The following is a 72,089-nucleotide window of genomic DNA, read 5'->3' as shown; positions in this document are numbered from 1 at the left end:
AAAGAAGAAAACAAACAAGAGGGCATTAAGAAGCTTGCAGGGAATACAGAACATAAATGGTAAAATTAAAAATAAAAAGGCACCAAATATTTAAATTTAAACCACTGCACTGTAGCATATTCTTCAGCAAACCCCAATGCTTCAAATGATCAATTGTCAACAAGTAGGAAAGTTTCCCTGCTACAGATATCTGTGCTTAGACACAGGCACATGCAGATGCAGACACAGACTCTTCCAGTAGAAAACTGAAGGTATGTAATAGGGGTGGAAGATGAGAACATGGCAGACTAAATTAAACATATTTTTCAATGCTTTTCTGAGGCCCTTCATGACTGTAATTCAGGTTCACTTTTATCTACTCTTAAAAAACAAAAAGTCTTGTTCATAGTGCATACTATGTACATGATATTCCTAAAATGTGTGTTTTCTACTTTAAGACTGTAGACCTGCCTTTATACTCTTGATAGGACACTGTTCTCTTTAGTACTTTGGGAAAGGGCATATTAGAATAGAGCACAATTAATCCTGACATTTAGGAGTGATGGTATCTATGATAATCCATTTCTTGGAGCTCACAGTAACTTAACTTATTGAATTAGATGATACAAAAGACAATGTCTGTGTTAGAGTGCTAAAAGTCATTTCTCTGAATATGCCATAATGTTAAGGACAAGCCAGGAACTTACCATGCCTGCAAGATACAATTGTAAGAGAAATAGCCCTTGAGGTTTTGCTATTTTGGTTGCTTAGATTATTTGTCCTTCATTCCTCGGTTGATTTTCTATTTCTTACACCATGTGCTTTGCTTAGCTGATGAAGTCTACCAGTATAAGCCCTACATAAGTCTGTCCTGGGCAATGCTGCCCTCACAGTCAACACTTTTAATTATATCTGTCTTGTCCCCTAGTCCCTGCAAGCAATAAAGGCAGGACACAAGAGAGATTTTTGAATTTTGAGAACTCAAAAAAAAAAAAAATACTGACATGCCATTCAGCTTAGCACCAAACTACCTATTTAATCACTCTTTTTAAAAATGGAAGTACAAGAAAAGCAAAGAGGAAGGGTAGGACACTTGGGTGAAATTGCTGATGGAGCAGCCCTTCTCAAACATTTGACTGACTTATGGAATTCATTGATTATCTTACAACTGGAAGAATGGTAGGCAATGGCAATTCCATGGCCAGGACATTTAAATAATTCCTGGAAATTCCCCCTTTTTAATCAAATTTATATATAGATTCACAAGAAACTTCCATAACTACAAGATCAGTATAAACAGTAACTTTTCATTTAAAACCACTCGCTACAGCATTCTCAAATAGTGTTCTCAAATAGAGGACAAATCTGTCTCAATGCATATTGATCTTAAGAGGACAAGTTAATTGAGCTGGATGAATTTTTACATTAGAGAAAAGGAATTTGGGGCTTTATGATTATGTTTTTCAGTTTGTTGCCTTGGATTTCTGAATGGTCAAAAGGGATCAAGTATAAAGAAAACATTTGAAAAGTTTTTCATAGGGCAGTAAAATAAAGTAGGAACCTAGATAAATCATTTCCAATAAATATAGATGTTCCCAAGACATTTTAGGAGTAGAAGTGATGATACTTGTTCAAACTGGTTATTGTTAGCTTCCAGTGTAGGCAAAATTTTATGGAAATTCTGTACCACCTCGCACATTCTGTAATGATGACTTGGAAGATAGAATATGTTACTTATTTTTATCTAAGTAAAAAGGGCAAAACAGTCAAGATAGTCCAAAATGATTGATAAATGAATCTGATGAAAACTCTAGAATAATATGTGATAGATGACTCACATGAAAGGGTAAACAATTTTTTTTAAAAAAAAAATGTATACATTGTAGAAATCATTAAGAAAAACCTAGACTTTAACCAAGAGATTTGGATAGAAGCTCATACTTATGATATATACATATTAAAATAAATGGCCATTCACAGTAGAATAGGGTATATGAACACTATTTATTGATCCTCTTGTGAGACATAGCTATGTTGCCTACTGAAATCTATCTCCAATCCCTGGGCGTGTTGCTGAAATTTACTTGCATATAGACGTGGCTGTATGGAACTCTTTCCAATATAATATGAATTTAGTGAGGTAAAACAATTTCTGATCCATTAAGACTTAATTTATTGGTCTTTCATATCTTTCCATCCCTGCCAGATTTATACAAATAATTATATTTTCCTGGGGAATTGCATAGCCACAGAATAAAATCACTCTAGTTCCCAAATCACTGCATGAAAGAGAGCCATGCCTCTATCTCAAGCATCTAAGACTTTGACAATAAAAATTTCCTGTTTATTAAGCTGCTGAAGTATTGGGATATATTTATTTCCTGAGTCAAGTCAATCCTAACTAATGTGTGCTACTTCATTGGGATGCTGAAGGGGAATGCTTGCAAGAGTATAGGAATCCAATATATAGGCAGTTACTTTGACTTCATAGTTTCAATGAATTTCTTGATGTCCTGTATATTCATACATCTCTTTGTTAATCAAAAAATAAATGATTGAAATGAAACTGGTATTTTCTTGAAATTGATGTTGAATCTTCCACTAATAAGGATATTCAATCAAATTAAAAACTAGGAAAGTGATTAAACTGGTAAGTATAATGCATGGGATATGGGCTATAAAGGAAATATAAGCTTTAGGGAAGCAAAAAGTTGGAAATAAGGGACAAGTTTTATCAGAGATGAAGGATGGAAGGCTTGGATGGAAAGAAAATTTCACACCAGAAGCAAGTGTGGAGGTGGAGAAAAAAAGAGAAAAAAAAAAAGAGAAAAAAACCCAAGGTACTTGTACTTTCCAGAAACCGAGAGTAATTAAAAAAAACTTCAAGAATGGAGTGTAACAAGATCAGAGGATGATTGATTAGGATTAGTATGGGAGCTGGGATTGCATAACATGATGCAGAATCTAGAGTTTAATCTTGTGCAGGCTGTGGGAGGCATTGGAGACTTTTAAGAAAAGAAGCAATGTTGTTGTATTTTCTGCTTCAGAAAGATTACCCTGGTCAGGATAAAAAAAGGAGGATTTGGAGGAGGGACAAGATTGATGATAGGGAAATGCCAATTAGGATATGGTTGCATTAATCCAGATAAGAAATAATGAGGCTGAGCTATGGCAAGGCAGTGGAGACAGGAGAGAAGCAGATTGAAGAGATGTTGAGGTATTTCCTTAGCAATTGTATATATCAGATTTGAACATCAGCAAATTACATTTTAGATGCTACTTTATTTTCTTTTCATCAAATCTTCCCTGAGCCTCTTCTAGAGAGAAAATCTATCTGATATGTTTTGTCCCTAGGTGGTCGAGCCACAGGTGAAAATAAATAATTGGACTCATTACTATCTATATTAATGACCTAAAAGAAAGTTGCCGTTGGTATACAGGCCTGTGAATTAAAACTGCTCAGAGAGCAATATCTCTGAGGCTTAAAATATAGAATTGCCATAAAAGTGGTAAGGCAAAGTCATTTTGAAAAGACAGAAGGGCTCATGCTAAAAGTATTTGACCAAAACCAGACTATTCTGTTTAGTATATCCCTAATCACAATAGATGTGTGTTTGGTTTTAATGTTAGTTGTATGAGGCTGCTGTGTTTGAACCTAAATATAAGTAGGAATCCATCCTCAATAACTTCAGTGGTTTCCTCTGTGTTTACATCCAGACTTAGTTGAGTGAGGGTTGGTTTTATTTATTTTTTATTATATTATTTTTTGTTCAGTCTTCAGAGTAAACTTCTTTTTTGTTTATTCTTTAGTCTTTTGTTTAGTTTTCCACTCAACTTATTCCAAAAGCTTATATCTAAGTGAAAAGCAGTGTGTTTGTCATGGAAAAATCTCAGCTTTGAAACAAAAATAGTCTCTATCCATCTTTTAGAGATTGATGCTGTGAAGCCATTTCTTTAGAGAAATTATAAAGTGGCTACACTTATTAGCTGGAAATGCTTATGTAAAGAATGCCTGACTTGGTAATCACTAGATGACATCCAAGAGACCCTGGAGAACTCAACCTGCTTGTCTTTTCCTGCTGGGTATGTTCTTGCGTTGCTCTGTAGCCATTCCTGTGACCTCACCATGTATTCTCCTTATATGCATTGTAGATAAATGGCAAAGTAAAAACTGCATCTTAAAAGTAAGCTTAGAAGAACAAAGTCTAAATTACCAGAGGCAAGCATGAATGACACTTGCAATGACTTTAATCCAGGCTCTCAAGAGGCTCTGCTTTCATATAAATGTGGAGCAGAAGGTATGTTTAATTAATTTTGATTCTCAAATTCAGAAAATTATTCTGATTAATATCTCCTAATACTCATTGCTAAATATTGTCTTCTCTTTTAAAATATCTTGAAACATCAATTAGAAAACAAAGGAAGATAAGAAAGAAATATATATCAAAAATATATAACTGGTAAGATATTTATAATTCTTAACTATAGCAAAAGATATATTAAACCCAGGGATGGATACAAGTTAACTACTTGCTGAATGAAAAAATGTGATAGTTCTATCAAGAAAATTTATTAATTTACTGTTGCTGCTGCATCAAATTACTATAAAATATGTGACTAAAAAACAACATTATTAATCAATCCATATTTCTGAACGTCAGATGTCCAAAATGGGTCTTGCCATGGTTTTCATAGTGTTCCCCAAGGGTCTATGACTTGTTCCCCAGGGCAGAGCTATCAGGAAGTAGGGGAACCTAATGGAAGATGCGTAGGTCCTTGGTGTATGCCCTAGAAAGGGAATTAGGGGATCCAATTCTCTTCCAGTCTCTCTGCCTCCTGGTTCATGAAGTAAGTGATTTGTTTGCCACATCCTCTGGCCATGATATACTGCTTTTTTAAAAAAGCATAAATCAGTGGGGTCACTCAATCTTGGACAAAAACCTCCAAAATTGCAAGCCAATATAGACCCTTTGTCTTTGTAAATTAATTGCCACACAAATTGTCGTGTGTTTACAGTGACAGAAAGCTGACTAACACAGGTCTCTGTAGGCTACAGGCTGTCCGTGAGCAAGAATGCCCTTCATGTTGAGGCTCTAGGTGAGCACTAATGGGCTTTTCCAGTTTCTAGGTGCTGCCCACTTGACTTGGCCCAAGGCCCCCTTCCAGCCATAATGCATCAAAATCTGCCTTCATAATCACATCTCCTCTGATTTTCCTGTTCCCTTGTCCCTTATAAAGACCCTTGTAATTATATTGGAAAATCCAGGATAAACACCTCATCTGAAAATCCTTAATTGAATCACATCAACAGGTCTTTCTGTCATTTAAGCTTATATTCTCAGGTTTAAGACATGGACATCTTTGAAAATTCATTTTTCAGCTTATCAAAAAGGTTATTCTACACACCTAATTAAACACTAGCCAGTCAGAAATGAATTTTATGTACTTCTTGTTGTTACTCTATAAGAAGAAAATAAATGTGATGTATAACCTGCAGTTCCAGATGATAGCAATTTTTTTGGTACTGTGGATTGAACTCAGAAGCACTTTATCACTGAGCCGTATCTTCAGCCCTTTTTACTTTGAGACAGGGTCTTGCTAAGCTTCTTAGGGCCTTGCTAAGTAGCTGAAGGGGGACATAAAGTTAAAATCTTCCTTCTTTAGTCTCCCAAGTCTCTGGGATTACAGGCAAGTGTCACTGTGCCTGGCATCAGATGATAGTAATTTTCTAAGATTATTAAATTTACATATTTTTCATAGAACACTACAGATTTAGTTTCTAGTTAGTCTTCATGTTTGTATAAAATTTAGTATAAAATTAATCTAAAATTTTTATACTAATAAATAATCCAGACTAATTCTCCCTTTTCACAAATCATAAGCAAAAGGTAAATTTAAGTTATGAACATGTCACAAATTGTTATCATTCCTTCTTTGTTATAAAGTAAGAGGAAAGTTTAGGACAAGTACTCTATTTTAAATATCATTAAATGTAGTTATAGGTGCAAGGAGGTTTTCTTATGGAATTTGGAAATATTCCAGTATCTTCCATCTCATCTGCAAACCAGTAGTATAAACTATGCTATATGATAGTAGTAGTCAATCCAAACAAACACTGTCTGTCTCTCTGAAATTTTTCTGTAACAGCTTTTCTCAATATTATTTCTTTCTCTCTCTCTCACTCTCTCTCAACATTCATAATTCTTCTGTAGGGTAAATACTAAAAGATTATCTCTGAGGTTTTTGTCTGTGACAGCTTAGCAAAACTATGAATTTAGGCCAGTTAACTTGATATGGGCTTTAAAAACCAAAATATTCAGGTCAGTTTTTGTGTTTTTTTTTCTTTTTAGAAACACATAATTCTGAAAATAGAATAAAGATTGAAAATTTAAAAATAATTTATTAAAGAAATGTACTTAATAGGCATTAGCATAATTGTTAATACATTTTCTTTTTCCTGATAATCAATTAAGATTTAATTTTGACAATTACTTCCCAAATGGAACTCAGATGCTAGAAAAAAAATATATGATGTAGTTATATTTGTATAAATTGCTCAGATCTATTTATTTTTTTAAAAAAAGAAAAACCAGAAAAGTGAGAGTGCATCTGTGTTACCTTTTATCACACACAAAAAGAGAAACAGATAATAATATGTGTTCATTACTTATACATGCCAGGTTTTAGGCTGAGAATTGTAAATGCATGACTGATTTAATTCATCATTATAGAATATTTATAAAGGTTTATGGTTTGGCCCTTTAACATTTCCTAAAAATCTTATGTTTTTAAAACATGGTACCCAATTCAGCAAGATTCAGAAGTGGGACTTTTAGATAACAATTAGATTACTAATCACTGATGAATACAACTTCATCAGCTGGTTAATCTATATGAATTTGGTGTGTGCTCTTGGACTATATCTTGTCCCTGGTTCTTCTCTTACTCTTGTTCTGCTATCCAACTGCCATGAACTGAGCAGCTTTCCTCTACCAGGCTGTCCAGCCATGATCTTCTGTCCCATCTCCGGCCCAGAGCAGTGAAATTGGCCAAGCATGAAGTAAGACTTCTGAAACCATGAACCCCGAAAAAACTTTTTTCTCCTCTAAATTGTTCTCAGTAGGTATTTTGGTCACAACAATGCAAAACTGGCTAACACACAAAGTATTATCATTATGATTTTGCATTCATGGATAGGAAATCAAAGTTTAAAGACATGAAGAAAGTTTTCTAGCATTACCCAATTGGTTAGCTAAAAATCTTGGATGATAATCCTCGATAAGAAGGGAGCACGTTTGGATACACTACAGAACTGTCTCCAAGTTTAAAGAGCAACTTGTAATACTGAGAAGAAATATAAAGTTTATACCGGGATTAGTTTCAAAAGGATTAGCTATTTTAAAAACAAATAAAAAGAAAAACAGCCATAATTATCATGTGGTTTAGTCTAACATTAGCTTCATCTTAATCATTTAATCTCCAGCATTCATGTAAGGCCAGAGCCATTTGAATTTTCTAAATAAGGGACACAGTGTATTGACTTGTGACAATTGAAATTGAAAATCACTAGAACTGTTTCAGCAAATTGAGCCTTTGTGCATATCTTTGGTTTTACTCTTTTTTTTTCCTTGAGTACATTGACATAGTTTTCTAAAGGTCTATAAAAGAGATAGATATATTTGATGGTATAATAATATCATTGATAGTGACCAAAGCAACTTTTCTGTTTGTCATACTTCCTGAACTTGAGAGGTTCGATTACATAAAATAAAATTTAATCAGTGGATATGTTATATTAAATAATTTCCTCATTATAGTTTAAATTTTTAAAACCCAACTTGAAAGTTATATTACTTTGGAAATACATACACACACACCTATCCATTATGTTTTTCATGTTATGTAATATGCAATATATCATTACAGATATGATTTGATGTCAACTTAGATAATTAATCATAGCGTTTATCAAATATTTACTATTGTGCCTGGCTAATAAATTTTGACCAATGCTTACATAAGCTATAATTTTAAGTTTATCCCTAAAAGAGTTACAGTTTGATAACTTTTTAGAAACTAAACCAACACCACTTTGACATGATTATTATAAAAACTCAACAATGTCAAATATCTCTTAGTTACAATCAGAAAATTTTGTTTAAGTGCTTTTTTGATACAAGTAGGTTTTTTTAATCTTAAAAATACTAACATACATGGATATCATTACACAAAGTACATGTATGACTTGAATTGGGTGTCAAAATACTTTATATACAGAGATATGAAATATTGTGGTATATATGTGTATTAAGAATTGTAATGCAAAAAAAGTACATGCATAAAGACATAAATGGGCATGAACATACTTTATATACAGAGATATGAAAAATTGTGCTCTATATGTGTAATAAGAATTGTAATGCATTCCACTGCTTTCATGTATTTAAAAAAAATAAAGTCAATAATAAAAGATTTTAAAAAAGGAATAAACTATACCAACTCAAAAAAAAAAACCCACTAAAGTACAAATACAGGTTTGAAATGTTTTGATCTATATAAGAACCACCCCAAAATTCTGAAAAAGAAGATGTAAAATATATTAAATTTTTTGCATAGTCTGCTCAATCATGATGAGCTTAGATTCTTGGTTTCTTGCTATTTAGGTGCATGACTAAATGCTAACAGAAATGTTCTTTTTTCTCTGCATTCTGCCTATAGAGCAAAGTCTTTTGTATTGACTTTACTATATCTCTGACAACTGAAGTAAAATAAACAAAAAGCCTATCTATTTCACTTGTGTACTGTATAAATAACTAATATTCTTTATATTTAAGTCTTCTACTATATTATTAAGCATTTTTTTTTTACTTTAATTAAGTAGATAACCAAGCATGGTTTCTCAGGGACTGTGATCTTATTCAAACCAAGAGTCCAAACCTCTTCTTAGAACTTTTTAAATTTTTGCCTACCATTATCAGACCCTCAACATCTACACACCAAAAAATAAATAAATAAAATAAGATTTTCAGTATGTCTTTAATGCCTAGAACTTTTTGAAAACTTTCTGAGAGTTCCTGGAAAATTATAAAGATTCATTGTTTAACTTTATGACAAGAGATGTTAGAAATTATTAGATTTGCTGGAGTAGTTTTATGAGAGGCATTGTTAAGTCAGAAGAGATACAAATGCCTTTCCTAGATTAAATTTGTTAGCTAAAAGACTATCAATGTAAATACGTCGCAGCTCTTGTGCTTTTGGGGGGTTTCTGGAGATGTTTTCATACTCCCAACAGGATGTTTTCATGCTCAGGAGAAGTACTGGTCATAATTCTTATAAAATAATTCTGTGAAATTCACCAGTATCTTTCAGAGTCCTGCTGATATTTGGTGATATTATTTAACATAAGCATAGGTTGTCAGTTTTAGTTATTTTACAGTTTTAGTTATTTTATTAAAATGACAATTTTAGTTAGTATTTAAAAAATTAATTTGACCACAGTTTTATTTAATTTCAATTTAGTCTCTTCCAAGTCTGTGCACATTAGATTTATTCATGGAATTTTACAAAAATAACCACATGAAGGTGCATCTCCTGGCTTCCTTTTTTGATATCCTGATAGTAAATGTCTTAGGATTATTGAATATAATATTTAAACCATTTCTGTATAAATATTATGCTATTATTTCATTTTTCTAAATCAAATTAACAGTTACTTATTTCTTTGACAAAAGACTTATTCATTTTAATCATTGTCTTTAGAAATATTTGTTAATTTTCTTATTTGAATGACTTTATTATTTCTTTGTTTTGCATTCCACTAGAGGAAAAATTTCGTATCAGTTGCACTATTCTTGTTATAAACTCTCAAAAGACTTTTCACACTTTAAAATTTTCAGTAAAAAATAACAATTACCACTAGGTCTCTACTATCTATAATAACATCTATTTTATTCCAAAGTCTTCTCTGTTATAGGTGAGAGCTGGTATCTTTGATAAAGAACAATCTCATAACGTCATGGGGGGAAAAACTGTACCAGGTACTTTACTGCATAACTAACATTTCTAAAGATACAGGTGTTGAGTTGACATTCAGTTGTTGTTGTTGTTGTTTGTACTGGGGACTGAACCCACTAAGTTATATCCCCAGACTTTTTTTTTTTTTTGAGATAGTATCTTACTAGTTTGGTTAGCCTCTAATTTGATGGGGCTAGCCTCAAGTTTGTCATCCTCCCAGTTGACATTGTTTAGATGATAATCAGACATTATTAACAGGCTCAGTAAGGATGTCCAGATTTTTTTTTTAAAAGAACAGATAGCTTCATGATATTGCTAACTGAAGATTTAGTGGAACATGAACTAACTACATAGGCATGAATTAATTTAATCAGAAAAAAAAATAATTGTGATTTGCTTGAAATTTAGTGAAGTCATGTCAATTTTTATTTTTCAGATTTTTGAAAGTCAAATTTTTGAGTCAATATTTTGTGTTTCTTAAACTAATCTTTAACTCACAAAAAATTTAGTAGGCTCTTCTTTCATATGCTACATGAAACATTCTGAAATCATATTATGATATGAATACCAGAAAATGTTACCAGATTATTGACTCTGCTTGCCTCTGGTTTGCTTCTCCCAGTCCAGCTCCTGCTACCTGGTTTTAGGATCTTGCAGCCTGTGCCTTTGTAGATGTGTCCAACGGGTCAAAGCCTGGATTATAATTCTCCATTTGTTATTCCCTGTCCAGCTCCTATTATCTTTAAAAGGACAAAATGTTTTCACAATCCTGCTGTTATGAGCAGTTTCTACAGTCTCAGTCTGAGGCACAGTTAGAATCAACAAAATCTATTTTATTGATGCTCATCACACGTCAGACACACATCCTAATTCTAAATCCTAACTGAGTCTACACCTAAGGGTCCCAGACACTCATCTGTGACATGCTAGAGGAGACTGGTGCAAGAGGGACAACAGTGATGGAGGTCTCCGTCTTCCTTCCAGGTCAGGGTCCTGTTAGTCACGCCGGCCCCCTAAGGCTGGGGCTTTTAAGTTCTAGTTTGGTTATGCTTACAGTTGATGACTGGTGAGCTCTGGAATCCATGCCCAAGTGTAGACTCTTACATCACCATCTCAAGTCTATCTAACTTCTGTGGTTTATCAAGTTTTGTAGTTTACATTATATCATGGACATAATGCTTTATCTAACACACACCCTAATTAATATACTCCACAGTCAATGATCCTATAACATTTTCTGGTACTCATATCAATCTAATTATCATTGACACCCCTAACTGAAAAACTATGAATTTCTTTTTAAAATTTTCATGTAATTAGTTATTTGCATAGAATAAAGAAGAATTTGTTTTGCATTTTTTTTTCCCTGTCAGAATAAAAGTAGACAACTTAACAGGCTTGACCTGGAAGGTCACATTTGAGAATGACATTTCTTCCATCAGGTATGGCAAGTCATTTTTAAGGAATTTGGTGTATTTCATTTATAAACTCTCAAAGAAGTATAATTGACCCAAATATATAAACAAGTGAAATGTGTAGAGTGTGTCAGGCTTAGTTTCTAGGTCTCAGGATATGAAATAATAGAGGTCAAGTTAGCAGTGAAATCTGAGGTTCATTATGAAAACTTTCAGATAGAAGTCAGTTCTGTATAACTGGTAAATCTTCAAAACTATATGGCTTTAGATCTTACCAAGTAAATTAATGAGGTCTTCGTGGTACAGTAACACTCTTCATATATCTGTGTAATTCATCAGCTAAATCTAATGTGATGGGCCTTATTTTGTGATCCAGACTTATGTTTCTTTAGGATTATCATGAGTACAAAGTAGGAATGAGTGGGTTGTGAGAGACTTCAAAATGTGTAAAATAAGATTAGGGTGTTTAGCTTACCCTTCTATTATATTTGTATATTATCTTCTTAATCTATAACTATAAATTGTAGCAAACTGATATTACTACACAAAAATTATCCTTAATTATACAACTTCAATTGTGTCCTCTGGAATGCAATTGATAATTATTCTATGAATAACTGTTTTTCAACTATATGAAATTTTTTTCAGAATTCCTTATTCCCACTATTGCTCTTTAAATTTTTCTTTGTACTAATTATATTATTGCCAGTTTCTTAATACATGAATTAAATAGAATATTTTTACCTGTATTCATTTTATGTTTAGTATGGGCATCAGGGTTATACTATAATCTAACAATATTCTTTAACATATTAGTGCATCCAAATAAAATTATGTATTTTTATCTTCAAAATGTGATTTAATGATGATGACTTTGTGACTCTAGAACTTCCATGGGCTGAAACTCAGTGAGTTAGTTCTTAAGCAAGTGAATATGCATATACTTCCTCGTGAATAATCATTGGTATTTCAAAATCAATTATTTATACAATAAAACCAAATCTTCAAAATCAAATGGATGAAGGATCTGTTGGGTGATATCATATTTGTTATCAAGAGAATTCTCCCTTGAATGAAATAACTTTAATAGGTCCTGTAAATACAGACTGACAGAATAGAAGCCATATTTTTTTCCCTCCAGTATATACCAGAAGGGGCAGATCAGGCCAGAAATTCTGGAAAGGGTAATTAGATCATTCTATTTACTACAAACCCCAGAGTTTCCCTGGAATTACAGCAAAGATGCTTAGAGGTTTCCAGAGCTAATTAAAAATGCTAAGAAGCAAATTAACACTTTCTCACTAATAAACTGCAAACAGATAGTTAAATCCCTTTAATAATGCTCCAAAATCCCCCAAACAGCTGGAACAAGCCCAAACAGATTGAAGTCAACAATGAGAAATAAAAGCAAAATGCCCAGAGTATTGGGAAGGTCAAAGACCAAGTTGGAGAAAGTTTAAGTCTAAATGAATGAGAGTGTGAAAGACTTGACTGAGAATAAGCAGAGTCAGGCAAAATAGAAATTTAGTAACCTATGCTTCTTTTTGGGTCAATTGTGCAATACTTATGGGGTTTTTTTTGTATGAATATGGCTCTTTTAATTGTTACTCTAGCTGCTTATTTGTCATTTTCTCCACATAAATCATATCTCAGTTGCTGTTGATTTTCCAGAATCCAGCAAAATACAAAACCAAAATAGACCTTCAATAATTCTTGAAAATTGAGGGTATAAGCAAAAATATGAAAAAAATGATGATATAAAATGTGCTAGGCAAAGCTTAGAAGTATAGACAAAATACATATGAATATTGGTAAGACTAAAACATTTTGTTTTGTAATATTTGATTCATCTCTGTGTAAAAATAACTTGCTTATCTTTTTTATTCAACTGTCATCTACTTTTCACCAAAGAGTCAGTGTCACTTTTTATTTTAAACAATGCACAGATCACATCCATCTGCTCCTCCAAAACTTCGAAGTGGTCTCCCACCATGAAGTCCCTCTTTTTTTCTGCATCCTTCACACTATTCACTCTTGTTTCAATCACCAGTTTCAGCCACTCAATCTACCCTGTTTCTCTGGGTCAGGACAGACTCTTGCCTGACTCTCTGGTTTTTCCTCCTTCCTACATATGAAATTTTCTTCCTTTTTCCTGAGTTCATTCAGAATTCTGATCAAATATCAGTTTTGTAGAAACACCCTCCTCAGGAACACTATCCATAAAATGTTCATTCCCTTTGTCATTTTTTGTTCATTCACCCTTTTAAATTTTTTTCATAGCATTAATTTGTTACTTAAAATCAGTTTGTATATTTCTTGTGTTAACTGGTTTACTATCTTCTTCTGATAAAAGATAAGCTCAGGCTTGTCATGTTTACCTCTTTAATCTATTTTTATAGATTGTACCTAGAAAATATGACACACACATTATATATTTGTTAAATTAACATTTAGGTGTAGACATATAAACATAAATTATGTAAGTAATAATGTTTCTAGATTGGAAGATTCAACATTGAAAAGGTTAAAATAATTTTGAAATTTTAAGACCTTGCTTGGAGTTGATGGCAAAAATCTCCTTGTAAAGCTTGGATGAGGCTCTTTTGAGGCCTTTTATTGACTAAAGTCTTGACTTTGTACACTGTTTTTGGCCTACTTAGTTTTAGCATGAATCCTGCTGAGTCAGTTTAGCAAAACTCCCTTATCATTCAGAGCTGATCAAATTCTAACACATACCCCTGTATCTATGTTGCCATATAACAAGTTAGTAGCATTTGGAGGAAGACAAATGCAGAGAATAAAACAAATATATATCATGTTTTAAAAAAATTGATTTTCCTTAGGTGAAACCCAAATAACAGTAGGTTACTACTCCTTATTTGTAAAAACTAAATCCCAGTTACCTAGTATACTTAAATGTGAAAAACAAAATGTTATAGCAATTAAAGTAAAATATTAGGAAAACAAATATTTAATCTTGACATAAGGAAGTCTACCTTAATAAAGAAAAACGAAAGCATGTAACATAATGGAAGCAATAGATAAATTCAGCTACAACAAAATCAAAAACCTTTGTAAAGAGAAGACTATAAAAAAGGTTAATAGACAAGCAATGGTCTAGGAAAATATATTTGCAACACACAAAAGTGAGATCAATTTTCAGGAACCCTAGATATCAATTAAAAAAAAAGTGAAGAAAAAATGTAAAAAACTTGCACAGGGGATTCATAATAGTGGAAATATGAACAGAAAATAACATCTGATTTTAAATCAAATCATTCATAGTCAAAACCATCGTTATCAATTTTCCTTCAGCTTGCTTAACTGCATTTTTGCCAGTGAATACCAGGCCCTACACCCACATCCAGCAAAATACTCCTGGTAGCTGGAGCACCTTGCCTTTCAGCTTAATTCCTCTAGATTCTTCCTCAATGGTTTAAGACTCAGCCCCACAGGCTAATTAGCTGACAGTTTAAGTTCAACTTTGCAGGTTAATTAACTGGTGCTTGGAATTACTTACTGACTTTTACTTCCACTAAAATTATCGTAGGTATTTGTGTTCCCTGATACAAAGTGATTTCACAAGGAAGATTTCAAAGAAAGAAAAAACAGTCACCATTCAGTCTGTTATTTTTAGAAGTAGATTTCTCAGTTTAATAGGAATTTATGCAAATGTGTTAATGGAGTCTACTGGATACAAACTGAATGTTAAAATTAGGAAACGTCTTTTTTAAAATGAAATCTTATTATAGCTTTATTTTATTCATTTATTTTATGTGGTGCTGAGGTTTGAACCCAGGGCCTCACAGGTGCTAGACAAGTGCTCTACCACTGAGCCACAATCCAACCCAGGAAACATCTTTATTTGTATTGAAAATAGATGTGTAGCAGCCTCTGGCTGGATGACTCAAATTACTTAAGTCATACATATTTTTAAAAATGAGCATAATGAAGGAAGGGTGACTTAATCACACTCCCCATGTGAAGGAACAGCTTGCCTATATCTTAAATGGAAGAAATCACTGCCTAAAGGAACTCAGTGTTTTCCTAAACTTGAAAAAACAAGACAGAATGTAAACATTCAGGAGATACTTCTGGTTAGAGCCAATTCCTATGGAAAGTGCATCGCAGGTTAAAGACTGCTACATTTTTTACTCTTGTAGTATATTTATGACTTCTAATGAGAAACCACCCCAAACCACTAGCTACCAACTAAGTTATACTGGGAAAACTTCATTTTTTTTTTACCTTGTAGGTCAAAGACAGGCTGCCTCTGCTTAGGCCACATTATTTCTCAGCCAGTATTCATCTTAATCTTGAACCAGCAAATCTGATTGCCTCTTTCACTCTCATTGACAGCTAAAAAAAAAACCTGATCAGTATGTATAAAATCTGTCTCAGTGCTGGGTAAGCCTGGTATTTTACTGTAAGGATGATCAAAAGAAAAGCCTTCATAGATTTATGTAATAAAATTATTGTAAAATTGTAGTAAAAGGTTGAATAAAGCACTTGTGATCTCAATGGGATAGGGATAAGAAGGTAAGTCATCCATGCAACTAGAAGTTATATATGATCCAGAAAAGAATTAAAGCACAAAATACTATTTTACATATTGAAAATATTTTTGTTGAATATAGAAAGCATAAAAGTTATTGATATAAAAATATCCATATATGAATTTCAAATCCCAAAGATTGAAAATTCTATAAAGAACCAGAGCAACCAAAACAAAACATTTTATCAACTATAAATAATAAAAAAGGAATTTCTGTGTTACTCAGCTTTTTGCTGCTATGAATGAAAAACCTGAGCAGAACAACTGTAGAGAAAGAAAAGTTTATTTGGGGGCTCACAGTTTCAGAGGCTTCAGTCCATAGAAGGCTGGCTCCATTCCTCTAGGCAGGAGATGAGGCAGAACATCATGGTGGAAGTGTGTACGGAGGAAAGCAGCTCACATGATGATGAGAGAACAGAGAGGGAGACTCTACTCCCGAAATATAAATATATATATACTCCAAAGCACACCCCCAATTACTCACCACCTTCAGCCACACCCTACCTGCCTTCATTTACCACTAAATTAATCCCTGTTGAGAGCCACAGCCTAGGCAGAATGGCCCCTGGCATTTTGCCAGAAGTAATGGTTGAGAGGTGATGCCAGCAAGCCATTAAGATGATGATAATTAAGTTAAGCTGTGTGTAATTCCTGTGACTGGATGATGCTGAATGAAACAGGTTGTGTATTCAGTTGTATATTAAACTCTTGCTATCAGCAATAGGGCGGCTGGTCAATAGGGCGGCTCTTGCTGCCTTCTGCACCCACTACTTTTGATTTCTCCCAGAGTTCCCCTTGAGTTCCAGTTGAGCTCTCCCAAGGATTCCTGGAGAGTTTGCATTGGTTGGTGAAGTTCTGGTGGAGGGAGATCCGGTTGGTGTGTGGGGTTCCTGGAAGAGCCGAGTGGGTGGCGTTCATGTGAGTTTGGAAATAATTTCACCAGTAGATAGAATAGCACAGTTATTAATAATACACAGCCTACATGATAAATTTTCCAGAAAGAGGTTCCAGGGGATTAGGCTCCACAGGTGTAGATTGGGCTATGCTTTCTTTAAATTTAGATTCTCACCCCATGCTAAAACTAAATATTCAAGGACATGAATTTAATGGGCTACTGGATACAGGTGCAGACCTTAGCATCATCTCTCCTCAAGAATGGCCAAAACATTGGCCATTACAACAAGCCACTCAAACACTTCAAGGCCTAGGAGTGGCAACTAATCCCCAAGAAGTGCAATGGTATTAGATTGGAAGGAAGTGAAGGAACTATACAGCCAATGTATTAGATCATCTTTCTATAAATTTATGGGGACTAGATGTCCTAGATCAATTAGGTTTGATATTAACAAATAACATCAATACAAATGCGCCCACTATTATGGCTAGACAAGGTTTTAGGAAAGGAAAAAGATTAGGAGAACAAGAATAAGGTATAGCAGCACCAATACAAATAGATCAAGGAACAGACAGACATGGATTGGGTTTTCAGGAGGAGTCACTGAGACAATAAAAATTACTTGGAAATCAGGAAGACCAGTACGGGTTCCTCAGTGGCCCATGACTAAAGAAAAGATACAAGCAGCCCATGACCTGGTCAAACAGCAATTAGCAGAGGGACATATACCACCTTCCATATCACCCCATAATACTCCCATTTTTGTCAATAAAAAGAAATCTGGTAAATGGAGATTATTGCAAGATTTAAGAGCCATTAACAATGAGATAGTTATTATGAGACCTGCTCAATCGGGGATTCCCCAATTGTCTGCTTTGCCAAAAACCTGGTATGTTTTAGTTATAGATATTAAAGATTGTTTTTTTTTTCAATTCCAATTTATCCTGAGGATAGTCCATGTTTTGCATTTACTATCCCTACATTGAATCATGAAGGTCCTGATCAGAGATATGAATGGAAAGTACTCCCTCAAGGGATGGCTAACAGCCCAACTATGTGTCAAATTTATGTTAACAAAGCAATCCAGCCACTTAGAAATCAAAACCGTGAACTACAAATATTTCACTATATGGATGATATATTATTAGCACACAAAGATAAAAACACATTGCTAGAATGTTATGCCACACTTACAAACTTATTAAAAAAAATTATAATTTAGAGATAGCAATAAAGTACAATTAAAATTTCCAATTAATTATTTAGGAGTTCTATTATCCTCAACCATGGTCCGTCCACCAAAAATTCAAATATGAGTAGATCAACTCAAATCACTTAATGACTTTCAAAAGTTATTAGGAGACATAAATTGGATAAGGCCTTATCTACGCATTCCAACAGGAAAGTTGGGACCTTTATTTGATATCCTAAAAAGTCCATCAGATCCAAATTCTCCCCCCATGTTAACTCCTGAAGCAAGAAAGACATTAAAAATCATTGAAACATATATGGAAAATATGCATTTGGATAGAATCAATATAAGTTTGCCTTTATTATTTATTGTACTACTAACAAAAAATATTTCTACAGGAGTATTTTGGCAAGAAGTTCCATTATTGTGGATACATTTATCTTATTCTCCTAATGCTATTATTACTAGGTATCCTGAGGCTGTAGGACAATTAATACTCAAAGGAATAAAAGCAACAAAGGGAGTATTTGGAATTTCTCCCAATAAAATTATTACTCCATATACTATCGGTCAAATTGATGAGTTAGCTAATGAGTTAAATACTTGGGCAATAATCATGTGTAAATCTAATGTTTCATTTGATAACCACTTACCATCCAATCCTTTGTTGTCTTTTTGGTCTTCTTATCCTGTAGTTTTTCCAAAAATGACAAGAAATATACCTATCATGAATGCTCCAAATATATTCACTGATGGGTCAAATAATGGTATAGCAGCAGTGGTTACCCCTGATCAAACCTTTACATTTTTCATACCCAAACAATCAGCTCAAAAGGTAGAGCTTAATGCAGTATTACAAGCTTTTGTGATGTTTAAAGATTCTGTATTTAATTTATTTTCTGATAGTCAGTATATAGTTAATGCTATAGTATCCCTTGAAGATGCTGGTAAGATTTCCCCTTCCTCTACTGTTTTCTCTTTGTTTTTCACTATACAAAGTCTAATATGGGACAGAAAAGATCCATTCTTTATAGGACATATCAGGGCACATGCAGGATTGCCTGGAGCCCTTAGTTTGGGCAATGATTTAGCAGATAAAACTACACATGACATACATATTTTTTCTTTGCTAGAGGAAGCTACAAATTTTCATAAATCCTTCCATGTCAATGCAAATACTTTAAAAAGGCATTTTAAAATAACTAAGGAACAACCTAGACAAATAATAAAACAATGTCAAAATTGTGTGACCCTTTTACCACAAGTTAATCTTGGAGTCAATCCTAGAGGACTGATATCTAACCATATTTGGCAGATGGATGTCACACACTTGCCAGAATTTGGAAAATTAAAACATTTGCATGTTACAGTTGATACTTCTTCTGGATTTTTGATGGCTCCCTTCATGCCGGAGAAAAAAATAAAGATATTATAGCTCATTGCTTACAAACTTTTTGCCACTGTGGGCGTTCCAAAACAGTTAAAAACAGATAATGGTCCTGGCTATACTTCTACGTCTTTTAAGCAATTTTGCTCATCATTTGGCATTACTCATATAACAGGAATCCCATACAATCCACAGGGACAAGGCATAGTTGAAAGAGCTCATCAAACTATTAAAATGTACTTATTAAAGCAAAAAGAGGGAATTGAGAAGGGGTATATATCCCCCAAAGATAAACTTAAAATAACCTCTTTTATTCTAAACTTTTTAAATTTTTATTTATCAGGGCTTAGTGTTGCGGAAAGGCACATGTATCCAAAAATGTACATAAGCCCAAGGTACTTTGGAAGGATATTCTAACAGGACAATGGTAAGGTCCTGACCCAGTGATTTTCTGGAATCAGGGTTCTGTTTGTGTGTTTCCACAGGGCAAACAGCAGCCGATTTGGATTCCAGAGAGATTAACTAAAGCGATTTCTACAGACCAAAAAGAAGATGATTTGGCTCAAATCCATAATAGCTGATATCCTTACATCTGTGACAGTGGTTCTCCCACACCTGGAGGCTAATGAATAATAAACACCATTAAACCTATTTCAAATGTAAAAACACCTTGGGCTTGCTTGTGGGAATACCTTCAAACCCATATGCAAGTTATAGGAAGAAGGATGGGATATCAAAAGAAGAGTTAAACCCAGGTGGTAACCAGGATGCTTTTTTCAATATCTATTTTATTATTGCCCTTTCCCACATCATGAATTTCTATTTTATTTTTTGAGCTCATACCGACCTAAGTTAATGTTTTTCTGATCAGTTCTATTTTTTGACTGTGGAGTTTTTAATCATTGCAATGGAGATTTCACCTGTGAAAAGCTACAAGGCCTTTACTATGATGTTATGTGTTGTATGTATTATTATGTGTGCACACTTGTGTTTTGTGTTGTATACCTGTATTTGCGTATGTCCATATATCATATATGAAGAGCACTCTTGAAAAAATGGATCCAAATATTTTTTTATTATTCACATGATTTAAATGGTTTAATTTAAATTGGGTAAACAGCTGTTGAGGATTGTTTTAAAATGTAAACAAAAAAGAAGGTTAACACATCTGTTTGTTTACTTTCACCTTTCCTTTTCATTATATCTAATTCTATTCAGGATACTAAATTGTTTAGAAAATTGCTTTCTTTTAGTGCCTGCTGGAATGTTACATACTTTTTTTTTTTTTTTTTTTTAGCCATCATTGCCAGAATTCCTATCTTCATCCCAGTGCCGGTGAAGACAAAGATAATGCCAAACTACAGCTTCTGCGATAGCTATCACAACACACTGTATAAACTGATGCATCAATGAATAATGTAACTCAACAAGTGATGCTCAATCAAGGAGTTGATTTACTTTGGGAGGAAATGGACATATTAATAGATTCCTCTGCTTTGAACTGCTTGCAGAACTTGGCTGGACTATGCATTGCTTGTATGCATTGTGAACTATCTGTTGGTGCAGTGAATTGTGGTAGTGCTGGGGTAACTTTAGTGATGGTGTGATCGATGGTACAATTTTTCCAAAAGAAGCTATCAATTGGCTTGGTGTCGTGGCATTTTTGTATCCCCTCCCTTCTGCTTGTGATGGTCTTTCAGCTAAAATTTGGGGCCAACAGAGGTGAGGCAAAGAACCACACCCCCACACTGACACCAAGGCCAAATTTGAGGGCCAACAGATGTGAGGCAAGAACCTCACCCCCCCCAACACTGGTGCAAAGGCCTATCCACAAGATGGCTATATGCTGGACCGGTAGTCAATGACAGCTAAGATCCAATTGCAATGGTACCAACCTAAGACAGGAGGCTGACGCCTTGAGTTCAGCTCATCCGATGACGGGTAAGGACCATACGTAGTATTGAAAAACCTAAGACAGGCACAGTCCCTAAGCCACATGCTTGTTGTTTAGTTAAACACAAGTGGGGAGATGTTGAGAGCCACAGCCAGTCGGAATGGCCCCTGGCATTTTGCCAGAAGTAATGGTTGAAAGGTAATGCCAGCAAGCCATTAAGATGATGATAATTAAGTTAAGCTGTGTATAATTACTGTGACTGGATGATGCTGGATTGAAACAGACTGTATTCAGTTGTATATTAGACCCCGGCTGTGGGCAATAGGGAGGCTCCTGCTGCCCCAGGCGCCCGCCCTACTTTTGAGTTCTTTCAGGAGTTCCCACGGAGATTCCTGGAGAGTGCTGGTGAAGTTCGGGCAATAAAGGAGTTCCTGTTTGAACCTACAAGTGCCTCCTGGTGGCTCCGTTATTTTGTGCCCAGCTAGACACACAAATCCCATCTGAGGGGATTAATTCAATGATTTTCTCTTATAACCCTATAATTTATCCTGTCAATCTTCTTGAATTGTCTCATGCATGAGCTTTTGGGTAACACTTCATATCCAAACCATAACAATGTTAATAATAAGACTAAAATTAATAAAACCCTCTATTATTACCCATAAATAACTGTGGCTTAAAGGCAAGTTTTATTTTCCAAAATTATAGTTTAAATCAAGGGAATATTATATCCTGTTTTCAAAGTCTGGATTCATGACTAGTGCTTTTTCAGAGTTTTTCATGTAAAAGCTTGAATCTTCATTAAATGTTTCTTCCTATTCAAAAAGAAGAAAACATTTGCATATATTCATATTTCAGAAAATAAACTTTCTACACAGATTTCTAGGCTTAGGAGAAATTTCTAAAGGCATAATTTTTAAAATTGGGCAGTAAATACAAATGATTATTTTAAATATTCAGACATAGAGAAATCAAGATATAAAAGTAGAAGTAATTAATGAAAATATGCTATCAAAAATCATAAGAAAAAATCCATTCTTTAAAACTCATTATTAAATATTAGTGTAAATACCAGAGAATTTTTCTTTGAGAAAAATTTCATTAAAAATAATAAAATTATTCTACATCTAAAAATCAGATAATATTTTAATAAGGAAATAAATGAAGAAAAGGAAGAATAAAAAAGTACACAAAATATGTTAGAGAATAAAACCTCCTTCAGTCTTTACATAGAATCTTAAGATTCTAGGTCCAATATGTTTTTATTATTACTTTTAGGTAATGGCTAATAGTTTAAGTGGGATGTACACTTTCCAAATCAAATACAGAAGAAAAAAATCACACACAAAAAAACTTGTATAATGTGTTAAGAAAATGTTTATAATTAAGTTTACAAAAATAATTTGCACTATGTGCTTTTCTTTATACTTTTCACATTATCTAAAAAAATTTATCAAATGTTGAGTAAGAAAAATATTTTGAATAGATTGGAAAAACAAAGAGAATAAATACAAACACCAACTAAAATAGAGAAAGTTGGAGAAAGGGAAATAAGAAGAGAAAAAAGGAAGGAGGAAGGAAGAATGATTAATAGTTTATTTTGTTCTCTATATAAGATTTATGTCCCTTCTGTAAGAACAAATACAAAAGAAAAAGTTTAATTCTCTCTGTTAAAAAAAAAAGAAAAAAAGAAAAAGAAAATCTGTCTCCTCCTTTTCCTTAAAGCATTTTAGCCAGGAAATGTGTAAGTGCTTCTCTTTTCTTTGAAATGTATATAAATCCTTTTTAAAACTAGGTAGGTCTTTTGTCAGCTTTATGACCCAAGCAAGCCTTTTTCAAAGACCTAGGCATCATCTCTTTGAAATGTAAAAACCAGGAAGATAAGGCCTCTTTCATTCAGTTTCTGTGGGCGGTAGAGGCCTCACTTCAGTGGCTTTGCTGGAAGTTGCAAGACTACCTTCTGTCTCTAAGCTCTGAGAGCTGCTTCTCTTCTGAATGAAAAGCCAATTAGCAAAATGAGTGGTCTCCCTAATTACTAGATAAAGTTAGGACTACTCTGTGAGAAAGAGTGCTGTCAAGAGCTCTTACCTGAGGTTTGGCTATTGTTTATATGAAGAAGATGTACACAATGAGTTGTATCAGCTAGAATGAGATTTCTTTCTGTCTTTGTAATCTTTTCACATATTGCCTGTGATGGGCACTACATTCTGATTTAATGCTATTAGGCATTGAAAGTGCTTTCTTTCTTACTGTCTTTACAAAGAGGATTGCTAGGTGGTGAGAATATTTTTAAATTATATTTTTTCCAGCATCCACACAATGTATCTGAATTGTGAGTTTCCAGATGTTATTCTCTCACTCTTGCTCTAATCGAAAATAAGCCTTTGATGGTTTTGTAATGGATAAGGAAGAAACTTGGACCATAGACAACAAAAAGTTGAAAAAGCTATCAAAACACCAGGTACTGTTGTCAAGACTCTACAAATGATGCCTCATGAAGGCTTCAAATCAACAGTCAAGCTCTAAATATGGATTAAAGACCCTGATGCATAGACACTCCTGGGTGTGCCTGCAATAGCTAAATAAATAGATAAATAAAATATACATATACAAATGTATATTTTACACCTTTCCACCATGATGTTCTGCCTCATCTCCTGAGTTAGAGTATTTATTTCCCAATCTTCAGGTACTTAGGAATACAAACTCTCTAATAACCAGGGAAAAACACTGTCAGTTCAATTTCTATTGACTTCACTTATCTCTCTCAGCCTGCTCCTTTCCTCAGACAAGGATCTTTTTCTTTTTACTTTGGTGCAGAGCCCTAGCAAGGTTGATTTAATTTGACTTACTGGTATGTTTTCCTCTACGCGATATATTTATATGGTTAGACACGTGTGTGGGCTCACTTTTACAAAAATTAAATTAATTAAATTAATTCCAGGTTCCCCCATAGGATAGTAAAAAATTTATAGTCATTTATGCAAATGCTTACTGCTGTTACTGATGGTGGGAAGTTCATTTGTCCATCAAGAACATATATTTATCTAAAATACAAATGCTGAAGAAATGTACTTAGAAGGAGAACTTCTGTCATTAATTATTAGCATATTTACTAGGCCATTCCTCAATCCACACTGGGGGCTGCACTTCAGCTTATCATATTGAACCAGTCTTGAAAATCAAAATCAGGTCCTTGTTCTCCTGGTGTTGAAGATTAAATACCTGAGAAACACCAAGGCAAGAGCAAAAAGTAAATTTTATTTAAAAAACAGAACAAGGTGAAAGAAAGGGGGAGAAGGAGGGGGGAGGGGGAGGCAGGGAGGGAGGGAGGGAGGGGGAGAGAGAGAGAGAGAGAGAGAGAGAGAGAGACAGAGAGAGACAGAGAGAGAGGACTTCTTTACCTCCAGAAAGAAGGGGGTCTAGAGATGGATGGGGTGTATCTTGTCCTCTTACAGTTTTTAGATTTCCTTTCTTCTTATGCCTCCTCCTCCTCCTCCTATTCTTTCTAAATTGCCAAAAGGGCTCTCTCCAGGGGATTCCTCCCCCATTTCCCATATCTGCTCAGAAAGCCAAGAAGGGAGGCATGCAGGGGGCATTCATTAACAACTCCTAGCTGTGAGGAACAATTCCCTGGAGGCAGGTGACAACAGGTGAGGAGTGGGGAGGGAACTGTTCTGGAAGTATTAGCATTCCATTTCATTTTGAACCAGCTGCCCCCCCCCCCTTCACTTCCCTATCTATACTGACTGCCTGGCCTTGTTCTTATTTCAATATTATTGTTCCCACATCATTTTCTCCTGGCCTCCAGGTACCCACCATTCTCAGTGAACTGGATCTCGTAGAAATTAATTGTTCTTGATACTTCAACTGAAAATGAAATACCAAAATATCAAGAGAATATGAGGGATAATAAAATTAAATTAGACTTTCATCAAACATGAAGTCCTGTTTCCCTAGTCATGACCTGTTGACTACTGAACACCTTGTTACAGGTGTCTTTTAGGACTTATTCTTCATTACCTACACATCAAGAATAACTTAATACTATATTACTTGCAAATTTTCTAGAAAATATCATCCCCATTTGCGTGGAAAATTGGGTCTCAAAAATCGGAGAGTAGATTTAGCAAATCATCACAAAATTTCATGTGAAAACCTTTGATCTATAAATCATAAAACTGTGGTTTTGTTACTGAAAACAAAATAACATTAATTCTTTCCTGTAGAAATATTGTACGAAATGTATGTGTGTGTGTGCACTGGTGTTTGTATATGTATATCTGAGCCAATCATAAAGAAAATTTGAGAACAAACTGCCAATAGAACTGAAATGAAGCCCCTGCTGCTAGAAACAGGTAGGTAGTGGATACGACAGGGATGATGTCATCTTCAGTACCTGGAAGTCTAATTCCCTAATCATTCATCTACCTCCATTATTTGCAAAAGGGTAAAGTGCTTAGACTATAATGCTCTGGCAAAAAACACAATAATCCCAGTCTTCATTAAATAGGACCCTCAAGGAGAAGAATAATTTACAAAAAAATTAAACAAAATGTTGATCACAAAAAATAAGGAAATCTATCTATGGGGAGGAGCTACTTTTTCCTATTTACCTAGTCAGCAAGATATTTTCGCAAAGGACTTTTTGATCCTTAAGGTCTCTGTCTCAACTACTTAATTCTTCCAGTGTATTGCAAAGGAAGCTAACGCCAATATACAAATTAATGAGTAAGGCTACATTAAAATTGACCTTCATTTACAAAAGCAGATGTTGGATGGGATGTGACCCATGGGTCCTTGTTAGCTGTTTCCTGTCCTAGAGTTTGATTCCATTGAATGTGTCCTCCCAGAATTCAGTATTCTTGGCCTCCAGTTTCTCTCTATAAGAGAAAGATTATCGAGATGAGTCTCAGGCTCCAGTTACTCTCAAGACTGGAACCAACATTCATCCTTACCACCTGTTCTAGTTTCCTTCTTTTCTCTGTTAGCATTCATGCTACTCTTTTAGGTGACTCCTATGGAGGAGTAATCCAGACCCTTTTATCTCAATGGCCTGAGTTCCTGGTTATCCTTATCAAAATGTGTTCAGGCACTTGTCTATTTGCAGATAAATAGAACAACATACTAATATAAGGGGGTCCCAGTAGATCAGCTGAAGACCAGAAACATTCTTCCCTGTCCCCATTATAAGTCGTCTATCACCAACTGGCTGGGCTGGCAACTAAAAAATCATACAAACACAATAATACCTTTTTTATGGGTCAGGGAAGGCTCTGAGACCTCAGGTGTCAGCTCCCTGGAAGGCAAGGGGAGCAAGGGAGGCAAGAGGCAAAACAAAGAGTGCTCCCTGAACCCTTCTATTTATTTGGGGAAAAGACATTAGAAAACTTCCCTCAAATAACGCAAGGGATTGGATTTGGAAGGGTGGAGTCTTGCTTGGTGATGTCTTGTGGTCAGCAGATTGATTGACATCTTGACAAGTCACGCCCATCTCAGGTGCTGTGTGGGATCACAGGCAGATCCAGAGAAAAGGCACACATGTGTGGCACAGCCCCCAAAGCTATGAGTATTTGAACAGTCCCCTCATCTGTTCAAATACGCATAGCTCACACACAGAGCCCATGGATAGCTCGAGACAGTCATCATCTAACCTCTCATGATGGTTCAGTCAATTACTTCTAACAGTGTAGCAGTAATTCCTTTCTGTGCCTGCTGATCTAGTGCCCCAAAAGCCCACATGAACAGCTAGAATTTAAAGCTTTATGTTTAGTGAGAGTCTTATTTTCTCCTTCCTATCCCTGAGAAAAGCATCATTGCTTTGATACTCAGCATTATTACAGTTACTTATTTATCCTAAAATTTCAAGGATAGGAATATAAACCACTTTTGTTAGTCTGTGAAAATCATGATAAATAGGGAAGCTTTTACTTCTACAACATGGTTTCCATATTCATGCATTCTTCTTTGGAGCACAACAACAATGATCATTGCTTAAGATGTACAATGCACCCTGAAAATTTTCAGAGTGTCAAGATGCTACCTCAGCTACACTTAAAAGGGAATGTTCCAATATTTGATGAATATCTCAGGATGGTACATTATGGGGTAGGGCCAATGCTTCCCATGATCATGGGCCCACTGCCACTCCTTATGAGTTCAGTATTTTTCACCTTCCTTCCTTCTTCTCCCTTTCTCCCTCCCACTCTCCTCTCCTTTCGTCTCCTCTCCTCTTCTCTCTCTCTCTCTCTCTCTCTTTCTCTCTCTCTCTCTCTCTCTCTCTCTCTCTCTCTCTCTCTCTCTCTCTCTCTCTCTCTCTTCTATTGTTTGATCCAGCCCTCAAGTTCCATTATCAAACATGTTCTCCCAGTTCCTGATGGTGACTATTGCTAGGTCCTACAACTTCCTTATTATCTCCCCTCTCTTCCTTTAATAGGACCAGAAGTACTCCAGCTGGGTTATGCTCAGACATTTCTCAGCTGTAGGAAATTGAGTTTCAAGTCTCTTAACTGGATGCTCAATATCCCTACCTCAAATCTTACATCAGAACACTTCCCTCCTAGATCCCTGGCTTTTTAAGGAAAATAATAAGCCTTGTTTGTAGTTCTGTCATTACTAAAATTTATATTAAACTCTGCCTGGTATCCAAATTCAGGAGAAAATCTCTTGTACTGCTGCCAAGAAGGCCTTCTCACTCTCACAACTTTCCTTGCAAACTTGCAAATTAAAAATATGTGGTATCATTTAATAACAAAATATGAGTGGATACTGAAAATACTGATAACATTTATTATTCTCCTGGATATAGGAAAATGGAAGTCATATGCATTGCCATTTAAATTATGTAATGAGAATATAAATTTGTACAGTAACTTGAATAAAAACATGAGGCTAACTAATGTGATAGATTTGATTATTATTTAGCAACTTTTTATTCTCCTTTCCCACCAACCTCCTTAGAAGGAAGCTTGATCAGTGATTTGGTTTAGTCAACTAGATGTTAGCAAACAAGACATGAGACTTTAAATGTATTTCCCACTAGTGTCTCTTCCTTTTATCATAAGAAAAGCGTGTCCTAGGTAGTTGCTTATCTAAAGATGATAAAAGATACAACAGGGAGGGGATAGAAGAACATTGATTCAACCCTCAAAATGGAGCCTACCCATCAAATGGAGCCAAGATCATTTGAACATGAACAAATTTGCAGACATACAAGTGAAACATAAGTGTCTTCTGTCATATGCTTCTGATTTCTGTGGGGGTTTGTTTCACATCAATATTGTGGAAATAAATTAAAGTAACTTCTTAAGTGGAAGGTGTTCACCTCCTATGACCCAGCAGTTCCATTTATTTTTTGCCAGGTAAGCCCTCTTACATGCGAATACAGGGATATGTCAAATGATATTTATGTTGCAGAACAGAGTTCACCTGTGAGTTTAACATTTTTATGCCATATCTACTTTTGAAGTGGTAAGCCAACTAGCACTAACTTATAAGGGTTTAACATTTTCCTGACCCTGTGTAACATGCTCATAAATTTCCCTGGGAAAAGGAGCACAACAGTGCTGTCCAGTACAATTCTTTTATTGGTTATCATCTCATAAAGCCATAACTTTATTTATATTTCAGTGGTTCTCCCAGCTTTATAACACCCTCTTGATGTTACTTGAGCTATTTTCAAAGCAGTCTTCTTCTATACAATCAGCAAATTTCCTTTTTCTAGGTAAACCAGGTTTTTGATTCATGAATATTTAATTCATGGACAACTGCACAATAACTCTTGTATGAGCAAAGCTGAGCTAACAAACCTATGTCTCCTTAAGGCCCATGGGTGTTGTTGTGCTTAGGAATACCAGATAGAACTTCAGTACTGTGTTTGGGAGCCATTTTAAATAGGAAAATCAACAACAACAACAACAACAATAACAAAAGCAAAAAATGAAAAAAAAAATAAAAAAGAAAAAATTTAAAAAGGCTCTAGATAAACCACAAGAAGGATTTTTTTTCTTTTTTCTTTTTTCATTTTAATTGCTGGAGCTGAAAAAAACAGAGTGAGTGCCATTGCCTCATTCAACCTCAACTGGAGTAGGTATGTTGGGCAATTCAAGATGTTTATGCCTCCATGCAAGTCTGTGAATTAACATGAAAGTCCTTAAAATGTTGTTTTTTGACATTAAAAATATATCTTAGAAAGTAGGCAAATTTGTCAACATATAACCCATGAATAATGAAGAACAACTATATTTACATATGGTAAAATGCAAAAATATCACCAAATTTGAGGATAATACTTAAACCTAGCAGAGTAAAAAGTGAAAAAGATGATCATATGTGTCTTATATACACACACACACAGATATATAGACATACATATAGTACGTATAATGTTTTATTTTTTAATAGAGAAAAATATTTCAAACATATATTGCAAAATTCTCTCTGTATAATCTCTAATAAGAGCACTTTATGCTTTCCTTGAACTCTACTTTTGTAATATTAAATGTTGCCGGGTTTCTGTTCTTGCTACTAAAAGGCTCAGGGTTTACTCCAGTTGAACTGAGATGACTGGGCTGCACAAAATAACCACACAAGAGACACAAATACCTTTTTCTTAGGGGTTGCTGTGATGGCTCCTCTGACCTTAAGGGGTCCCCAGGAAGAGAGAAAGTAAGAGCACGCGCTGATCCCTTTTATTGAGGAGAAGCTATTCAAATGGGGCAAGGGGTCAGGTTTTAGGGGGCTGAGTCAATCTTTATGATGTCCACTGTCAGCAGGTTGACTGACACCTGGATAGGCCACACCCAAGGGCACAGTAAGAGAAGGGGACACACACAAGGCACTTCCATGGAAGATTCTATCCTAAATAGGGCAAGGGATTATATAACAAAGGAACAGGTGAGTGTAGCTTCACCCATGAGGCTGTAGCAAGACATCCATGTATGAGACACTGACCCTCAAACCCAAGAAGAGTGGGGAAAGCTCTGCCACATTTCTGTGACTGAACACTTCAGCACCCAGCCAGGGAGTGTGATTCAGTCACATGCAAGGTTGGTCTCCCACAAAATGTTTTCTTAATTTACAAATTAAACTTTATATTTACAAAATTTCTTTGCAAAAACAAGCATAAAAACAAAACAATAACACACACACCAAAAAAAAAAGCTTCATGGAAAGGAGAAACTTGAGACAATTTATCAGTTTGAGAACAGAGAATGAGCTCTGAAATACACGCTGGTTGAAGAACAAATCTGATAAGTGAAGCAAAACTCTCTTCCCCTAAGATTAGAAAATGTTTCAACTACTGTAGTTTTCAAGGAATGTTTGAAAAATTGTGAGCTACTAAAATTCCAGTGTATTTTTAATTTTTAAATTTTTAAATCATTCAAGCACTCATTGAAGCAAGGAAAGCTCTATATTCAGCATGTATATTCCCAATAATCTGGACCAACTCTGAAATGGTAATCATGTACTCTGTACAAAACATTTCTTTCTTTCTATCCTGGATATAGCATCTAAATATAATGCCAACTATTTTCTTTGCCTAATGGGAACCCAGAACCACAGATCTGATGAAGAGGATGGCTTTAATTATTGTTTCTTCCCTATAGATCACTGCTATAATTTATCATGAACTCCCCCAGGAATGAATTTATTTTTATTTTTCATATTGAACCTTGCTTAGATATTATCCACCATTGTTAGAAATGATATTTATTGGATGACATACACAAGTTTAAATGCAAAATATTGTTTCCCAAAGTGATATAATCTCTAGATACAATCTTACAATACTCTATTTAAGATGTTAGATAACACCTGATTTAAAATTTTTTCTGAATAAAATCATTTCATCAATATTGAGTGGAAAGAGCTTTAGAGTATCAATTCCTTATAAAATGAAACAAAATCAAAATAATTATCTAAAAAAAAATAGAGCTTGAAAGGAAAGCAAGGAAATGGTACAAGGGTGACCAAGAAATGAAAGATGGAGACCAGCAGAGATACACACGAGTGTTCATTTGTCAGAGCTGACAAACAAAGGAATATTTCTCCATGGATGAAGAGAGGCAGAACAGGCTTGGAGTTCAGGACTTTTACTGGGTAGGCTTGGAGATTAGAGCTGGAGAAATCCACTGCAGGTGGTTAAGGGTGGGATTGGTATGAGCTAGTGGTTATATGCCCTGGGGCAGGAAAATGAATTTTTTTCTTAAAATGGGGCTATCACTTAAGATGCCCATCCAAATGCTATGCAAGGACCTTACAGAGCTCTTTTTGTGACTTCACACTAATCTCACTTAAGATCAAGAGAAGAAACAACGTTTATTGCCTATTTTTATTTTTGTGATTCTCTTCTTTGTGTCTGGGATACAAAGATTCATACTCTGAGCATTACTGCTGGGTGGGATAATGGGTTATTGATCACTTTGGGGTAGAAAGACCAACTCAAGGCCAGCTGGTTCACTTATACAGAATCCACTGAGCTACTATATTTGTCCTTGGCTCTATGCTGAACAATGTAGGAGACATAGTGGTGACTAAGAGAGCTTCCAGTTCTGCTTTCAAAGGTTCCCAGGGCAGTGCACAAGAAGAACATTTCCAACCAAACTGTTAAGGCTGGGATGGGGATGCACCTCTTCTTTATCCCATTCACTGTTTAGAAACACTACACCATACCCTTTGCTAGATGTTGTGAACACTGTAGTGACATCTAGACCTATTTCTCCCCTTTCAGAATGTAGTGACAGGTGTTTATTAACCTAATCTTTACAATGCTTACTGCACATGCACACACACAATATATGTTTGTATAGATAGGTGGAAAATATAGTTCATAGTTTATTGTCAGCACAAGCATGAAATTTAAGAAGCCATGAAGCAGCTTGATTGGTGGTCAGCCACTATTGTTTTGACTCCTGACCCTGCCATTTGCTAGCCATGTGAACTTAGGCTGGAGACTCCATTTCTCTTGGTCTCAGTCTTGTCATTTGTCTAATAGGTGTTGGGGGTTGGTATGGTCTGATTATAACCCCCCAAGTTCCTGTGTTGGAAAGCTAATCCCCATTCATATATTGATGGTATCTAGAGGTGGGACTTTGAGAAGAGATCCAGATTAGATGAGGTCATGAAGGTGGGCCTCCATGATGACAGCAGTAGCATTATAAGGGAGACCTGAGCTAACCTGTTTGCTCTGTCTTGCCATGTGCTGCCCTCCACCATGTTATGAGGCAGCAAGGTCCTCCAAGCAGAAACTAGCATCATTTATTTGGATTTCTCGGTCTCCAGAACGGTAGTAAGTAAAACTGAATCAATTAGAGGTCTTGGATATTTTGTGCAACAGAAAAATGGACTGACATAGGGCAATGTAGTACTTTCCTTACAGGGATAAGAGTTGATGAATTAACACAGGTAAAGGGGATGGAAAATATAATGACTCTTTGATGGTACTTGAAATCCCTGAGAAGCCATGGTGCAGAATGTAACTAGTCTGGGCAGAGAGTCTACCCTAAGGCAGTGATATCAGAACCAAGATGGAGAAATTAAGGAGTGATTTTTAGTAGAGGGTTGGAAGCAGCCAAAGAACTGAAATGTAGAATGGCTGACAAGTAGACTGGATGAGGAACAGCCTGGGAGAAAGAGAGGAAAGTTGATATGGGAAACATTTCTTCCCTGTCCTGTGAATATATAGGGGAAGGCAGCAGTTGGCCCAAGTAGGAGGATCACAAAGTGGGGATGAAATGGGCACAGTATTCTGATTGGCAAGAAGGTGGTGTCCTTACTATCTGTAGGGTCCAGTGTGGATGAGGGCGAAGTGCTTGCAGAAGTGAGCTTTCTTTCTGCTGATCCAAGAACACAAGAATGTCGTTTTGTGGTATCAGGGTTTGAACTCAGGTGCTTTCTACCTCTGAGCTGCATCCTCAGCCCTTTAAAAATTTTATTCTGAGACAGGGTCTTGCTAAATTGCCAAGGCTGGCCTCAAATTTGTGATCCTTCTGCTTCAGCCTCTCCTGTCACTGAGATTACAGGTGGGCACCAGTGAGGATGGCCTTAGGCCTGAGCATAAACCACTCCATTTAAAAAAACTCCAGTTTGAAACCTGCAGTTTCACCAGGCTCACCTAACAGAGCCCTCTTCTCCCCACCCTGATAAACTCCAAGTAAAGTCTCTGGTAGGGTGTCCTCAATGATAAGAGGAAAAGGTGAAAAGATCAGGGTGGGGACCACCAGACCGGATGTTTTAACCCCAGGGTAAATGATGTCACTGAGAGATCTAGTGGCAGCTGATAAAGGTTAAAAGGGGGGTGTCAAAAGCCCCAAAATTTAATATAAATAATAGAGCAAATAAACAGTCATTCAGCCAGCCGGACTTGATGCCCTCATGCTGAAAGCCTGATGGGGACCTGGACTGATGTCCCAACACTTTTCAAAGTTTGCCTGATCCTCTGCATTTTCATCACCATTCTCAAACTCTGTAGGCAAATCTTGATCCTGGTGAGAGCTGCAGCTTCTCCCTATGACTCTCTCCTAGATAGGCTGTCAGCTCCACCCCAGGAAAAGCCCGCCTTGGTTCCTGACCTGATCACCTCAGTCTGAGTGAGTGTGCATCTGCTGGATTTAGAGTCTTAGGCTTGAAACTTTAGATCTGACACATGAACTTAGCATGCAGAAGAAATGTCTGTCATGAGCCTGTCATGACTAAGTGTTTTCAGTGCTTAGAATTAACCTACAATTGTTTTCTGTGAATTGATTATGTATATTGCAGTGCCTAGCATTAAGGATTGTCATTTTCTTGATTAAGAATCTAAAGAGTAAAATTGTATTTGTTAGGTGCAGGACAGGCTGAACTAAGTTGTCTGCAGGGAAGGCTGAACCAATGTTAGCTGCAGGATAACCCATGCACTCAGTCTCCACTCTGTCTGGTCCTTTATCACCTGTTTGCATCAAGTCTGAACACTCAACTCCACTCAAGGCTGAACACTCGACCCCCACCTATCTGGTGCAATGGAAACCCACATCTAGCCCCTGCCCCATCTGCCTGAAAGCAGAAGATGACACTACTGTATGATCCAATCACTGTATGCCAACAAGGTAGCTTGCAGACCCAAAGACCCCATTAGATTTGGGATAAAAACTCCCTCCTGCTGGCCCCCCCTCTTGCTCTTGTTCTTGCTCTCTGTCTCTCTGTCTCTCTGTCTCTCTCTCTCTCTTGCTCTTGCTCTCCCTCTCACTCTCACCTTTCCTCCCTCTCTCTCTCTCTCTCTCTCTGCCCTCCCCCCTCTTTCTTTTCTCTTTTCCTGCTCTTTCTTTCTCTCTCTTTTTCTCCTCTTTTGTACTGCTGCAATAAAGATCTCTTGGTCACTCCAAATGTTGTGGTCACTTTCCTTTCATTGGTGCCAAAACCCAGAAAGAGGGTTAAAACCCACTTTTTGGTCCCTCTTCCTTCAGAAGTGCCACTCCAAATGACCTGAACACATTTTCTCAACCACCAGAACTACATCCACACTGGCCTTCAATTGGTGAGTTTCCCCTTTCTGGAGTCCTAAACCCAATGGTGGTGTCCGGAGGATTTGACCAATGATTGTCTGGCAAACCTCTTTGCTCACCTATGGGGAGGAAAGCACTCCACTGAAGCCTTTAAGGCCACAGTGGCCCCCAGGGATTCCTTCTTTGGGCAGATTCAACTCTTGGGTTCAAAATTATTTCCCTTCTCCTTCCCAGCTGATAGTTTACCAGCATAGGCTTTGTAGGTCGCCCTCAAAGAACTGTGTATACTCTGGGAACACGTAACAGAGAACTAAACATCACACCACCCAGACCTTCAAGGTTTCCGTGGCTCTCATAAAAGTCCTAGCCCTCACACCTTTAAGACTCGGCTGCTAGAGAGAACCTTACCCTCTCCTTCCTCTCTCTTCCCCTTCCTCTCTCTCTCTTTCCTCTTTACAGCCCTGGGAGTCTCCAGCCTCTCCAGGAGGGGTCCCAAAAAGCCTTGGCCAAGGTCTCCCATGGCTCCAGCCTGTCCAGGACGAGAGCCTCGACTGTCAGGATTCGGTGATGACCAATCTCTACGGCTCGAACCTGCCATTAGCACTCCTGATTTTTGGCTCCAGTGGGGCCGCCCCTTTTGCTAATAAATCAATTTCCTCCCCCTCCCTTATACACATTTGTGTTTCCTTACTTCTCCCCTACACTATATTTGCGACCTCTTCCCTCCCCCTTATACTACTTTTGCGACATGGGTGATGTGTCCTCTCTGCCGGTCGACTCTCCCTTACAATGCCTCTTAGATAACCTCAAAACCCTCTCCTTGACACCAGACATCAAACCCAAAATATATAGCACCCAGGATTGGCCCACTTACCCCCTAGACTACCAAAGCAAATGACCCCCTTTTGGGTCTCTGAATCCCTCCATTCTAAGGGATCTCTACAACTACTGTGAGTGTTTGAAAAAATGGGTAAAGAGCTATGTCCAAGCTTTCTTCTTGCTTGTGCTCTCTGCATCTCTTGTAAACATCTACAAATTTTTCTCGCTTGCAAACCAACCCCCACAACCACCCATCCCCAATCTTCTTCTCTTCCAGATTCATCCACTACTTTTGATCCTGCTGATGAACCTCCACCCTATGGCCTGGCTCAATAGGTCCTCACCCTCAACCTTGCTGAGGTAGGAGATGCTGAAGTTATCCTTCTACCCACTCACTCCTCTCTTCTCCTGTCAGTGCCCACACCTGATGCCACCGGGTCCTCTTACCAGCTAACCCAAAGCTCAAACTAGCTGAGAAGAGCCCTCGAACCCCTATCTGAGATCTGGTGAAAATGGCCTTTAAAGTTGCTTTGACATCACTGAAAACAAATTTACTAAGAATTAAAGTCCCTTAAAGGCTTTTGGGGATATTCACTCCCGTCTTCCCCTCTGCTCTACCTGTTCTACTGCTCAAATTTTTCTTACTAAGGAAAATCCCAAACCCCTTTCCCATTATTCTTTTACATCTTCTTCCTAATTCTCAGATCCACTGGGGCTGCTCTCAAAAAAACCCCTCCTTCCCATCTTCCCCCTCCCTACCTGGCCCACAGAAAAGTCTTAACTGACTTTCTCCAGAATCTTCACCAAGGCTGATTTTAGGACTGTTAGCAAAGAGTCCCTACAGAAAAGTTTAATGTAGATCAACTTCCTGTTTTCATGTTGCCCTGTTTTACTTGGCCACTAGCTGGGAAAAATCAGCACTCCAGGTGCTGGACACCCCTTACTAGTTTTTCATAAAAATATGTAAACAAGGCGAGAATCACAGAGATGGCTACATTTCTAAGATAAGAGAAGTTACCAACTGGTCTCCATGGTAACAGCTGGCAGGGGGAGGAAAGAAAGGGGAGAAGAAGCACTCCCCTTCTCAGGTGTCCTTGAAGGGTTAACTTGCCCAGAACAGAGGAAAAAAAACAAACTGCTTTTTGTAAACTTCTGCAGACTGTGAACTTCTAAGACCCCCCTCTTACATGCTGGGTGCAAAATTCTGAAACTACCTAAACTTGGGGTTCAGGGAATTAATTGATTACAGCAGAAGCTGTGCCCTCTGAATCTGCTGCAACCAAATAAAACTGTTTCCCTATCTTTGGTGCTATCTTAGGTTCCTTGCCTTGTTCATCCCTACAACAGTATAGTCCTATATACTTAAACTTTGTTAATGTTTTCATGAAATGGTAAACAGATGTGATTAATTGTGTACTGCAAATAACAAAATATCTCTTATTAAAATGGAATAATTTGTCTAAATTCAGAAATTTACAAGGATTGTTTCAAAGTATGAATAAAGAAGGAGTTAACAAATGAGAAAGAGAAATTAGAAGGTTCTAAGTATGGATTTAATAGAAGGAAAATGTGTTTCTGGATAAGAGAGTCTATGTGATTAAGTAAATAAGAGGGTTTAAGTAAGTGATAAAGAAGGTCTGTGTAAGTTGTTTATTTTTGTAAGTTTTTTGAGCAAGTAATCTTGAAGGAATTAAGCATTATACAACTATGGTTAAACAACAACTGTTATTTTGCAATATTGTAATATGTTCTTTCTTTAAGAGCTAAACTTGATTAATATAAAAACATCAATAGTAAGGTAATTGTGGTACTATTACTCTTCTTTGTATATTAAATGTATTTATATTTTCCAGGTATATAAGTCTTTAAGATAGAAGCTTTAAAAAAAATCTCAAAAGGGTTGCATGGTAATTTTAGGCTTATAAAAATAACATATTGGAGATTTATTTATATCATTTAATTTTCTATAACTGGACCTGTTATCAATGAGATTAATATAAAGTTCTATAAACTGGAGTACAATTTAAATGTAATATCATATTGTGTTAGCTAGTATTCATGTGACATCAAGCAACTATATATATATATATATATATATATATATATATATATATAAACTTTATAAAATGATATTTAAAAACAAAGATCATCTTCAATACTAGAACACTTTACCTAAGATTTGTAAAGAGCCCCGCCTTACCTGAGATAAGGCTGTGCCTCCCATCTTACTACATGTCAGAATGACTTTGCTAGATGTTTAAGATCAAGACTGAAAATTAAAGTTAAATTAAAATGGCCAAGAAAACCAATATTTGGCTCTTGCCCTTTGAGTCAGTCTGAATCCAGGGAATATGGAACTTCTCTAAAGAACTTTGCAACTCTGGGCCAAAATAACCTCCTGATCACGGAGATTAATGAGACCACTGGAGAATGAAAAGCCAATCAGTGCACTTGCTGTGAATAGGAGGGTCATTGGAAAAAGGAGACATCCTTGATGCTTCCAAGGGAAGCCCCATGGTCAAGCAAGACCTGGACCCATCCTAGCACAAATGGCACTAGCAGAACTAAGAAGCTGCTCTCAAGTTTCTCGACGAGTGAACTCAGCTGACTCTTAACAATAGATAGAAACAAAGTCAATTTTGACCAGCTTGATCTTAAACACCTACCAAAAACAGTTAAGCCAAAACATAGTCATTCCTGAAGGTAATGAAGGACAAGAACAGCTAGAAAAGAGGAGGTAGCAACTAAACCAACAGTCTCCATGGGGAATGTTCAGTCAAGTATGGCCTTGGCTTCTCCCGCTCTGTGTTTCTCCTAATAGGACCATGTGTATTAAATTGCCTACCTAAGTTCCTGCAAGATCAGATACACATATTCACCAACCAGTCAATCAACTACTTCTTTAAGACTACCAGTCCCTGAGGCCCAAGATAGAGACCTACAACTCATGACCAATTCCTCTAGCTCCAGAGATCTGCCCCCACCCTCTCTAACCCCTTTTCCAGATTTTACAACCCCTCGCTTCCTAGGAATGAGAACTACTCTCCAGCAGGTCTACTCTGCTTGTTCTGTCTGCTCTACAGTATCCCCACAAGGAAGCATCAAACCTAAACTCCCTACACATCAGATGAGGAGCCACCACCCAGAAAAAGACTGGTAGATCAACTTCACTCACATGTGTAGGCATAAAAACTTCACTACCTACTTACTTTGGTTGATACTCTTTCAGGTTGGATAAAATCCTTCCCTACCTCCAGGGAAACTGCTAACAGCATCACCTCCATCCTCATCCAGCAGATCATTCCCAGGTTTGGACTTCCCACCACCATCCAGTCAGACAACAGTTCAGCCTTCACTTCTCAGGTTTTTCAACTAGTCTCCAAAGGCCTCAACATCACTTGGAGGCTCCACATCCCCCACCAACCCCAGTCCTTGGGTAAGGTTGAGAGGCCTAATGGCATTCTCAAGGATCATCTCACTAAACTTGCTATTGAACTCAGGCTGTCCTGGCCCAATCTCCTGTCATTGACCCTCACCTGAATTAAGGCAGCCCCAAGGGCCCCCTCAGGCCTTAGCCCCTTTGAGAAACTCTATGGATGCCCTTTCTTAATCAACCAAAGCTTTCCAATTACTCCTCCTCCCCTTGTGTCCTACCTGCCTAATCTCACACTTCTATGCAAATTCCTAAGGGAACATGCAGACTGGTGCCTTCCTGTGCCATTCTTTGCATCAATCCCAGCACAACCACAAACCAAATTGGACCCTCTTCAACTGGATGCTTCAGTCTTACTTTGGGAACTACATCCTCAATCATTGGAACCTGGCTGGACAGGACCCCATACAGTCATACTTACTACCCCAATGGTGTCCAAGCTTTTGGGGGCACTCTCCCTGGTATCAAGTCTTCCACTTTAAAAAAGCACCTGTTCCAAATATCCAGTCCTGGACTTCCACCATGCCCACCAAACTCAAAATTTCTCTCCAACCTCTTCTTCTTTTACTAATCATTAATGTCTCTCAAGTCTCTATCCCAACCACAGATGGAGCTTTAACATCCAAGCGACATGGCACCAGGATGATACTACCCACTCTCAGTTTATGGGTCAAGGCTATTGCCCTTCTGCTGGCTGTAATAGGGCTGTCACCCTTAACATTACTGGATTCAACCAAGCCACCTCTGATACTTCCTAGAGTCCCTATGACAGGACCAATGGCTGATACCAAGGATCTCCTCCACTCAGAAATGGTTTGATGCTGTTGACAACCTACGGCTTCAAGGAACCTTTATGGCCTTTGCCCCTTCCCAGATAACTGTCTATAGCCACTAGAAGTTATCTCTAGCCATCCTGGTATTCCCAAGCCTGTCCCCCAAATGCTCCTCTCCCAGGTAGGCCCCACACTTTCCCCTGTCAGCAGGAAGTAGCCAGAAAAATTTGTGCTATCCCACTTAAAAAAACAAAAAGGGAAGAATATTAGGTGCAGGACAGGCTGAACTAAGTTGTCTGCAGGGCAGGTTGAAGAAATGTTAGCTGCAGGATAACCCACACACTCAAATCCCCCTCTGTCTGGTCCTTTATCACCTGTTTGTGTCAAGTCTGGACACTCAACCCACTCAAGGCTGAACACTTCACCCCCACCCATCTGGTGCAATGGAAACCCACATCTAGCCCCTGCCCCATCTGCCTGAAAGCAGAAGATGACACTACTGTATGATCCAGTCACTGTATGCCAACAAGGCAGTTTGCAGACCCAGAAACCCCATTACATTTGGGCTATAAAAACTCCCTCCTGATGGGCCTCCCTCTCTTGCTCTTGCTCTCTCTGTCTCTCTCTCTCTCTTGCTCTTGCTCTCTCTCTCTTCTCTTGCATTCACTCTCCCTCTCACTCTTGCCTATCCTCCTCTCTCTTTCTCTATTTTGCTTTCTTCTCTCACTTTTGCTCTCACTCTCTTCTCTCTCCTCTTCTCTCTCTCTCTCTCTCTCTCTCTCTCTCTCTCTCTCTCTCTCCCCTCTCCCCCCTCTTTCTTCTTTCTCCACTCTTTCTTTATCTCTCCTTTTCTCCTCCTTTGCACTGCTGCAATAAAGATCTCTTGGTCACTCTGAGTGTCGTGGTCATTTTCCTTTTAGTATTGAGTGATTTGAGTGAATAAAGCATTGACTAGGGCAGAGGCACGTGGACATTCTTTATTTCTCTCCCTGGCCTACATAAGTCGCACCTTTTGCCCACTGCTCCTCGCTCAAGAATATTTTTGATTGAAAAACTCAGCCCAGGGATGAGACTCACTTATATGGTCAACCTACCAAATTTCCCAGATGGACTGGCTTGCAAATAGGCAAAGGCAGACCAGCAAAGGAAGCTCTGTGGTTGGGGTGTGAGGAAGGTAGCTGATACTACTTACAGGAGCATAGGCCCTGTTGGTAAGTTACCTGGGCTAGAAGACACTCTGTGAAGGCAGACTCGCTGAGTAGTTAGCTATGGATCTTCTCTGGGGATGTTTACTCACTGTGTGAGGCCAGAGTATCTCAAAATTCTCCACTGCTTGGCTTAATTTATTCCTAATGCACATATCTTACTGAGGGTCATGTTCTTTTAAAATAAAACTAAAAACATACTATGATAGTAACATACTTTCAGCTTGATTTTTCAAGTGTGTGTATGTGCATGGTCAGTAACATGGAAAAACACTTTCCAGATGTCTGTTAGTATGATTTTTAGCTCACCAACAATCATATCAAATCTTAGTTAACATAAATATAATTTTGGTTATATAAAATATGTATCTCACTTTTCTTGGTATTCTGAAATGTATCCTAGATCCAACCATGCCCACAAAGAATATAACCATGTGACAGAGACTACTAATTCTCTACAAATCATTCTACACAGTCATCTAAACAAAACAGAACTCTAATTTTTAGCCAGATAAGTTAATGACCAGGATAAATATTCCATTTCTTATTCCTTGGGTTCTAAAAATGACTGTGTGATGAAGGCTTTTTAGTGGCTATCTTGGAATATAGTTACTTTTCTTTTATTTGTTTTTGTTGATTTGTTGGTGTTGTTGTTGCTGTTCTCTTTTGCAATTCTGGGAATGAGCACAGGGCCTCCTGCATCTGGACAAGTGCTTTAGTACCCAGCTTCACTCTGAGCAGAATAGTTACTTTATCCTTTAGTAAAATATGGGAATAGATGTTGCTTCATCCTGAAACTTCCTTTAATCAAATGGCCCCCAAATATCTGCTAGCTCTTTGAAGAGGGTGCTGGACTTCAATGTTAGGGAGTGAATAAAACATGAGCAGTAAAAAAAGACCACAGTGGATTCAAACATTCCATCTAGGCAAGAACATAAGCTTAGCTATTGACATTTAATCCTAAAACTATCTTTTCAGAGAATCTTTGAGAGAGAACCAATCTTGACTCGCCAACACTTGTTTAATCCTTAGAATTACTAAGATTAACCCCCTTACTCCCCAGTCCTCCACACTCACACACAATTACATAACCAGGACTCTGACATAAAATCTATTCAGTCCTCAAAAAGGGGTACTTTTAACAATAGTCACTTAATGTCTGATCATGGAAGAAAATATACAAGAAAGAACTTCTTTGAGATTTGTAGATTACTGGATGGAATAGTCAAAAGATTGGTGCTTCATCATTTATGTACAGTGAGGTTTTATCATTGATCTGGACCTATGTTTATTATATATTTCTCATCCTTTGTTTTCTAAGACAAGAATGTCATTGTTGTTTTGTGTCTTTAAGTTTCTAAAGATGGGCAAACTATACCCCATGAGCTTTGCTGTCTTTTTTTCCCCCTACAAATAAAGTTTTATTGGAACATGACCATGTTCAGTCACCTTTGTCTCTGGTTGCTTTCATCCTTCAGTGATAGTTGAATAGGTGTAATAGTGTGGTCTGCAAAACTGAAAATATTAACATCTGACCCTTTACAAAAACATCATTTCCTGATCTCTAGTTATGTCATTATTATATATTAAGCATACTAAGACCAAAAGACTGAAGGAAAAATATTAGAAATCAACTAGAGCCGTGTCAATAAAAAAAAATTAAAATATAGAACAAATTCTCAAAAGACTCATATCTATGACACGTAAAAAGCATTTTAGATATTTTGCTCAATAAAAAGTTTATGGAGTTTTAGCACTCCTGTAAAAACTGCTCAGTAACAGAGATGGAACTTCAGTGAAATTTGAACAGGCAGGTAACAAGTCCTTTGAAGTTCTCTAGTCCCAGGAAACAAGGGATTATTTCAAAGGTTCTTTGCATTTGTGAAAGCACAAGAGAGAAGAGAGACATCATTAATGGTTCTTCTTGAGAGAAAAACACTTAGAAAAGAAGAGATTTAAGCAGGAAGGACACTGATGAAAGAGTTTAATGCTGACAAAACTCTCCTCATTCTAAATTGAGGTGTCTGTGAGGGAGAACATCCTGGTTGAATGAACCCAGCTCACACTGATTCACATATTGTGGAAATGTGAGATGCTTGAGCTCTGCCTATTCCAATCATGCTAATCACAATTCATGAGGAGAAAAAAAAAGAGATGATTCTTTCATCAGATAGCTCATTAAAATACTTGCATCATGACACAATTTATTTTATCATGACTTTATGGCTATATATACTAAAGTGGTAATTCACAAATGTAAGCAGTTGAAAAGATGATGTTATTTTCCTTATGAATGTCAGAATTCTGCTCAGGTTGCTTTTGCTAAAGCTGTCTAAATTGAAATGATTCCTAGCTGACTGACATATCTGCTCCATATCCTCCTTCAAATGGTTTCATTTCAGCAAACTGAGTAAAATACAGCTGGCTTATACTCAATTATATTAAAAATCCAAAGTGTTGCTAATTGACTAGAGAACAAAATTTGAAATTCTGACAGGAAATATTTCCTTACCCTTGATTGAAGAAAGCAGTGCACAGATGGTCAAGGTGACGCACATTCTTGGGCCTTTCAGAATTATTTCTTCTTAATTTCTACATGGAAATCATACTTAAAAACCGAGTACATATTTAATCTCTAGTTTCAAGTATCTATTGTTAACTCCTCCTTTGATTTAGGTTTTTAAAGGATTCATTCATCCTTGCTTGTAGTTTAGATTACTGCAACACTTTCAATTCTACTACAAGTAGAAGTTTCTTTAGTAATTACAATTCTTCCAAGGGACAAGAACACTCAGGTCACATCACATCAGTACTTCCTGCCCTGTACTGATACCGATCAAATTCTGAAAATAATTTAGGTTTTGGTCCTTAGCCTTGGGGCACAAATCTCAATAGAATCTTGCAATTTCAGAAATCTTATCATGTTCGACACCACATTACTCATACCAACTATTTTCAACAAGCAGTCTGTGGTATTGATCCTAAAACTAAAATGGACAAGACTGTGGGTCAGAATACTCTTTTAAAAATCAATAAAATTGTGGAAATTAGTTTGAAAACTTTTATCAGGACGTTAGAAAATTTTCAAAGAGCTTAGCAGGCTTATTCTTTTATTCATCAAAATATTCTTTAAGCTGTAGTTTTATTCAAATTCCTCTCTTGTTTCCTATTTCATAACTTCTTGAAGTTTCTTCTTCCATTCATATAGCCTTAATTTTCCACTTGATTAATTCTTATGTGATCAGGAAATCAAAAGCCATAAATCAGGAACCCCATCTAATTTGCTTTTCCTCTTCTACCTAATTATATCTGTATTTACAAATAATGACACATTCGAAATAGTTTAAGTACCAAAGGTATTTATTAAAGACATATAAGTGTTGTTTTTCTCACTCTCTTCCTATTGTCTCCTTCTTCTTTCTCCTCCTTACTTCTTTCCTTTCAAGATAAAGGAAGCATGTAGTTATAATAACCTCTGGCAGTGAACTTTTGCCTACAAATTCAAACTAGATTCAGAGTAAAACAAAAAATAAGGACATCAGAGAAGCAGAACATACCTTTGAGAGGTGCATACCTGGAGCTCAGACTCATTGTCCTGTGCTTCAGACCAAACTGATGTCATCCCAGAGAGTGGATTTTAATTAAATGTTAGCAATATATTGAGATATTAATAGGAAAAGTGTGCTGGCATGGCTCCTGGAATGTTTTACTCATTCTTAAAGGACAAAAAGTTAAAAGGGGTCCTTATCAGTGAGAATGCAATCAGAAATGTGGAACTACACCTATTCTTGTTTTTTAAAATCGAGGATTGGTGGGAGAAGACGACTTTTTAATAAAATTAAAGAGAACTTACACAACTTGATAAAAGTAATATACAAACCTCTTGCATATTACATTATACTTAATGGTGAAATAATGAAAGTCTTCCTGAAATTAATAACAAAGCCAAGAATCCCTGTTTTCACAACTTTTATTCTATGCTGTAGTGGATAGTCTACCCTATATATTCTCTTAAGAGTAAGAACTAAAAGTTATCTAGATTGTACAAGAATGGTTAAAATTGTTCTTGTTTTCAGATGATACGGTCTTGTATGTTGGAGATCCTAAGAATATGGTACACACACACACACACACACACACACACACACTCACACATATACACATGTCCACATGAACTAGTAAGTAAATTCAGCAAGGTCACAGGCTACAAATTGAATATACAGAAGAAAAGTTTGTGCACTCAACAGTATGAAATTTTGCTGGGAGAAAATAAAAACAACGCAAAGAAAAGGAGACATTTTATTTAATAAACTGGAAGACTCAATATTATTAGGATGGTAATCTTACCAAAAGATTCATTGTAGTCCCTATCAAAGCTATCACACATGTCTTTGCCAAAATCGAGTTTGAGCCTAAAATGTATATGTAAAGACATAAAAATCAGAAAAGTAAAAATTATCTTGAAAAATAAAACAAGGCAAAGGTAGTGGACTTTCATTTCTCATTTTCAAAAGAGTAAATGTTACAGTAATGAAGTTTGTGGTACCGGCATAAGTACACAAGCAGTAGTTTGGATCCAGAATATTTCTAAAAGTCCATGAGTTAAAGGCTTTGTGTGTAACTTGGCACTATTAAGAAGTGGAAGAAACCTTGAGGTGGGGCCTAGTGGAGGTTGCTTTGGTCACTAGAGATGTTCCCTCAAAGGGCATTGTGCCCTCCAAAGCCTTTTCCTCCTACTGGCTCTTCTTGGCCACGAGGAAAGTGGCTTTGCTCTGTCACTCACTTCTAATATGAGGTGCCACCACAGACTCAAAGCAGCAGAGCCACTGGTCATGGATTGAACATTTGAAACTGCAAGCCAAAATAAATTTTCTCTTTATAAGTTGCTTATCTTTGGTATTTGTTACAATAATGGAAAGTCAACTATCACAGCACATACGTAGATCAATGGAATAGAATGATCATTGCTGAGGTAGACCTTTATTTTTATAGTAAATTGATTTTTGAGAAAAATTCCAGAATAATTTATCAGAGAAAGCACAATGTTTTCAACAAATGATACACTTCTTCAAACTCTATTGGTTTAGAGTTTGTCTCATATAGTCTATATTTTAGTGGGAGCCCTAGATATTATATTATTATATATAAGAAATGGAGGCTGCTTGATGTCTAACTAACATTCTTTTTTTTTATTCTTCATTTTTAGAAGAAACTTAGTTTGGTTGGGGACTACTTGAAACTTTCACTGGATAATTTGCTGTGAAATTTTGGTAAATGTGACTAAATATATAGCCATCAGAAAGGTAGTTTGAAATCTTAAATCAGGACTTCCAAAGAAAGATTTCTTTTCAAGAGTGTTCTGAATTGTCTGGGAGGCCATATTGCCTGTGACACATCTTACTAACTTGCTTGGTGCCTGGCTGTTGGTCACAATGAAAAGAGGATCATTCACTGACTTCCAGACAAATACAAAAGAGAACAGGACAGAGGACAGAGTCTGGATTTCTGAGAAAAATATGAAGCTACTATCCTTATCCTAGATCATTGACCTCTTCTCATATTTTATATGATGCAAAATGAATCCATACAATGTTTATGGCAGTTCTTTTGAATTTCTGCCAAATATAATTCCTAAATAAAACTACATAAATTTTATCTTTATCTTTAATTACTATATTCTCAAAGCAGTAATTTAAACAAATCTAAGAATCATCATTCTTTACCATAGTATAGTTGTCCATAACTTTAGCTCAACTATTATTTTCTTCTTTTGTGTGTGTGTGTGTTCATTAAATCTTTTTGCTGTATTGCATTTTAAGCCCACAGATGTCTTTTGCTCCATAACACTATTTATTTGGATGTGTTCACATTTGTGTCTTTGTTTAGCATTCCTTCTTAATCTTAGACTTACCTTATGATTTATTTCCTTTTTTCTTGAATTACATTTACAATTTTTTGCTGTGCATCTGTTGATGGTATTCTCAGGTTTTGTTCATTTGGAAAATGTTTATCTTTATTATGAAAAATAGATTTTTTTGGGATTTAATTCAAGGTTGATTTCTTTTTTGTCTGTGCTTTTAAAATATTATGTAACGTCTATTATTTCACTCCAGAAGTCTACTACCAGTATAATTTTCCCTGTTTTGGATGTGATCTATCGATTCTTTCTTGTTTATTAAATTTATATATTTTGTCATTTCTGGAAAATATTTAACCATACATTACATTTATACTTCTGAAAATGGCTATTTAATTCTGTCCACCAAATATGTTAGCCTTTCTTATATTTCACATTTTCTTTTCTCTTTCATCTACATTCTGAGGAGACTCATTATGCAATTCTTTTTTCAAGCTTATAAATTCTATGTTCATCAACTGATAATCTATCAATTGAGTAATCCATTGATTATATTGTCCTTAATGTCAATTTCTAAATGTTTTAGTTTTAGGAGTTTTATTGTTTTTTCAAACTTTCCTAATAATGTAGATAAATATGTTTCTTGATCATTGTATTTAGGTTTTTCTTTTAGTTTTTAGAATATTTTATATGATATATTTCTGATGATTGAACTTTGTTAATTATTGAAGGTACTAAATTTGTTGAAATTTTGCTGTGTTTATTATTGTACTATTGTTTCTGCTGGTCTTCATTCATGGTTGATTATTTCTTAGCATGTTATCTCCATATGTTCTTCAAAAGAATTAAAAGTTTTGAGGGAAGTAGTTAGAGAATGGTCTACAAGTGACCATGACAGACAAATTTAACCCTTGTGTCCATTTCTAGGTCCATTGTTCATTGATAATGAGAAAAATATTAAAATTTTTGCTATTTGAGATGTCTGAATGGAAAAAAATCTCCAGGGGAGATCTAAGTTTCATATAAAGCAAAAGATCAAGTAAACATTTATGAGGATATGGGGTTGTAAAAAATGTGGGCATATCTTTAAGGCCCAAAGGCATGGAAGAAGCATTTACTAGAGAAGAGGGGCATCTTAGTCCGAAATTGAATCAGATCTGAGTATATATAGAACGAACAAAGTGGGCACAAGCATTGGTAATGAATGCTTAAAGATATGGGGGTTTCTGTTGAACCAGGGTGGAAAACAGGCAGATGACATAAGATGAAATTTTTCTTGAATATCACTAGGAGTAAATCCTAGAAAAATCTTTCAGAACTACACTTTTAAGGAATATACAAGTTGAGCAAAATATGATCTAAAAATAAATAGATAAAAAGATTTCAGTGGTTTTAGCTTAAGTTCTACTAAGGAGAGAAGAGAAACCCAAATCTTAAAATATGTTAATAATAGTTATGTTTTCTATATTTGTCAGCAATAGTAGAAAATATCAGAAAATATAAACCTAATTATCTCTTTAAACTTCTGGATTGTCTAGGACAGATAAGTTAACTATTCTGGGCCCTACATTTTATCCCTTTAAATAAGGAAATGAGACAAAATAATATGATCACTTACAATTCTGTGACTACAGTTTATAAAAATATTTTTAACATTCACAATAAAAACTCATTGGAGTACATTCATTTAGATTCTGCAGCTTAGTACCTTCATGTATACCTTATATTGGCTTCTGTACCTCCTAATTTCACTTCTTGTTCAAGTAATAGTGGTTCATAGAATCAACACAAATTATCTATCTGCATTCAAAACTTTATTTTACGGTCTGCTCTAAGAGCATCTAGCTTAAACACATTCACTTAATACACATTTATATGACTTTATTTCACTATTGGATGGCTACTTTAGGTTGAATATTATTCTCTACAGGCAAATTTTATGATTTATTATTAAAACATAAGCCATTGTTTCTCATGGGAAACAATAAGATACATCTGAATGCTTGTATTTTTAGGAGTATAAAAATTAAGTGTTAGAAATGGTTTCCATAGAAGCAGAGTGACCCATTTTCAAGTGGACAACATAGAATTGTTGAGCACTTCTGCATCAAAGACAGTGAAATAAAGATCACAAGCTCTTTTCCAGTTTTCCGGTCTGTGGAGGTTTTAGGTAATTCTGGAATGAAGTATGCATCCAATAATATTTTCTTTTGGTGAAAAATAAATAATGTTCTCCCACCTTGTATTTGGAGCTTAAGGATAACTCAGTGGTAGAGCTCATGCTTAGCATGAGCTAGGCTTTGGCTCAATCCCCCACACATAGGAAACAAAACAAAACCCAAAAAAAGCCACATTGGATTTTGGCAGTGACATCATCAATTCAGAAGCACACAAATATATAGGGGATGTATGAGAAAATAGTAAGGAGTGAATAAAGGGAGAATTCAGGTTTAGTTTTTATTATTTTAAATTGTTGGGTAATATAACATTTGTTGCATTCAAATATAATGAAAATAATTCATGGGCAATAGTAATAATTCATATTGACCTATTAAAGTATTTCTGTTTTTTTTAATTTATTTTATTTGTGATATAGAGCTAATTTAAGTCACATAATTTAGAAATGAATTTGATGCACTGATTTTAAGAATTAAGCGTTTTGTATAAGAAAAGTATAAAACAAATATTGCCTTTTTGCTCTAATTTCATAAAGCCACTAGAAAGATTTTTTAAAAGCATATATCTCTGTATACATTTTTTTACTCTTTAGAGACATCCTTTTATACTGAGATGCACACTCTTTAGCCATTTCCAGGATTTCATAGCTGTGATGAAATATCCCCAACATTGTGTTATGCCTCTCGCCACATGCTACTCTTGCTCCTGCCCTCTGTGCTTCTCTCAGTCCATCTGATACACAGTGCCTTACACACTTTGGGTTTGTTCTTCATGTGCTATTCCCCTGGAGTATCGTTCCATCAGGAAATTCATTTAAAAAATCAAAAGGCATAAAAAGATAGTTTCGAAATTAAACAGTTAGGAGTACTGGCATTAAATCAGTCACCATACTTTATTTGAAGAGGCTTATTTTCTACCAATCAATAAGTAGCTCAGGAGAGAAGCTTTGCGCTTGGTAAGATCTGTAGTACTTTAAAAGATTTGAAGATAAATGTGCAAGAAGACACATGTGCCTTCAGCTGGGAGTTACCTGTAATTTTTCTTCACAAGTCTTGCTATAGTATTTTTACTTCTCTGAAGGGAAAGACAAGTTAAAATCTATGGAATTTTAAAGATATATTTCAAGTAATTTATTCCCTTACGTTTCTATTATTCTGCTATTTAAATATAATCAGGCTAATATTTAAAGTACCTATCAGACCCCTGAATTTTGTACTACAGCTTCCCAGACAAAGCAAATCTAGAGTTATCGTTTATGTCATCTTGAACAAGTTACCTGTGTGTATGGGATGCACGGTCACTTTGAAAAATCATGCTAGTCATATTTCAATTTGTATTAACTTCAACTTTATATAACATCTACTATTTTAACATATAAAATAGATCCTGAGGTAAAATGTCTGACTAATTTTTTAATAATAAAAGATATTTTGGACAAGTCATGATTTCTATGACCCTATCTTATAAATGATAGTGTTGGTGCTAGAGCAAAATGAAGATGTGTTAGATGATGGTGGTTGGTCCCTATTAATGTAATACATCTCTTGGCCTCAAATGATTTAAGTGAGAGGAAGCTGCATCCTACGAAAAGAACTCCAGGGGTGTCAACGATGGGTGTTGAGGCTGTCTGAAAAGGAAACTGAATTAGTGTTGGGTGGAAAGAGAAATGGAGAGATGGAGAGCCAATAGTTCCATTGGGCAAACAGTAATATAAAATAAAAGTGTGTGTGTGTGTGTGTGTGTGTGTGTGTGTGTGTGTGTGTGTATAGCAGAGAGAGAAAGAGAGGGGAGGAGAGAGATATCCATGGAGAATTTAGGTAATCCCTGATTTTCTCAAGTAAATAAGGAAATGATAGGAAGGTATTTTCCCAGGTCAGTGGAGTCTCAATTTAACCTTCATTTAGAGATGAACTTAGCTGTGTGGAGGAAAATTGAGGAAATGTGTGTACATTCATAAGTAGGACAGACTGGTACTGAGTTGAGCTGCATCAGACCAAGTTCAGCCCAGGGGAAGCAGCCAGAGTCTCAACCAACCAAGAATGGGAATGAATTCAGAATGGTGTAGTCAGATGGCTGGCTAATTGATCAAAAGAAAAAATGGGTCATGGAATTTATAGGCATTCTTTAAAATAATGGTTTTTGAAGTGTGGGCTTTGAAATAGCAGTATCAACATCACTTGGAACATTAAAAATGCAAATTCATAAGCCCCAATCTAGACCTACTAAACTTAAATTCTGGGGATAGAACTCACAATTCAGTTTTTTTTGGTTGGAGGAGGTTGCATGCTTAATTTGTGAAGCACTGCCCCAGGCATTTCCCTAATCTTTCTCCAAAAAAGAATATGAATCTAAAAATGTACTGTGCTTTTAGCAACTAAGTATGGAAACTTTGAAGTAAAAGTCAGTGAAACACTGCTTTGAAGTAATAGATTGATAAGATTAGTTGTATTCATTAATGTGACTTCATTTAAATGCACATCTGATTAGTCATGATAACAGCTGGGTTGCAGAAAGTTACTCTTATTTTTCTCAATGTAGAAAGTAATCTACTAAAATTCCTCTCAAAATACAAAGTAATTATTTCAAATGTAAAAATGAGTGCTATATTGAAAGTTAAAATTAGTCAAGTATAGACATACTACTTAAGTCTAATTTTACATATTCACAAACAAGTTGACTAATTTCTCAAGTTTATTTAAATTACATTTCTGCTATAAATGTAGGGATCATAAAATGGTGGCAGCCTGGTCATCAACTGTTTCCCACTCAATTTAATTTCTGATCAGAACAAAGATAGCATTGAGCAATAAATGTATGATTTTTAAACAGTCTCACTAATTAGCATTGCATCCATTAGTTACATGAAACATCTATACAGTTAACTCTGAAAGTGAACAGTCAACTTGGTGAGAATCTTTAAAACTTATGTGTCCTTGCAAATGGTTATAATGTGAAATCTGATGTTAATACAATAAAATCAGAGTCAGACACAAGGTTTTATCACTAAACTTGCCAAGTTATCCCAGCTGTACACATTTCATGTCAAGAAACCTCATTCAAGTAAAATAGTAGTAGCATCTCTTCTGTATATCAATCAACAAATAATTCAGATAGAAACTTTTATCTTCTGTTTTCATCCCTTTTTGTGGAGATTTCCAAACTAAATAGTAATTCAATAATGAAATAGTTTAACCCTAAGTACTATTGAAATGTTCTTTTAATACAGAATGGCTAATTATAATTTACTCAGGGTAATAGAACTTAATATAAGCCTATGAATTTAACTAAATTTTCCTAAAAGTAGGTTTTCAAATAATTCAAAATATATTTTAGAGTATAATTAATTCTTCTCTTTCCCATGTGTAATAATAAATATTCCAATTTAGTTTAAGGACTTTGTAAAGAATTGTTTTAACAACACCATGACACTATCTGCATTGGCAATTTTACTTAATACAATCAAGCTTTTTATTTTGTCTCAGATTTTTAAAAATAGTCACTTTAAAAACAAATATATTTGGGCGTGGTAGCGCACACCTGTAATCCCAGTGGCTCAGGAGGCAGAGGCAGAAGATTTTTGAGTTCAAAGCCAATCTCAGCAAAAGCAAGGTGCTAAGCAACTCAGTGAAACCCAGTCTCTAAATAAAATAGAAAATAGGGCTGAGGCTGTGGCTCAGTGTCAAGTGATCCTGAGTTTAATCCCTGGTACCCCTTCAAAAATATATCTGATTTTCTGTTATGACCAGTAAACCATTCTCATGCTAGTTCTTGACAGCATTCATTTTAAGATTTAGTACAATCAAGCATGAATAAGAAATTACATACCTGCATGCTTCAAATATGGATCACTGTAATTACTTTGAATCATATATGCTGACTCCAAATCTTGATTGCTAACAGATGACAATTTTTATTGTCATCAACACAAAAAGAACAGAAAGATAAAACAGTGACAAAGTAACACGTGCTATTATATTCCCTTGCAACGATGCACTTTTATTATCCATTTCCATAAAGCATAAATACCAACAGCTTATTTTGATAATATAGTGAACAAAAGAACATGAAGATTACATGTCAAAGGATAGCTCAATAATACACTTGTTAGTATTTCACTAACATTTACCTATAATTATTCACAAAAGAAAGAGCAAGGTGGGCATCAGAAAGCTCCTTCATTTTAAAAAAATTAACTGTCCATTTGTGAGTTGGTCCTATTGGAAAAAAAATCTGAAAGTTCCTTTGATCTTATCTGACATCACAAAATTCAAACAACATATCTGCACTCTACAAAATGCCAGGTAGTTCCACTTCACTTCTCTGGAACACATACTATCTGATTATATTTTCACATCATCTTAGAGCCTATGGTGCATCTGAATAATGAAGCAACATTCAAAAATCATGCTGCAAAAGATTTTTCTTCTTTCTGTCTTCAACCTGACATGAAGGAATGCTATGGAATAGCCTAATATGGTGTGCAAAAGATGTTAAAATAATGTCCTGATTGCTGAATTCATATTATCCTCTCACTGGGGAGCCATCAGCTCACAAATTAAATAAAAATAAATAAGAAAAAGAACCTACTCTTTTGGTTGTCAATTGAAAATAAATGAAAAGCTGATTCCTTTTTAACTATGCTCAATTGTCTTTTTCCACAGGGACCAGGCTTTGGAAATACAAAAGAATATATTTAGTTCTTGATGAAAGAATAATAATTTGATAATTTTTCCCAGAAAGAAAAGCATTAAAGCCATGGTTTTAATCAAGCCATTTTCCTGTCCATGAAGTTTTCAGAGTTAAGACTCTAAAATGCTTTGGAAAACATCATAACAACATCCCAGTGGCAAAATACCTTAAATTCTTCATTTAGAAATAGGAAACAAAATTCAAAGCATACATGTGCACATGGACTATTCTGATCTAGAGGTTAGCAGTACAACTGAAACCCTGTCTTGTTATCTAGGTGACCTTCCCAGCTTAACACTTATTTTCTAATCAAAAATAAACAAGGAATTAGAAAGTTAAATTTGTGCTTTCGAAAGCATAAAATGTGTTTTACAATTAAAATAAAATAAATAATATAATCAACTTTTGTTTTTGTTACACTATATTAATTATGCTGGATTTTAAAATTATCAGTTATTTGTTTGTTTTGTTTTCAGTGGTGGGGGTAGAACTCAGAGGTTCTCTCCCACATTGTTACATACCTATACCTTTTAAATTTTTTATTTTAAGAAAGTATCTTACTTGTTAAGGTACCAAGGCTGGCCTCAAATTTGCAAATCATTCTGATTCTGCCTCCAGAGTCACTGGATCATAGGTATGTACCACCACATTCAGCTTTGTTTGTTCTTAGATTAACAAGTAGTAGATATTGGTGAAATCATTGAACCCATTAGGAATTTCTGGTGAAAATTAAAAGGTAGAGGGAGCAATTTTAATTTAAAAAACATATGATGAATATCATTGTGTAAATCCAACTATTTACGTAATCAAAAGTTGTATTTACTTAGTTTCAGCATGGCACATTTCTTAAGAAGACTAAAAAACATAATGAAGATGGTGGAAGTGAGCTAGGCAGCAAGTCTCAATCTCCTCAAGACACAGAAAGGAGGCAGCGAAGGACAAACAGAATTGAGAAGTGGGTGGCAAAATAAATGCTCTGAGACTCCATGTTACAAAGTCTGAGACCTAGAGAGACTGGAAGATAGCTTACCAGAATAGAAAGCAAACTTGAAGTGCCCTAATGCCTAACCAATCCTCTGAATGAAAAGGGGGAAGGGCAATAAAAAGGGAAAGGTGGGGGGCAGACATTCTCTTAAGCTCATCCAGTTAAAAATGGTGGGAAAGAGATAAAATTTAAAGTACATTGATAAGAAAAGGCTCCTAAAAACAGTACAAAGAGCTTACAACCCAAACATGAAAAGAAAGCTGAGCTGAGGTCTGAAGCCCTTATATAGAGCCCTCAGCTGACCAGTCACTCTCTTAAATCAGTATAGTATCCTTCCATGCCCAGAAAGCTGCAAATTAAAGCAAAGGGAAGTCCCCTGCAATGGGACCTATTAAGATTCCAGCCAGGAAAAAAACTTCTTGAAGGATCACTATCTGAAAATTACTGAAAACACTTTTTCCTCCTGCTCCCTGCAAACAAGAGAATCAGGGACGGATGGGGTCCTGTGCCTGGAAAATGCACCAAGTCCCGCTCAGCCTCTGTGAGTCAGGCAAGAGTAAAAAACCCTGCAGTGTCCATTCGCTCTTTTGACTCAAACAGAGACAACCCTGAAGCAGATTTGGTCCTGAAGAGAGGAAAGCAGATTCACCAGACCCCAACCACTGACACCGGGAGGAGGCATCATGGGAAACCTAGGGACAGTCCCCAATATTGCAGGGCTGTACCAGAGGGAAGTTGTCTGAATACCCAGTGACATAGAGACCTAGCAGGAAATTTTCAAAGGCTATGCAGTAGAAAGGAGCTGATACCAGCCTTAGGTGCACACCCCGAACTGTGTTCACAACTGGCAAAGATAGAGCATTGTTTGGGTATTTGTGGGACTTTGCATCAGACTTAGTAAACAGAGGGAATCAATACATGCACCATTTACAACCTGGGACCATGGAAACTAGAGTCCAGGTGAACCACCAGAAACCCTTCACTAAAGCATCTCAGAGAGCTGTGACAGCTGGGGTAATACTTCTGCACCATAAATCACTCATGGAAAAACCACAATCAGAGCTCCTGCACTCATAGTCAGTCACCAGGATCTTCACTACTGTGAAAATGATCTAGTAGAAAGGAGCACGTACACCATGACCCACAGCAAACACAGGGGCCCTTCAGAGCCTGCAACCTGAACTACTGCAAACTACAGAGATAGCCAAATGAGAACACTGTACCCTCCAAGGAGTCAGCTGCAGGACCCTGAGCTGACAAACCAGAAGCTTCTGGTAGGAGTTTCATAGCAACTAGGGAATTGGCTTCTGTGTCCCTGGAACTCATGAGAGATCTGCAGCTGAAGACTGATAGACATCTGATAAATATGCCAACCCCCCAAAAATTCAAACTATTAGTCAACAAGAATTTTCACCACCTTGACATGATATACTATAAACAATTCTAATATCAACTTTGATCATATAAATAACTCTTTAACTTGAATGATAATTGGTAGTGTAATAGCCAACATTGTACCTTAAACCCATTTGGATGCATTTTTTCTGTTGTTTTAAAGCAATAAATTTCCCTTGTCTTTTTTTTCCTAGCTTTAATATGTACCTGCTTCTCTTAACTCCTAATCACCCTCTTTCACCATCCACTTCTACCCCAAATAACACCCATGTATCTATTTCTGCTTTCTAACTTGGTGTAAATTACTGTCTTATAGTGTTTCTCTACTCCACCCTCCCCTAGTTTCTGTCTCTTTTTTCCTGCTCTCCTATGTGCACAATATTTCTTCTTCCTTCCTTTTAACCTTCACTTAAGGCTTTGGTAAATTTTCTAAATGCAACAACTAACTTTTTGACCTGTGTGTTAAATTTATTATAGGTTTATACCTGAATTTGAGGAATCATAAAGAACAATTACAACAAGTTTTTATTCTTATAATGTTGAATAGAGTGAGGCTTGCACAGAAGTGTACAAATGGTGCTCATTTGGGATCAGCAGAATTCACACTTTGAATGAAAATATAATTATCTGGATATTCACTCAACCCAGGGCTCTTAAGAAAAAGCAGCTCATAAAGCAGCCTCCATTTAAAAAAAAGTCAGAAGTATACTGAGATATGGGTAGACATACAAACAATATGAAAAAGCAAGGGAATAACCATCCCAAACAATCCATAATGCATCAACAGCAAACTTCATTGACACCACAGTGAAAGAAAAATCACAGAAGTTTCTACAATTTATAGTTAAACTGCTCTATGAGATAAAAGGTGATATAAAGAGAGAAATCAGAAGGGGAAAAAGGAAGTGAAAGATGATTTCAATAAAGAGAGATTCTAAAAAAGAACAAAACATAAATCCTCAAAATGAAAAATCAGTAAGCCAAATTAAAAAATCAATGGAAAGCAAGCATCACAATTAGATTACACTACATTGAAGATAAATTTTTTAGGTCTCAAAGAAAAAAATATATAATCTTGAAAATAAAGTTGACCACAGAAAAGATGTTAAAATACCATGCACAAAATATTCAAAAAAATCTAGGATAACATTAAAAGACCAAATTTATGGTTCATTGGAATAGATGAATGCTCTGAAATACATACTAAAGGAATGCACAATCTTTGCAATGAATAATATCAGAAAAAATTTCAAACCTTAAAAATAAAATGGATATTCAAATACAGGGGGCACATAGAACTCTAAATATAGAAAATCACAACAGATTCACTCCAAGACACATGATTATGAAAATGCCTAACAGAGAGTAAGAATAGAATTTTAAAAGCTACAAGAGAAAAAATGGTCATATTTAGAGGTAAACCAATGAAGATACCAAATTAACTTGTCAATCAAGACCATAAAAGCTAAGAGGGCTTGGAATAATATATAAAAAGCTTAGAAAGTAAATGAGTGCCAACCAAGAATACTACACCCAGAAAAATTAAGCTTCAGAATTGAAAATGAAATAAAAATCTTCCATGATAAATAAAAGCTAAAATAATTCATTTCCAGAAAGCCTGTACCACAAAACATACTCAAAAATATTTCATGAAGAATAAATTTAAAAAATTAATATTAGGGTAGGGAGGAATTACATTATAAGAATAGTCAATAAAAGGAGAGTCAAATCCACTTTAAACACTAGAAATAAGTCAAAATGTCAGGAAATAAAAATTTAATGTAAGTAGTCTAAACTCTTCAAGTTTATACAATTTATAGTTAAACTGCTCTATGAGATAAAAGATGATATAAAGAGTGAAATCAGAGGGGAAAAAGGAAGTGAAAGATCATTTCAACACAGATTGGCTATTTGGATTAAAAGGGCAAGATGCAACATTATGCTGTCTCCAAGAGACTCACTTCACAGGCAAAAATATCCTAAGACTGAAGGAGAAAGAACAGGGGAAAAAATATGCACATGGGCTTGTAAACAACAGGATTTTTGATTCTTATATCAGATAAAGTGGACTTTAAGCCACAATTAATCAGATGTGACAAAGAAGATCATTTCATACTGCTTGAAGGAATCATAAATCACTAAGATATAACTATTATAAATATTTATGTTCCAAACAATGGGTAGTTATGTACATCAAACAAACTCTTCTCAATATTAAGAATCAAATAGACGACAACAGAATAATACTTGATGACTTTAGCATGCCTCTCTCATAGCTGGATAGAATATCTAAATAAAGACTAATTAAAGGTGCTCCAGAACTAAAAAATAAAATTAATAATTTGGACATAACAAACATCTATAGAATAGTTCATCCATTATGACTGAATTCACTATCTTCTCAGCAGCACATGGAACTCTTTCTAAAATAGACCATATTTTTGGTCACAAAGCAAATCTTACAAATATAAAAGAAAAAGAAAGAAAGAAAGAGAGAATGAGAGAAAGAAAGAAAGAAAGAAAGAAAGAAAGAAAAGAAAAGAAAGAAAGATGGATGGATAATACCTTTCATTCTACCAAATCATAATGGAATTAAATTAAAAATCACTGATAAGATAAAACACTAAACATTCTAAACCCTAGAGAGAAAATAATATACTTGTGAATGATGAATGGATAGCACAAGAAATCACAGGAGACATAAAAAAATACTTAGAGGTAAATGAGATAATGATACAGCATACCAAAATTTCTGGAACAGTATGAAAGTCATTTTAAGAAGAAAGTTCCTAGCATTGAGTTCATACATTAAAAGGGAGTGATACCAAATAAATTATCTAACAACACATCTGAAAGCCCCAGAAAAAGAAGAAAAATACAATACCAAAATCACTAGAAGACAGGAAATAACTAAAATCAGAGCCAAAAATGAATAAAATTGAAATTTAAAAAAAGCAATACAAAAACAAAAGATCAATGAAACAAACAGTTGGTTTTTTGAATGGATGCATAAAATTGATACAAGTTTAGCCAGAATAACAAAAGGAGTGAAAAAAATTCAACTCTTCAAAATCAGAGATGAAAAAGGATACACCATCACAGACACTACTGAATCCAGAGAATAATCACAAAGTATTTTGAAAATTCATACTCCAATAAGGTAGAAAATCTTGAAGATCTGAACAAATGCCTAGAGACATATGACCTATCCAAATTGAACCAGGAGTATATAGAAAACTTAAACAGATCAACTTTGAGTGATATAATTGAAGCAGCCATCAAAAACCTTCTAACAAAGAAAAGTCCAGGATCAGCTGAGTTCTATCAGACCTTTAAAGAACTACTACCAATCCTCCTCAAATTACTTCATGAAATAGAAAAAGAAGGAACTCTACCAAACTCATTCTATAAAGTCAGTATCACTCTGATACCAAAACCAGACCAAGACAGTTGTGGGTTTCTTCCCAGGAATGTAAGGTTGGTTCAACACATAGAAATATTTGCAACATAAATAGACTTAAAGACAAGAACCATATGATTATCTCAATAGATGCCAAAAAAGTACAGCACCCATTCATGTTTAAACACAAGAAAAACTAGGGATACAAGGAACTTAATGTTTTAAAGGCTATATGTGACAAAGCCAAGGCCAAATTCATTGTGAAAGAAAAAAAAATTGAAGGCCTTTTCTCTAAAAACATAAACAAGATATGAGTGCCCATTTTCCCCCTCCTATTCAACATAGTCCTTGAAACTCTACACAGAGAAATAGGTCAAGAGCAGGAAATTATGAAATATTTCATATTTCAGGGATATGAAAGGAAAACAAGTGTTAAATTATCTGTTTACTGACAACATAATCCTATATTTATAAGGTCCAGAAAACTCCACTAGAAGACTTCTTGGGCTCAGAAATGAATTTAGCAAAATAGCAGGACACAAGATCAGCACCCATAAATCAATCATGTTCCTATACTCCATTGATGAATTTGCTTAAAAAGAAATTAGGAAAACAATTTCATTCACAATAGTCTCAAAAAGGAAATAAAATACTTGAGAATCCAGCTAACAAAGACCTCCCATGTCCTTGGATAGGCAGAATTAATATTGCCAAAATGGCTACACTAACAAAAGTTCTATACAGACAGAATGCAATTCAGATAAAAATTCCAATGATGTTCTTCTTAGAAATAGAAAAAGCCATTATTAAACTCATTTGGAAAAATAAGAGGTCCAGAATAGCAAAAAACAATCTTTCATGAGAAAAGCAAAGCAGAAGGCATCACAACACCAGATGTTAAAATATACCACAGAGCTACAGTAATAAAAACAGCATGATACAGGCACCAAAATAGGCAGGAAGACTAATGGATTAGAATAGAAGACACAAAGATAATTCTACATAAATACAGTTATCTCATACTAGACAAAGGCACCATAAATATACTTTGGATAAAAGATAGCCTCTTCAACAAATAATGCTGGACAAACTGGAAATCCATATGGAACAGAATGAAATTTGACCACTATCTCTCACTCTGCATAAAACTCAAAGTGGATTAAGGATCTAGGCATTAGACTAGAACCCCTGCACCTGCTAGAAAAAAAAATATGTATGCCCAACACTCCAATATATTGGCTCAAGAACAGACTTCCTTAACAAAACTCCTAAAGCACAAGAAATAAAACAAAAAAAATTCAATAAATGGGATGGCATCTTCACAGCAAAGGAAACAAGACTGTGAAGAGAGAACGTATTGAATGGGAGCAAATCTCTGCAATCTGCTTCCCAGTTATGCAGGATATACAAAGAACCAAAAAACTTTCTACCAAAAAGCAAACAACCCAATCAGTAAATGTACAAAGGGACTAAATAGACACTTCTCAAAAGAAGAAATATGAATGGACAACAAACATATGAAAAATTATTCAGCATTACTAGCAATTAGAGAAATGCAAATTAAAACTACACAGATTTTATCTCATACCAGTCAGAATGGCAATTATCAAGAATATAAGTAATAAATGTTGGTGAGGATGCAGGGAAAGGGGTACACTCATACATTTCTGGTGGAACTGAAAATTGATGTAATCATCCTGGAAAGCAGTATGGAAGTTCTTCAAAAAACTAGGAATGCAACCACCACATGACCCAGCTATCCTACTCCTCAATATATATCCAAAGGATTTAAATTCAGCATACTACTGTGACACAACCACATCAGTGTTTACAGCACCACAATTTGCAATAGCTAAGCTGTGGATTCAACTCCAGACCCCTTCAAAAGATAAATGTATAAAGGAACTGTGGTACATACACAGGATGGAGTATTACTCAACCATAAATAAGAATGACTTCATGGCATTGGCCAGTCAATGGATGGAATTGGAGACAATCATGCTAACTGAAATAAACCAGTCCCCAAAATCCCAAGGTCAAATATTTTCTCTGATATGCAAATACTCATCCAAAATAAGGTGGGTGGGATTAAGACAAGAATAGAAGAAAGATCAGTGGAGTAGACAAAGGGGGATGAAAGGAAGGAGAAGGGATGGGAAAGGGAAAGACAGTGGAATAAATCTGCCCTAACATTCCTATGTACATATATGAATATGCCACCGTGAATCTTGCCTCATTTATATCCACGAGAAATTAATTTAAAAAGAACCATAAAACTCTAAGTAAATAACAGAAAGATTGTCATGTATAACTAAAAGAACCAAGAACAAACAAAGAAAAACAAATCACGTTGTACCCAATAAATATGTGAAATTATTATATGCCAATATAAATAAAGCTGTAAAAACAAACAAAAAAATGTAAGTAGTCATCAAAATATAATTTTCATCTAAACAGCGATATATGTGGTGCTGAGAATTGAACCCGGGGCCTCAGACATGCTAGGCAAGTGCTCTACCTTTGAGCCACAACACCAGATCCCAATTTGTGCTTTTAACTGACATCTCTGTATCTTGAGTATGATCAAACTATTTTTTAAGAAAAATTCATTTTTATCTTAAATTTGCATTTAAATCCTGACACTTAATTGCAAACCTTCATTGTTTTCATATGCACTACAATTCAGTATGTTTACATAACCATAGATTTTAACAGTGCAGAATTTATGTTCTCATGATATTTCCCAGTATTTGATAATACAGCAAGACTAACAATGTCCAGCTCGAATGGAGGTTAGACATTGCTTATATTCTCATATAGTATTACTTGATCTATTACCTAGACTTTATGCAAAGAAGAAAAATCTTACTTGCCTTCCTAAAGGCTGTCAACTGATCTCATACCTCTCTTCTCACTCATGTGGTGGGGTTTGTTATAAGGGTCCACCCCAACCACTACTCCTTTCACCAAAATGCCATCTAAAATATTGACACCAAAAAAAGAGAGTACGTATCACATGGGCTATGACTACTATTCACTCTAGGCATGATAATTATTATTACTTTAAGAAATGAAACTGAAACTCAGAAAGTGAAACTAGATTGACCAATGTCACATAGCTTCTAAGGAGCTTGTCAGTATGTTAACTTAACACTATCTAAAAATGAATTGCATGTTATGGCAAATAAATACTTGTCTTTACCCACAGTCAATCATCTGGTAATGGTTAAGCACTATGATTTCCTTTACTTTCTCTAAATTATAATTGCTCTTAAAGGATTTTCAATAAACTATCTCAGTCTCACCACCAAGTACATGATTATTTTGGATTCTAATATAGGCAATAACTTCTAACAGAACTGTTTCTTTAAACTTAATAGTTTCAGTGTTTTCAGTACAGGTGATAGTGTAAGGAATCCAATTTAATTTTAGATTATTTCATATGACTACATATGATCCAGAAATTCCTCTCATAGAGATTTACTAGATGAAAATAAAAACATTTTCACAATAACAGATTGTATAAAAACATTATTATGAGCTTCACTTGGAATAGCCAACAACTAGAGCTAATCCAAACACGTATGAAGAAGAGTAGATGAAACCAAAGATTTTATTCTCAAATAATAAAGTAACATTTCACATAAAAAGAAGACAAAATGTGGGTGGGTACAGTAACACCATGAATAAATCTCAGAATATCATCTTGTACAAAGTAATTTAGACCCACAAAAAGGAATATCTCATGATTCAATTTATATTCAGTTTAAGAAAAAAATCATCATTCTGATAATGATGGATTTGGTCCTGGCAGTGTTAGTGACCAGAAAGAGAAAGACACAATGTCAGAATAAGAGAAACATTCTATATCTGGATATTTGGATGATATTTACATAGGTTTATATATTTGTGAAAACGGATCAAATTATAAACTCAAAATCTATGAAGTTAGCTGAATTCCATGTATAATAACAAAAATTCTAACGTATCAAATCATTAGTGTGCCCACATAAGTGCCCAACATCTCTAATATTTCTCACAAATCAAAAGAAAATGGTAATTAACTGTAGCTGGATGGTGGCTTTCAATTATCTGTATCATTAAAAATAAAGCAAGTAGAGAATTTTATCATCCTCTGTTAGGCAAATCAGTAAATGATACTGAAAAAATTTCAGCATGGCAAAAAAGACATGTCATGACTTTCTCCTCTTCACAATCAGAATCTAGGCTGCTATACTGACACTTAAGCATCCCTGCCACATATTCTTTTGCGTGAACAGGTGAACAGTCTTAAATATATTGGAACAGATCACAGGGTTCATTAATCCCAACCTTAGTTCTATGACAGATAAAAAAGACCTCTTAGTGGGGTAAATATTTGACTACTTACCAAATGCATTGTGATGCATCCTGCCTTAAAGTCTGTAGATTAGTTTTCTTCAAGTAAAAACTAAACTCATTCGCTCATAAGAAACATTTTCAAAAGAACAATACAGCAAAATTCCACCCCCCACATTCCCCCAAAAAAGAAAATTGTGAATAGTTTTCAACAAGGCCAGTTAATACAAAAAATATATACATCTTTCACTAGATAATTTTCTATTTGCAGAGATCAAATAAACTAATTAAAACTGTATCCATATCTACTGACCAGAAATTGTTTATTCATCTAAGCTTGTAAATTATGATATATAAATACAGTTATAGTAATAGTGTTCTGTAATATAAATACAATGTTATCTTCAAAAAGACTGTTTAATAAAAGTTGCTATGAGATATTTCAGCATCAAAGTCTTTGTTCCTACCAGAAACTAAGGAAAGCTAAATAATTTCACCTGTCTGCTAGTTGATTACATTAGCAAAATGGACATCATAACTGTTACGATTCCTAAGATTCTCAGGAGTAGCACTGTTGTTATTGAATGGCCTTTCAGAGAATTATGCTCATAGTTTATTTTTTTTCTCCTACTGTTTCATGAAAATTGAGTTTTTGTATTTGGAATTATATACATATATTCACATACCCATGGTATTTTGGTAATGCAGTTGTTACATAGATTAAAAGTCTGAAATGATTCAATAAAGAAGTTGCAGAACATCCTATTTATTTAAACTTTTATACTCTGTAGGGGATAATTGCTACAATCGGAACCTAAGCCAGGGTATATGATTAAGGTAAAAATGACTAAATAATAAATGAACAGGTATATTGAGAGATATTTGAAATATATTTGATTATATTACAATATCATTAAATCAAATAATATTTCATATATATTATCCTTTTAATAATCATAGTTCACTTATTTCCTCTAGCCACAGAGATATTTTAGACAACTTAAAATGGAACAGAGAGATAAAATTAAGGAGTTTATTCTATACTTAAAAGAAAATCCTTGACTGCAAAGAATTTACAATATAGTAAGGTAAATAAATACTTGTATCACATTGCAATACAAAACATAAATCCTCATTTTATTAAATAGTCATTAATCTTTGATGTAAAAATACATATTGAGGACTTAAATAACATACATGTATATAAAATATGCACAGTATCCCCAGAATTATACCATGTACTCAAGCATCGTGATTAGGGTAATTTTTTTTTCCCCAAAATTTACACCGTGCTGGAGGAGACATCCTTTAACAAGCAAATACAATGGAATGTATCAAATGTTCAGATGAGGTTATTTATTCTAAGTAAGTAGGAGGAGCTGAGTGATAGGAAAAGCACCTGATCTAGGTCAAGCAAGGTCATAAAACTCTGTCGTGAAAAAGAATACCTGAGCATGATGTGGAAATGATACATCAAAATAATATGATAACAGTTCCAGATAGAAAGAATAACATAAGATGAGCTTCAGAATTTGAGAAAGCAGAATAAGGGAGTACCACAAGTATAGATAGCATAATAGAACAAAGCAAGGTCATCTGTGAATTTATTAGATATTAAAAGGACATTTTTTGTACTTAAAATAAAGTCAGGATGTCTAGGATGAGGTATATGTGCATTTATAAGAATAGCTAATTAGGGACCCATAAAGCTTTTGCTTAAGGATTGAAATTTTAGATAAGCCTTGAACTGAAATGCTATTTGATGGACAGAAATGGGAGCAGGAAGAAATTAGGTTGCTTGTAAAAGAGGATAAAGTATTGACCAAAGGAGGTAAATAAAAGGTGTACATTACATTGGCCTCTTTTAATAATACTGAGAGACATGGAAGAAACAAATGGAAAATACGATGAAAATGCACATTGAAGCTATTTTAAAGGACATTGAAAAACAGGTTGATGAGTTGTATAATACAATTCTACAAACAACAGATTTTTTTCATCAACACAGTGGCTTAAATTCCATTATTAAATTATATTATTTAGCAGTATTATTCAAAATAAGAACTTAAAATTTTAGGATTTCAAACAATGTTCTACTATCACTCATAAGTCAATACTAATTAATACTATTTTATAAAATTTTTTTCAAGGTGTAATTCCTAAATTACCATATCAGATTCACTTGAATTTCTGTTAAATATCAGATTTATAAATTCCCACCTAACTTACAGATATTCTTAGAGATGAAATTCAAAATTTCTCATTATAAAAAATGTTCTAGGATTTTTATTCCAAGTAGGACAAGAAGCTAGAGCATAAAAACAATCCAACCAAGAACATAAAAATCCTAAATAAAATATAAAATTGGTCAGCTGAAGGCCAGCAAGTAGCTCCTGAAACAATGAACACATGGTCAAGACTGAAGAAAAAGATGTGCTGTTTCCAGAGGCACTTTACTCTGATGGTGTTTGCCAATCATGGTCACAATGAAGAGGCTGGGAATCTAAGTTAGTCAACCAGAGGATTTGTTGAGGAAGAAAATACCTAAGTAAAGTTTTTGGTGAAGAGTTGGAGGGTTTCAAGCACATGACTATTTTCCTTTCGGAATATTGTTCAATTCAGAACTTAAAGAGGGAGAATTTTCATATTGATGCAAAAAGCTTCTCAGAATAAGGGGAAATTAACATTATGTTTTTATATCTGTCAAATGGAATGTTAATGCATACCTCATGAAACTCTCAAAGACCCTAAAAGGAAGAAAAAAGTCAAGATAGTGTTAGATTTCCAAGGGCTGTAAATGAGGATGTATTCAACAAAGTTCCTGTACTACCCTCTCTGAGAAAAGGTGAAAAGTTTCTGGAGGAAGATAGAGCCAGTTGGAGCCTCTACAAAGATGTGAAATAAATATATGACAGTCATATGAAATCCATGAGACATGCATATTGAAGATATTTCTCCTAGAGTCTCTGGGATTTCTGCATGTCTTACCAGTGAGATGCTGACTTTTGTTCCATATCTTCTTTTTAAGGGTATTTGTTTAGCAAAGGCTTCCATTGAGTGAAGCTATAGGAAGACATATAGTAAATGTAATAATCAACATAATAATGTTTTCCTTTAGAGAAAAGAGCAAGTATAGTTAGCACCAATTTTAAGAGACATGCTCACTAAAATTGCTATTTTGCAATGCAGTTCTCTGTACCATCCCTTCCTAAAGTTTGGGGTAAAGGAAACCAACACAAACACACAGATGCACATTCCATGAATGACAGTTTCCTTAGTCCTCTAAACCAGAAGTTTATTGTTTTTTTTTTCAACATCTATAACATTGTGACAAGCTCATTTGTCAGTTAGCAAGCAAAGTAAAATCTCAGACTGTTTTGTCATGTTTGGCAATACTAACTGCCAGGACAAATGACTGAAAAACTTGAGAAAAAAAAAGACAAGAGAAATGATCTATGCTTTATCTCAAAATTGAAATTCTAAAAAACAATTTTTGAAACAATATGATTAATATCTTCCAGAAAATAGAAATAACCTTTGGAAAAGATAAACTAAATGAAAAGACTGTAATCTTTACCAAAAAACTGGAATCTATTTTTAAGAGACAAAGAAAGTTACAGAACTAAAATATGCAATATTTGAAATTAATAAATCAAAGAATAGGTTTAATATAAGATTAGAAACACAGCTGAAGGTAAAGTTAGTGCACTGGAAGACAGAAATAGTATCCAAAATGAACAGAATAAAAAAGTGGGGAAAGCAAAAAAGAGCATTAAAAACATAGAATTTAGCAAAATAATAACTATTCTATAATTTTGATTTATAAGAAAAAAGAAAGTTAAATGAATATTATAAAGATAATTAATAAACTCTGTCTAAAATTCACAGATTGAAGAATATTTTCAAACCCTATGTAGGTTAATTATTAGGATACACATGTCTATGAATATTATAGCCAAACTGTTGAAAATCAAACAAGAAGAAAATCTTAAAAGTAAACAGAACAAATAATACACATATTCTTCAATGGAAAATAATGTGAAAATACTAGCCAATGTAATATTTAAAAATTAATATAAATATCTCTCAAAATGAAGGTAACATAAAGTGACTTTCAGTTTGAGAGTAATATGATAGTTCATCACCAATACATTCTTACTATAGTAGATATTAAGGACACTTCTTGAAGCAGAAGAATGATATAAAACAGAAAAACAGAATATGGTAAGCAATGAAGAGCAAAAAAATATTTATGTGATAAAATGAATTAAATTTATCATTCAAAATAAAGATAAGAATAATGTCTTACCATATCTTAAACATATAGAGAATTGGGATCTACAATGTCAATAATAGAAAAGAAAAAATGATATGGGGAGGTTTTGAGAATCAGCAGGGAAATGTTGTATGTAATAATTTCTATTATGCTGTAATAAACAAAGTTTGCACATTAAAGAGCAATAGGAGGCAGAGTGGCTGGAACTGAGCCTATGCAGCTACTTCGTGTGGAGGTTTCAGGGAGGAAGGGATCAATTATCCAGTTTGTAGATTAGTTATTCACTAGAGAATGGAAGAGTAAATCAGTTTGTGCAAGAGATGGGTGTAAGGTGTCTCATTGCCAAGGATTTACAAGTATGGAAAAGAAAAGAAGAAGAACAAACCCTATAAAACTAGAGCAGAATTAGAAATAAGAATTTAAAAATTTTTAGTTAGATAAGTAGAAAATATTTAGATACGTAACTAGATAGAAGTTTGTTTCTACATGTCATATGAAAGGTCTAGAAGGAATAACTTCCATTAGCAATGAACACATGAAACACCCAGACCATGGTTTATGAATATAATTATCCACTACAAGATTCTGGAATTAACTGGGGTAATGTTGCTGTCAAAGACTGGGGAGAAAATAGCAAGATAAACCAGAAATGTCTTGTGGTTCCAAAAAGTAGGAAAGTATTCTAACAATAATAAAGACATATCAATGAACACAGAACCCAACTCAAAGGAACTTCCCTGTATGGAGTCTAGACAATATAAGAATCAAAATAAATAATTGTATTTAAAGATTATAATTCACTTAATAAATCAGCAATATACAAGTGCATGTATGTGTATATATTAAATAAACACACACATATATGCTAAACTAAATATATGTTTATATTATAGTCAATAAACCAGAAGGAGACAGCAGATTGCAGAAGTAATAGTGGAATTTTTAAAAACTCACAATCAGCTAGATAAAATAGACTCAGATTAATATCAACAAGGTGATGAAATATGTAGTAAAATTGTGATGTAAAATTAATGAAAAGTAGGATATGCAAATAATATCAAGTAGTTCTTCACTAAATGATTAATATTTTTCATAAGAACAAAATATGGTATGCATTAATTTATGTGAAAAAACTTGGCGAGATACCATTTTAACTTTATGATAAAATGTCGAGAATAATTTGGCTAAGAAGGTGTCTACCAAGCACTTTCACTGTAAACACATTAAATATTATATATATATATATATATATATATATATATATTAATTAATAAACATTAAGCAAGGATGAACTATTGAAATTATCATACATCTAAGAGGTGAGTTTCAAACATAATCAATTAGAAAATAATCTTATTAAATTTATTAAATAATTCCTGCTCAACGATCCAGGAGTTCAACTCTAATTATTCATTATAATGAAAAAAGTATATGTAGCCATAAAACACTTGTCTACAAATTTTTATAACAGCTTAATTTATAGCATATAAAACTAGAAACAATCCACATATGCATTGGCAAAGTATTTGGTAAATTTTAATATTTTCATACAATGGAATATTACTCAAAGATAAAAAAGAAACATAGTAACAATATAGAAAATATTAATAAAGAATAAAAGCCAGCCATGAAAGACCAGTTATCATGTGACTCCTTTTATGTAAAATTTAAAAATAGGAAAGCTAACCTTCAGTTATAGAAATAAACTAATAGTTGCCTTTTGGCTGGGGAAGATATTTACTGAAATAAAGGAAAGAGAAATTTTCAAGGGTGATGAAAATGAAAATGTTCTATAACTTGATTTGAGTGACAATTACACAGATTGTACAGTTTTTGTATGCATGAACCTGTACATTTTAAGAGTATCTATTTACCTTAAGTATCTCAGATCATAAGTATATAAATAAAGTCACATGTACCTATATACTTACAAAACTATGTTTAAGGAGATAAGTTAAAGTTATCTGTTCATTAGTCACCAATGTAACAATTTATGAAAAGAGTATAGATGGTTCTGGAACAATAAAATATAAACTATTTTTTAAACTTTTTAAAAAATTTTAATTTCTTATATATGACAACAGAATGCATTACAATTCATACTACACATATAGAGCACAATTTTTCATATCTCTGCATTCTTTGCGTCTTCATACATGTACTTAGGGTAACTATATTCTTATCAAGATAATAAATTTCAAAGTTTTAAAAGTCAATTTGACAGCAAATCATACAATGAACAACAAGTCAATCATATATTCAAAATGGAGAGGAAAAAACAGTATTCAGAACTACTTTTGTCAATCATGAAAGGTTGTGTTCTCTCCTCTGAATCGTGATTCCTGTAAAGCTTAAGGAATACTAAAAGTACTACAACATATAAAAGCATTTTTTATTTTCTTTCAGCCATAGTTTAATCTACTCTGAAGATAAGCTCAATGAAAGGACATAAATATAAATAAAAGAAGCATACAAACACATACACTATTAAAATGGCTAATTATAAATAACTGAGAAAAAATGAATTTTATGATACATATTCTCTACACACTCTTCGGATCCTTCTCACATTTGGAAAATGATAATATTATAAGTTCTCCTTTTTAAATATGTGAGCAGATTTAAATTATAGTTCTCTGCAGAAAGAACAGGGCTAATACTATTGAGAAGCAATACAGAAATACATAAAGGACTCATTTTGAAAGTGAGAACAAGGGTCTTCCAATGTGTATTTTATTTGTTACAATGAGTTTATGTTAAAAAATAACTATCCTATGTGCATATATGAATATATGACTAGTGAAATGCATATCACCTACAACCACAAGCATAGGATCCTAATTAGAGTAAGTTATACTCCATATATATATGTCAAAATATACTCTACTGTCATGTATATGTAAAAAGAATAAATGAAAACATGCAAAAAAATTGGGACAGATTATTGATATTTTGCAACATTTGCCATTTAGTAGAAGGGTATAAGAAAGAAAACATCATCTATGGAGAGGCAGAAAGAGGTTTATATCAATGAAAATATATAAAATAATTTCTTATTGGATATGTATTTATTTCAAATGAGAACCAATATGTGCTTATGTGTCTGGGATTCTCTCAAAGAGCTGCTGTTCATGCAGATGCTTGACTTCCTCTTTAAGCAAGCCAGAATCTGTATGTGCTATTAATTGCATGGTAGTTTCCCTATTAGCAATGATAAAAACAGAGCTAGGCATGGTGGCACATGCCTATAATCCCAGTGGCTTGGGAGGCTGAAGCAGGAGGATTACAAATTCAAAGCCAGCCTCAGCAATTTAGTGAGGCCCTAAGCAACTCAGTGAGACCCTATCTATCTCTAAATAAAATAGATTTTAAAAAACAGTTGCTAGGGATGTGGTTCTGCAGTTAAATGGCCCTATGTTCGTTTTCTGGTACAAAAGGAAAAAAAAAGAAAAAATATCATAGAAACATTTGAGATTAACAACTCTGGAATGTAGTGGCCAAGTACAATGTAAGACTTATCCAGAAACAAAGCAGAAAAAATCAGGCTATAGACATTTTTAGCTCAGATAAAGAAACAAAGAAAAGGAAATCTTACACCCCTGAATTAAGACAATGAGTTTAATTATCATTCCAGGAAAATTGACTGAGTCACATGAAGAATTGTCACAAAGTGTTCTACAGTGCCACAAATAAACTTAAGAAGGGCTGATCACAGAAACTGAACCTGTGACCCTAAGTGACAGTGTCAGGTAGTGCTGTTCAGAGGTACAAAAGCAACCATGTGCACATGTGACCTCCATCAGTAGCAAACATCGTTTTCCTGATGTGTTTATCAAAAAAGGAATGGAAAGCCCACTGGGACTCAGAAACTGTGATACCAGTTCTGTTGATTTACTCAGCAACAAATGACCAAAGACAGAATAACCCCA

Source organism: Ictidomys tridecemlineatus, chromosome 5 (genome assembly GCF_052094955.1).
Source record: "Ictidomys tridecemlineatus isolate mIctTri1 chromosome 5, mIctTri1.hap1, whole genome shotgun sequence".
NCBI lineage: Eukaryota > Metazoa > Chordata > Mammalia > Rodentia > Sciuridae > Ictidomys > Ictidomys tridecemlineatus.
The sequence above is the reverse complement of the archived record's forward strand: the minus strand, read 5'-3'. Positions refer to the sequence as shown.